The following is a 72,089-nucleotide window of genomic DNA, read 5'->3' as shown; positions in this document are numbered from 1 at the left end:
AATAAAAAAAAGTAATTAACCTAGGAAATCATATACCCCTCTAGGTAGCCACAGTTTTTAGGCTGTAGAACATGAAAAACATGAAAATTGTGAAAATAAAATTGCATAGTCCCATTCTACTTACCTTATAGTACACAAACTTTCAAAAATTAAAGTTGGCCTTCTTTGGGGTGTACACAGATAACAACCTTATTGGGGTGTTATTGAGGAACCTGACTCTTAGTATAAATCAAAAAAAGGGACTCTACCATACTCCAGCATTAGACATTGTAGTGACAGATGCAAATGCATTCCCTTTTATCATTAGACCAGAATTCCCAATGCCCAAATAATAACAGAACTAACTCCACAACCAAGAATTATAAAAATGGAGTGCTATTTTTGTTTACAATAGCAGCATGAACAAAATGAAACTTGCAGAAGTAAAGACAGAAAATGGTGTTATTATAGAAACAGTTCAGAGTAAACACACAATATCCTAGGCAGCCTTATAATTCAGTCAGCTACTCTACCCCCACAGCATATTAAACATCTATATATGGCAACTGTACAACCTGATGTAGACGTCTTTGGGCAATGCATGCAGTTTAGAGTCCATGGATGAAAAGTATACTACATGAAATAACATTGCAATAAACACAAGCAACAAAGGAAATGTATAATTTCTGTCATAAATCAGTACAAGTGCAATAAAATATCAATAGTGTATAAGTATTGCAAACAAAACTATTAACAATACTATGTAAGCATAGGAAAAACCTATTCATGGAAAAAACCTACAGAGTTTATTTGCACTAGTATAACAGTAAATATCATTGAAATGTAGTAACTTAACTTTATATGTATTATGACAATGTAAACAAAATGAAAGTGACACACAACATGGTAGTATGTGGTCTAACCTTTAAGATATCGATAAACTGCACTTTACTAGGTGTAAATGTACTGTAAGTAAAACAATAAAAAATGGAGAAAATCTTATCTTTTATCATATCAAATAAAAACAATATGCTAGCTAAGCATAAAAACAGGATGAATGCATCACTTAGAACATAAAACATTTTCAATAAAATAACACAGTGCAATGAAGGAATAAGTGAGCAATTATGTATAAGTGTTGATATAAAAACTGAAACAAGTGTTGGTACCAACAAGCATATACGATATGATATGAAAAGCATTCAGATGTGTAATATGAAAGTAAATTACCTCTCTACTGCCTAATACTGACTACATACATGTGACCTAATATAACACAAGAAAAAAACATTTATTTAGGAAACACTAAGTGTGAATATCATAGGTAAAGATATATTCATGTAATTAAAAGTCTGTATAACCTAAGAATGACAGATGTACAAATGTTTATGTACCTAAACTAAACCTGTTCTAATAACATATATATATATATATATAAGTAATGTAGAAAGGAAACTGGTACCTTATGTCCTCCTTTGTTTAGGAGGTATGTATGTACATACATATTTAGTATAACAAATCTCTTTCCATAAGTTCCGGATATGATAACAAACTTGAAATTTTAAAAATGAACCTGAATTTGAATTTCAAGAGGTGTACTACAGTTTTTCAACATATGCTTATTGATGTTATTAAAAAATACCATCTTAGAAGCCCAGTCCAGATGCATTCCACGTATTTGCAAAGGTGGAAAGAAGAGAAAACAACAGTCAGCAAGGTTTAAAGGTGAAGTAAAAGAAGCCATTACAGCCAAAAGATTGTCCTTCAAAGAATTGAAAAAGGATCCAAATGAAGAAAATATGAAGTAACCTAAGCCTTGTCTAGTCTCCTGGTTTATGCTAATCCTGTCTTATTCTGATTCCTGCATTGTGCCAGCCCAGGTGACTTGTCTGCCACAGCTCTGGCTGCTTCGATGTGGCCATTAACGCTGTTTAGGTTTTATTTCTAATTATGGGCAAAACATGAAATAGCTGTAATAGTATAGTAAACTGTAATGGCCAGTAAGCTTTGAAAGCCTGTATGTAAAAACAGTTGTGATCCTCTTGCATACTTGTTTAACTTGCTGTCCAGTTTGCATATGTATTATTTTGAAGCAGGTGAGTTGCTATGCTGAAATTGAAATAATCTTTAGCAAAGTCAAAAAATTTTAACATTGACTGGAACCAAATGTTCTGTGATGCAAAACCACACTCAGAACCTTACTGTACCATAAATATTACACTGGGCAGAACTTAATACACCAATATACCACCCATACGGAAAATGCAGACCGTCAACAATATTAAACAAGGGATCATATCACAATTCTCATGTAGAGCCACAAAACACCCTAATTCATGTTTAATGTGGGATAAAATGCCATAAATAAGTAAATAAATATAAACTTTTAATGTTGAGCACCTGATTCTCAAAGTGAACATATTCCAAACACTATAATGAAAATAAAATGATCTTTTCTACCTTTGTTGTCTGGTGACTTTTTCTGATCATGCTGGCCCAGTAACTTGGCCGGGCCCGGGACAAGGCCGCCTCGCCCCCGCCGCAGCCCCGCCCATGAGGTCACCGCTCCCCTCCCCCCTCCGAGATCGCCGCTGCTGCTGCTGCTCCCCTGAGGGCGGGATACAGGGAGGGAAGGAGACCCGAAGGGAGGAGTTCCACCTCACAGGGAGGTGAGAGGGAGAGTCGCACCGCGCGGTGATTTAAATAAAGGGGGCCGGCCCGGTGGCAGACAGTCAGAGGGCAGGTGGGGCTGGCACCGGGCCCCCCTTGAAGGCCCGGGCCCTGGGGATTTTGTCCCCCCCCCCCTTCTCGGCGGCCCTGCACAGCAGGGTACCAAAATGCAGCGTTTCAAGGATTTTTATAAAAAGGGTAGCGTGTCACAAGAAAACTGAGCCCGATAGGCGAAAACTGATTTCATTTTCGAATTCAGCACCCATGACTTAGCTAAGAACACCATTCACATTCTTTGTAACAAAAATGCCGTTTACCAGTGTTATCAATGTCATGCTTGCACTTGGTACCTGCGAGTCCTGTTACTGTAACCTTACATCTCTCAGTGGCCTGAACTTCAATGGCATCTGTTAATAAAGGTACCAGATATGGCTGTGGGTTATCATGGTGGTATGCCATATGCTTCAGCTGGTCACCCTTATCAGGTGAAATAAAAGGCAAGCTCAACACAAAGGCAAGTTCCATTCATTCTACATTAACAGGTGAGGGGACTGCCATTTTCAAATGAAAGGCAAGCTGCATCAGGACCTGTTCCAGCCGGCTGTGAATATTCTGAACATGCATGTTAGAGGACAGTCTGTGGATCTAATGGCATATACACATTTTGTGGAACCATCTGGGATGTCTCAGGTACCACACTTGATTTCAGACCCGGTCTCACCAGCTCGGGTTTTACCACCTTAGACACACAAATGACAAACAGTAGAAGCATGAGAAATAAAGCTTTTAACATTCTCATGTTTGTATGAGTCCAGGTTGTAGTCAGTGGTGCAGATCTTCTAATCCCACCCCCTTTATCTACAGTGTTTGGTCTTCCATTTTTTTTTTCTAGCTAAGCTAAAGCTGGAATCTGGACATTTACATATCTGCAACCTTACATCAGTACCTCTGTTGCAGGAATTACCACTATTGTTAGCAGAATCTGTGGTACTTCAGGAGTTAAACACCACACACCAGAATGAGAGAGAAATCTTCTTTATTTGCCAGCAAACAAAGTAGGACATCAGCGCTAGCTCTCTCCTTATCTTCAGCTCTCTGTGTCTTCTCTCTCCTCTCAGCTCCTTCTCTAATGTAAGCTGCTTCTGCTCTCCTTTATATAGGGTCCTAAACCCTTCTAGCCCCCCTTTCTCACCAGATGGTAAAGAATAGATTGATTACCCTGTCTTGAACTAATTATCTCTACACATTTACTCAAAAATATCAGTTACATAGGTTTGAGATATTTCCTAAACTGACCTATGACCTGGGGCCTCTCAAACTAGACAATGTGGCACCTATCTCCTGCATTTTATTATTATTAAATTCTCAGATTCCCAATCATAGCTTAAACTGGGTTCATTAAGGGGCCAATCTTACTTAATGGCACACAGACATGGTTTGTTATTACTTTCAGAAGACCAGTCCTACACTTAGCTATAATCAATCAAGGAGAAGAGTTGACTTTTCCTGACCTCTTTCACCTATTAGCTTCATATACAGAACTAGCTAGGACTGTGGATAATTCAAACCAGATGATGACCTCTTAAACTGCAGACAAATCTCACTTGAAAGTCAGACACTGAATTGAAAAGATATTTTACATAGAGAAATAGAACTTATTAATTAAACAGAATAAAACATATTTTAAAATAAGCAGAAATCAGAATTCCTTATAAAACAAAATCTAAATCATCTAGAATTATTTAAATCTACTCTATCTCCTTCTAAACAGCGTTCAGTCTAATCTTTTAAACTGCCTGCTTGCTAATCAATGGCATCCAGATGTGGTAAATAATACCTATGAACAATCCATCACTCAAAAAGGGACAAAGAAAGTTTCATTTCTCTCTGACCTTTCTAACCTCTAGTCTAGCAAAAGCTAGACATTTGAGTAATTAAAACCAGATGGCATTCTACCACTTTACAGGACTGCAAAGTTAAACAGAATTAACAAATTAATATAATTTCTCTATCCAGGCTGCCTCATTCCCCCCTTTGAGACTAAAATCAGCTTATGCAGAGATAAGTCTCACAACTCAAACTCTGGGGACTATAGTGATCCCAACTCCATACCTTCCAACAGTCTGTGCTAGTCACAGATTACTCTAATATAATGTTCTCAGTCTTTGAGTTCTTATACCAGTTGGGATAGAACCTCAACTGACAAGGATCAAGCTCTCGAATTCCAGGAAAGCCAGAATCAGGCAAGAAGGAGTCTCAGTATGAAGCCGAATTCCAGCAGCTCCTGCGGTATGCAGTTGACCCTTCTTTTCAGCTAGTAGATTCTCTGGTTTGGGTCAAGCGCAGCTTCAATGGCTCCGCGGGATCACTTTCTGCTCTCCACTGTTTAGGCTCCGTCTGATCCCTGCTGGGCTCAGTCTGGTCAGCAGACTTGATTCGAGACCAATGGACCCATGGAGTTATCCCTGCGACCTTCACAGCTGTAGGGGTAGAAAGCAAAACAGTAAAAGGTCCTTTCCACCGGGGCCCCAAGGGCTGGAGCCTCCAGTCTTTCACCCAAACTCTATCCCCTGGCAGGAAGGAATGTACCTGAGCCTGAAAGGGGACAGGGTTTATTTCTCTCACATAAGACTGAAGCTCAGAAATTATCCGGCCCAAGAGGGCTACCTGCTCCTGCACCTGGGCAGACCCTAAAGTCCCTATGTCTCCCTTAATTCCCTGCAAAATGGCTGGGGGCTTCCCATACACAATTTCAAAGGGAGAGAGGGCCGTTCCTTTAGTTGGGGTGCATCGGAGGCGGAAGAAGGCTAGTGGCAGTGCCTGTGGCCATTTCAGTTGAGTTTCCTGACAAATCTTTACTAGGCTATTTTTCAAGGTTCTGTTTGCCCGCTCAACCTGCCCTGAACTCTGGGGACGGTAGGCACAATGCAATTTCCAGGTAATGCGCAATGCGCGGGACAGGGCCTGAAGTGTGGCTTCAACAAAGGCGGGACCATTATCTGAGCCTATGGCAAGGGGCAGTCCATACCTGGGGATGACATCCCTAAGGAGGGCTCGAGCTACTTCTGTGGCTTTCTCAGTGACTGTAGGGTATGCTTCCACCCACCCAGAGAAAGTGCAGACCATGACCAAGAGGTATCGGAGCCTACCGCTCCTGGGCATTTCTGTGAAGTCTATGACTAGGGACTCAAAGGGTGTTAGTCCTCTGGACTGAACTCCTGGTGGAATACGGGGTCCCTGATGAGCATTATTCTGGGCACAGAGAGTACATCGGGCAGAGGCAGTGGCAACCAGACTATCCAATCCTTCCAGGACCACTACTCGACTGAGTAGGCGGGCTAGTGCTGTTTTCCCTAAGTGTGACAGGTCATGAGCTTGAGACACTACAGGCCAAGCTAGGTGGCGTGGCACCAGAACTCTGGTATCAGGGAGATGTAACCAACCATCAGGTCTCCTTACTGCCCCTTCTTCTTGAGCCCATTTCTCTTCCGTTTGGGTGTACATAGGCGTCCATTCTTGCAGTCGAATTTGGAACAGGGGGGTCACAGTACCTGCTGGAGGTCCTCGAGCAGCTTCCTTGGCCACCCGATCAGCATGGCGGTTCCCTCGGGCCACTGGAGTATCTGTCCTTTGGTGTCCCCGACAGTGAATGACAGCTACCTTTTTAGGGGCCCAAACGGCCTCTAGCAACTGAAGTATTTCAGGTCCATACTTAACAGGTTGGCCTGCGGCATTTATGAGTCCCTTTTCCTTATACAAAGCTCCATGAGCGTGTAGAGTTGTGAAGGCATACTTGGAATCAGTATAAATGTTGGTCACCAGTCCTGCTGCTAGCTCCAGAGCTCGTATGAGGGCCACAAGTTCTGCTTTCTGGGCTGAAGTTCCTTGGGGCAGGGCCCTTGCTTCTATCACCTTGTCCTCTGTCACCACAGCATAGCCTGCCAATCGCTTGGAGTTCTCCACGTAACTGCTTCCATCTGTGAAATAAATTACATCTGGATCCCTCCAAGGAACATCTTTAAGATCTGGTCGACTGGAGTACACTTCATCCATGGTTTGGATACAGTCATGATCCGGTGGTCCCTCAGATGCTGGCAAAAGAGTGGCGGGATTGAATGTAGCCACTGTTTCCAGGTGTATCCGTGGATTCTCACATAAGCTGGCTTGGTACTTAACCATGCGGCTATTTGTAAACCAGTGGTTGCCCTTATACTCCATGAGGGTGAGAACTGCGTGGGGGACTTTGACAACCAGTTCTTGCCCCAAGGTCAACTTGTCAGCTTCCTGGACCAGTAAGGCTGTTGCTGCAATGGCCCTCAGGCAAGCTGGCCATCCTTTAGCCACTCCATCCAGCTGTTTAGACAGGTATGCAACAGGCCTCTGCCAGGATCCCATCATCTGGGTCAGCACACCCAGAGCAACCCCCTGTCGCTCGTGGACATACAGTGAGAAAGGTTTCTCCACATCAGGAAGGCCTAACGCAGGGGCTTGGAGTAGGGCTTTCTTTATGGCGATGAAGGATTGTTGAGCAATAGGTCCCCATTCAAATGGTTCCTTTTCACCCCCCTTTGTGGCCTGGTAAAGGGGTTTCGCCATCAGTGCAAAATTCGGAATCCAAATTCTGCAGAATCCGGCTGCTCCCAGAAATTCCCTAACTTCCCTTCTGGACTTGGGTTGGGGAATTGGAGCAATCGCTTGCTTCCTACTGACATCCAGTCTCCGACTTCCCTGGGAAATGCAGAAGCCCAGATACTTCACTTCTGACTGACAGAGTTGGGCCTTTGAGCGTGAGACCTTATAGCCCGCATCCAAGAGTAACTCCAGCAATTCTCTGGTAGCCTCGAAACACTCTTCCTGGGTCACTGCTGCAATCAGGAGGTCATCTACATACTGGAGTAAAACTCGCCTGGAAGGCTCAGATTTAAAAGTCTTAAGGTCTTGTCCTAGGGCAGTCCCAAAAATGGTGGGGGAGTTCTTGAACCCCTGTGGCAGGCGGGTCCATGTATACTGAAGCTTCCGTCCTGTTACTGGGTTTTCCCATTGAAAGGCAAAAAGCAGTTGATTGGCGGGGGCCACCCGAATACAAAAGAAGGCATCTTTTAGGTCCAGTGTCGTGAAATGGGTAGCTCCAGAAGGTATCAATCCAAGCAGGACATATGGATTAGGCACTACAGGGTGTAATGAAATAGTGGATTTGTTGACCACTCGTAAGTCTTGGACTGGCCGGTAGTCCTCAGTCCCTGGCTTCTGAACTGGCAACAGTGACGTATTCCATGGAGACTGGCAAGGTCGAATAATTCCATGGGATAACAGACGATTCAGATGTGCTTGAATCCCTTCCAGAGCCTTTCGGGGAATTGGGTATTGATGAAGACGGATTGGCCGGGCACTTGGAAGTAAGTCTACATGGACAGGAGGAATATTTCGGGCCAACCCTGGGGGATTATCTTCTGCCCATACCCCATTGACCTGGAAGCTGTCGGCCAGGGGTAGGTCAACTTGGCCATGCGACTGATGCAGCCGCCATTCTTCTTCAAGGGGGCAGCAGAAACTCAATATGCCCTTAGGGCTGGGTGTCGGGGGCCGAAAGGAGACTGAAGTCTGGCCATCTGAGTCAAAGGAAATTTGGGCCCTAAGCTTGGACAGCAGGTCCCGGCCTAACAAAGGGATTGGACAGTCTGGCATATACAGGAATTCATGAGTGACTGTATGTGAGCCTAATTGGCATCTACGGGTCGTCAGGAAGGGTCTCCGGTTCTGCACCCCCGTGGCTCCCACCACTCGGACAGTTTTTCCAGACACAGGCGCTAATCGCTCCATCACAACAGAGTGTTCAGCTCCTGTATCAATCATGAATGGAATTGAGCGGCTCCCTATGGTTAGCTTGACCATGGGTTCCTGGGAGCCCAGTTTGTAGGAACCCGGTCTGTCCTATTCATCCCATTCTGCCATCTTGGCTATCCCAATGATGTCAGATTCAGAAGGCTCATACCTTCCCTCTCGAACTCGGCCTCGGCTTCCTCGATCTCCTGGTCCCCTTCTCAGTCCCTGGTGCCTCTGGGGGCATTCATCTTTCCAGTGCCCTCTTTCCTTGCAGTAGGCACACTGATCCCTCTCCAATCGTGGTCTGGGATTCTCCCCTTGTGGCCGGGATTGATTGAAGGAATCTCGAGGCCGGGCTGGCGGTCCGGGGTCCCACTTTGGCTTCCCATTGGCTAGAGGTCGACCTCGGTTAAGGGTGGAATTAGTAATGGCTGCCGCCAAAAGGTCGGCCTTCTTCTGCATCTTCCGGTCAGCCTCTCAGCGCATCTCCTGATCCCTATTAACGAAAACCTTTGTTGCAATCTCAATTAGCTGGGTGGTATTCATCCCTGCGAATCCCTCCTGACGCTGCAGCTTCTTCCGGATATCTGGCATACTCTGGGCCACCAATGCACTATTCACCATTCTCTGGTTTTCTAGTGCCTCAGGGTCAAATGGGGTGTATGTTCTGTAGGCTTCAATTAGTCGCTCTAAAAAGGCCCCAGGGGATTCAGTTGCCCCTTGGAGAATTTCAGAGACCTTTGCCAGATTAATGGGCCTCTTTACGCCTTTCTTCATACCTTCCAGCAAGTCCCGGCAATAGCCAGACAACAGTTCATAGTGCTGCCCATTATTTGAATCCCAAGCTGGAGCTGCGCGAGGGAACCAAGCTTTAACCCATTCCTCTGGGTCCCCTCGGGGACACGCGCTCGCGTGATGGCCTCAGCATTTTGTAAAATCTTCCGCCTCTCCTCAGTTGTGAAGAGGGTCAGGAGGAGCTGTTGACAATCAGTCCAAGTTGGGTTATGGGTGGCCATAATACTAGCCACTAGATCCACCACTGCCTGAGGCTTTTCAGTATAAGAGGGGTAATGCGTCTTCCAATTCAGGAGATCGGTGGTTGTGAAGGGTACATACTGGTAGGCCTGTATAACCTGACCCTGATTATTAGGATCCGGTCGAGTGGTGGTTACCTGACGGAGCGGCAGAGCTCTCGAGGAGGTGGGAATGGAACCTGAGGTAGAGCTAGGAGCTACCCCCTTATCATGCTCAAAGGTGATTGCAGCGGGTCTAACCCATTCAGGGGAGGTGTGTTGAACCCCTGAGGGATGGGGAGGGGTACTCATAGACTGAGAGGTGATCACAGGTGATTCAGTCCATTGAAAGGGATGCTGGGCCCCTGATGAGTGGAAAGGGGTACTAGAGGGAGAAGCTGGGCTGTCGGGAGTTGAGGAGTCAGGGAGTGGGGCCCAAAGTGGGTCATGGGAAGTTAGCAGGGAAGGATGTGGCAGAGAAGGGTAGATGCTGGCTGAAAAGTCCAACCTAGGATGTGGCGGAGTTTGCACAGAAGGGGAGGAACTATCCGGAGAAGCCTGTGCTGGAGAGGCTTGGGCTGGACGCCGTGGATCTCTGGGGGTGGAGCGGAACCTCAACAATGGGCCATAAGGTGGTGGCTCAAGATCTGAGGGGTCATCAGAGAGTATGGGTTTCTCGGACAGGGTAGGGGCGGAAGCCACCGATTGGATGGTGGGCTTCCTGGGACTCTTTCCCTCCTCCAGTTTAGATTTTCTAATAATCTTTCTTTGAACGCGGCCCAGCATGAACTTTACCGGGGATCCCATATAAGTTTTTAACCAAGAGGGAGGGTCAGTGACAAGACTGTCCCAGGAATCTATATAGGGGAGTTGTTCAAGTTATCCTGGTTCTCCTACAACTATGCTGTAGACCTTCCGGATTACTTCAATATCTAAGCTGCCACCAGGGGGCCACCCCACTCCCATAGATGGCCACTCAACTTCACACAAGGTTCTTAAGAGTACTTAAGCTTAAAGTCTGTCCATAATCATTAACTAAAAATCCTTTCTTAAAATTCTTAAGCATACAATCTAGGGGAGTACCAGTTTGACTAGACGATGTCCCTCCCATAATGCTTACAGTTACAACACACAGAAAGGAAGGGAAAATTTTTGGAAGTGTGGTAAGGGGTCCACACGTCCAGAGACACAAGGTAGACAAACAACAATCGCTTCCTTCCGTCGCTGGCCAGTTGAACTCGCGTTAACTGGAACCGCAGCTATAAGAAGTCCACACTCATTTAATCATTCATGCATCACACACACACTGTACAAAAAATCCCACCCAACAATTTCAGATTGTTCAAATACAGATAAGCTCTGGCGGTTTCCCTGCTAGTCCCCACTAGACTAGAAGGTACTAAGGCCTTCGCTGAGAGTTGATCAGACTCCCCTTCCCTCAACTTTTGAGGGGCTGATTACAGTTTCCTAGGATTACAATACAGAATACAAAATAGATACCCGGCCAATGTTCCTCAGTCAGTTGGGTGCCAGAAATTGATGCAGGGTCCGGGATCCCACTTCTGACACCAGGAATTGTTGCAGGAATTACCACTATTGTTAGCAGAATCTGTGGTACTTCAGGAGTCAAACACCACACACCAGAATGAGAGAGAAATCTTCTTTATTTGCCAGCAAACAAAGTAGGACATCAGCGCTAGCTCTCTCCTTATCTTCAGCTCTCTGTGTCTTCTCTCTCCTCTCAGCTCCTTCTCTAATGTAAGCTGCTTCTGCTCTCCTTTATATAGGGTCCTAAACCCTTCTAGCCCCCCTTTCTCACCAGATGGTAAAGAATAGATTGATTACCCTGTCTTGAACTAATTATCTCTACACATTTACTCAAAAATATCAGTTACATAGGTTTGAGATATTTCCTAAACTGACCTATGACCTGGGGCCTCTCAAACTAGACAATGTGGCACCTATCTCCTGCATTTTATTATTATTAAATTCTCAGATTCCCAATCATAGCTTAAACTGGGTTCATTAAGGGGCCAATCTTACTTAATGGCACACAGACATGGTTTGTTATTACTTTCAGAAGACCAGTCTTACACTTAGCTATAATCAATCAAGGAGAAGAGTTGACTTTTCCTGACCTCTTTCACCTATTAGCTTCATACACAGAACTAGCTAGGACTGTGGATAATTCAAACCAGATGATGACCTCTTAAACTGCAGACAAATCTCACTTGAAAGTCAGACACTGAATTGAAAAGATATTTTACATAGAGAAATAGAACTTATTAATTAAACAGAATAAAACATATTTTAAAATAAGCAGAAATCAGAATTCCTTATAAAACAAAATCTAAATCATCTAGAATTATTTAAATCTACTCTATCTCCTTCTAAACAGCGTTCAGTCTAATCTTTTAAACTGCCTGCTTGCTAATCAATGGCATCCAGATGTGGTAAATAATACCTATGAACAATCCATCACTCAAAAAGGGACAAAGAAAGTTTCATTTCTCTCTGACCTTTCTAACCTCTAGTCTAGCAAAAGCTAGACATTTGAGTAATTAAAACCAGATGACATTCTACCACTTTACAGGACTGCAAAGTTAAACAGAATTAACAAATTAATATAATTTCTCTATCCAGGCTGCCTCACCTCTAGTATGTGTGCTTCTTTTAATAATCTTTCTCTGCCTGCCTTTTCTGACCTGACCATATGAGGAATGTTTAAGCTGATTGTTTTGACCTGGAAGTTTACTCTGAATGTCGTGTACTTTTACCTCAGAAGAGATACAGGGTTATGATGCAATACATTCTGCTTTAGGGATCCATGGCTACTTACAATAGACAAACTCCCATCATTACCTGAAGGGGCAGCACAAGACTTTCTCTCTGAAATAGAAACAGTTTTTAACACAGAGGGAGAGTTCTTAGTATTTACCAAGCTATATGGTTTAACAACAGAATCAGGGCCGTGCTAACACAGTAAGCAAGGTAAGCAGCGCAGGGGGGCGCCGACCTCTGGAGGGCGCCTACCTTTTCCTGAGGTTAGCTCACTTGCAAAACATTTTACCTGAAGCTGTGATTCTCCTCTCTCCCTTGCACTCCCCTCTTTGGCCACAGTGCTCACTGAGGCAGGCAGGCTGGCTCTGTTGCTGAAATTGTTTGAAAGAATACAACAAGTGCTAATTATGTGGTTGGTGTGGGATGAACTCCTCAGTCAGGGTGAGCTTGAACAACATTCAAATTAAAGAGAACAGCCAGGTTTGGAGGGAGGTGTGCAAGTGAGACTGGGGAGAAATAAAAACTAAATAGTGTAATTGTTAAAATCTGTAAGTGGTTCAAAGTCTTTTTTTTCTCTGAGCTTGTACACCTAGAGGAGAGCATGACTGCAATGATGTTTGCATAATTGTCAGATAACCCGAAGCTACAGCTAAAAGCCATTTCATTGGCTGATGGTTCCAACAGTAGTTTCAGAGGAAGTTTAGCTGACCTGTAGTGTAGAAGAGCTGATAAGTGAAAATCTGATTGGTTTTTTTTGTGTTTGCTTTTATATAAAAGATTCTCCTTGGATATGTGAAAATATATTTTGCTTTAATGAAATTGCTAAACTTTAGAGTCAGAGACTTATCAATGATCAGAAAAAGAAAGTCACCAGACAACAAAGGTAGAGAAAAATCATTTTATTTTCATTTTAGTGTTTGGAATATGTCCACTTTGAGAATTTACATCTGCTATCTTATTTTGCAATGTATAGCAATTTGTTTCTAAGAATATTGCTGACAATTCCTGTCAGTGTAGCAAGTGGTGAGCGATCATTTTCACGGTTAAAAATCATAAAAAAACTAGTAAAAAATGCCCGTTTCAAAAGGGAAGGAAACGGGCGCTAGCAAGGCCATCCCCCACCCTCCCTCCCTCACTATTCCAGACTCTGCCGTCCCTTCGTTTTCACCCCCCTTTCCGTGACCCAGTCGACCCCCCTTCTCAGCGAAAACCGTCCCCCACCGCTGTCCAGTACCTGTGCTGATGGGGGACCCCAACCCCTGTCATCCGAAGTCCTGTGCTGGTCTTCGAGGCGTTGCTTCTTCAATGATTTTGTGTCCAAGTTGCTCTGCGTGCATCTGACATCAGACGCACGCAGAGGAACTTGAATCGAAGATCATTGAAGAAGCAATGGCGCAAAGGCCAGCACAGGACTTCGGCTGATGGGGGTCTGGGTCCCCCGTCAGCACAGGTACTGGACGGCGGCGGGGGACAGTTTTCGCCGAGAAGGGGGGTCGACTGGGTCGCGGAAGGGGAGTGCAGTGGGCTGTAACACAGGGGGAGGAGTAGGGAAACACACTCCGTGTGTTTCCCTACTCCTCCCCTTGCTTTGGTATCAGCTGTCACTGACATCACTGACGTCAGTGCGTGCCTGTCTAGCAGACCACCTCCGAAGGAGGCACGGTCCCAGGCACATCCTGTTGGAGGTGAGAATTATTATATAGGATTATTTGCGATCAAGTATTTCGCAAGAAAGGCTTGTAAGCCTTGCCATGATTGCTATTGAGAATGATATATGCGCCCAGTTAGATATCAAAGATTTAATTACTAATTTCGTGAACATGAAAGCACGATAAGCTAAGTGGTTGTAAACCCTCTATTTGTTCATCAATCCCACAAAGATGCACTCCATCTTTCAGCTCCTATTTCCTTTGCATCTTGTGCCACACGGGGGGGGGGGGGGGGGCAACTGATAGTCTGCAGGGGGACACCAGAGACCCTAGGCACGACCCTGAACAGAATTTTCTTCCTTGGAATCTATTTCACTGTCTGTACCAAAGACAGAATTGCTATCATATTGGGTGTCCTTCCCTAACTCCCCGGGCAGATGGGCCATTGGAATAGCTCCTCATTTCTCTAACTCCTATGGTGTTATAACTTCTGCAGACTAGTGATAGTGTTCCCCTCAAGAGGGAGAACAGTGTCTGTCCCTTACTGTTCTTAATTGAGGAAGAGACTGGCACAATTAAATCACATTCTGATAAGAGCACAGAAGCAGCATCAGCCTCTTGCTGACTCATGACATAATAACATAGTAACATAGTAGATGACGGCAGAAAAAGACCTGCACGGTCCATCCAGTCTGCCCAACAAGATAAACTCATATGTGCTAGTTTTTGTATATACCTTACCTTGATTTGACCCTGTCTTTTTCAGGGCACAGACCGTATAAGTCCGCCCAGTACTATCCCCACCTCCCAACCACCAGCCCCACCTCCCACCACCGGCTCTGGCACAGACCGTATAAGTCTGCCCAGCACTATCCCCGCCTCCCACCCACCAGCCCCAGCATAGACCGTATAAGTCTGCCCAGCACTAGCCCCGCCTCCCAACCACCGGCTCTGCCACCCATTCTAGGCTAAGCTCCTGAGGATCCCTTCCTTCTGAACAAGATTCTTTTATGTTTATCCTACTCATGTTTGAATTCCGTTACCGTTTTCATCTCCACCACGGGGGGTGCATTCAGGTGAAATGTCAGCACAACAGACTTTGTATTAAATATGATTCCTTTTTTATACAGTAATCATGAGCTGCAGCTTGGCTAATGATGTGCATGTTGGCTTTGTAAGTGATGTACATATAACTTTGTTTATCCCCAGATGTTGTGGCTTCAAGGGCTACGAGATTGTTTCACTGGCACCACACTGAAGGGGTCACCTTAATAATGAGCCAGGATTTCATAAACAATGTGCAATTTTACCAGCAACAGTGCATCTCCGGCTGAAAGGGAAATTTCAAGAGTTCTTGGCTGGTCTGGCCATGACTTTGGTGCTGATAACAAGATTGTTATTATGGTGCATTGGCCCCCTTGTCAGCATACTTCTGTCTGTATACAATGGCTTAGGCTTATTAATCAACAGGCTTTAGCAGTGAAAGATGAAACAAGTCTGAGTCTGCATTTTAAAGTCAAGTTGTTATTGCTGCATAGTGCCATGTATTATAATCCCATATATTTGAAACATAAAATGCCATATATAGTGCTTTATAATGCTTGTTTGGCTCCTACACCTCCAAACATTTAAAAATTGATCTCTGTTATTTATATTTCCACTTTTAGTACCTTTTTACTCAGCAGGCCAGCAGATTACATATATTTTTTATGATACCTAGGAGGAACCTTCCATATAACACATAGAGGACAAACATAAAAAGGGCTCCCTTCCCCACCCTTAAAAAACTAAATGCAGATAAAAGGAAGCCTCCATACTGCACATTAAAATATCGGCAACTCCTGTTCATTCAGATACATATCAACCCTTAGGATCACAATTTGGCCAAGGAAATACACTGACTGACCAGAACAGGCAGGTGCTGGAAACTCTTGATGAGGAGTCTTTGTGGTATATCAGCCAGATAGAAATATCTTGCCATAATGAGACTGCCAGTAAATATGTCTTACATACCTCTCCTCTCCTTTTCCCTTTCTCCCTGCGTTCTGACTCCTATCATTAGGTCATCCTCATTACCTAGTTTATATGTTCCTTAAATAGGATTCAGATATTTATTACAGGGGTTTTGCCTTGCATCTTTTACCATCACAGGTATCATCAGTTTCTTCATGTTTCTTCATGGATTGCTATTGAGATGTAACCAGAACTCTCTGCATAAGCATTCTTTTCCACTGGCATAGTGCTGTTAGTTCTTAATTAACAGCATATGTAACATTTTCATAGTCCGTTAGCTGGCCTATAGGACAAGTCTCTATCTACTCAACTGTGTTAGCAGGTGCATGCATAGTCTTATAGGCCATAATCACGGGAATGCAGAGCCTTTCCATGCCGCACCTTGTAATTGTAGTGAAAGCAAAGTTATTCACCCAAAGTTACAGATGCTACTCAGTGTTCTTGATCCTTCTGAAGCCTTTGGCAGCACTGTACTATGAAAGTGCAGATGCCTTTCCACCCGACATGAGCACACAGGACCAGTAATATAGTAAAAAAGCTTAAGGAATATAACTCCTAGGGAAGGTGGGAGGATATGTGGTAATGTGTGTTTTGCTGTCCTTAGAAAACATCTGCTACAGGTGAGTAACTTTGCTTTCTCGAGGACATGCAGGATAACTACATTACCACACATGGGAATCACTAGCTACCAGGTTTACTGAAAACAACAAACAACAGATAATAGGGACTTGCAACAGGCAAGGCCAACAAGGAATGAATTAAACTAGAATTTTGATATTATTTATTTATTGGGATTTGTTAACCATCTTTATGAAGAGATTATATATATTCCTGTTGTATGGGTGCAGCCTGGAACAGAACAAAATTGGTGGCGATAAATTCCAGCTTCCAAACAAATTCTGCAGAACTGTCTGACTGAACCAACTCTCACATCAGGAATCCTGCTCATGGAGGTAGTGAGATGTGAATGTGTGGACAGAAGACCACTTTGCAGCTTTGCAAATCTCCTCAGTGGAAGCTGATCTCAAGTGGGCTACCAATGCAGCCATGGCTCTGACTTTGTGAGCTGTGACTTGACCTTCTAGTGTAAGCCCAACCTGGGCATAAATAAAGGAGATGCAATCTGATAGCCAGTTGGATAAAGTGTGTTTACCAATGGCTGCATTCCATCCTATTCGGGTCACAAGAAACAAAAAGCTGGGTGAACTATCTATGGGTTTAGTCCACTCCAAATAGAAGGCTAAGGCTTGCTTGTACATAAGTAAGTACATAAGTAATTTCATACTGGGAAAAGACCAAAGGTCCATCGAGCCCAGCATCCTGTCCCCGACAGCGGCCAATCCAGGTCAAGGGCACCTGGCAAGCTACCTAAACGTACAAACATTTTATACATGTTATTCCTGAAATTGTGAATTTTTCCCAAGTCCATTTAGTAGCGGTCTATGGACTTGTCCTTTAGGAAACCGCCCAACCCCTTTTTAAACTCTGCCAAGCTTACCACCTTCACTACGTTCTCCGGCAACGAATTCCAGAGTTTAATTATGCGTTGGGTGAAGAAACCTTTTCTCTTATTTGTTTTAAATTTACTACACTGTAGTTTCATCGCATGCCCCCTAGTCCTAGTATTTTTGGAAAGCGTAAACAGACGCTTCACATCCACCTTTTCCACTCCACTCATTATTTTATATACCTTTATCATGTCTCCCCTCAGCCGTCTCTTCTCCAAGCTGAAAAGCCCTAGCCTCCTTAGTCTTTCTTCATAGGGAAGTCGTCCCATCCCCGCTATCATTTTTGTCGCCCTTCGCTGCACCTTTTCCAGTTCTACTATATCTTTCTTGAGATGCGGCGTCCAGAATTGAACACAATACTCAAGGTGCGGTCGCACCATGGAGCAATACAACGGCATTATAACATCCTCACCCCTGTTCTCCATACCTTTCCTAATAATATCCAACATTCTATTTGCTTTCCTAGCCGCAGCAGCACACTGAGCGGAAGGTTTCAGTGTATTGTCAACGACGACACCCAGATCTCTTTCTTGGTCTGTAACTCCTAACGTGGAACCTTGCATGACGTAGCTATAATTTGGGTTCTTTTTTTCCCACATGCATCACCTTGCACTTGTTCACATTAAACGTCATCTGCCATTTAACCGCCCAGTCTCGTAAGGTCCTTCTGTCATTTTTCACAATCCTGTCACGAGTTAATGACTTTGAATAACTTTGTGTCATCAGCAAATTTAATTACCTCGCTGGTTACTCCCATATCTAAATCATTTATAAATATATTAAAAAGCAGCAGTCCTAGCACTGACCCCTGAGGAACCCCACTAACTACCCTTCTCCATTTTGAATACTGCCCATTTAACCCCACTCTCTGTTTCCTATCCTTCAACCAGTTTTTAATCCACAATAGGACATTTCCTCCTATCCCATGACCCTCCAATTTCCTCTGTAGCCTTTCATGAGGTACCTTATCAAACGCCTTTTGAAAATCCAGATACACAATGTCAACCGGCTCCCCTTTGTCCTCCTGTTTGTTTACTCCTTCAAAGAATTGAAGTGTGGAGTGGCCTAGTGGTTAGGGTGGTGGACTTTGGTCCTGAGGAACTGAGTTTGATTCCCGGCACAGGCAGCTCCTTGTAACTCTGGGCAAGTCACTTAACCCTCCATTGCCTGCTGCATAGAGCCTGCCATGAGTGGGAAAGTACGGGGTACAACTGTAACAAAAAATAAATAAATTGGTCAGGCAAGATTTCCCCACACTAAAGCTGTGCTGACTTGGTCTCAGTAATCCATGTCCTTGGATGTGCTCTGTAGTTTTGTTTTTAATAATAGCCTCTACCATTTTCCTCGGCAGCGACATCAGACTCACCGGTTTAAAATCGGCGTTACATTGGCCACCCTCCAATCTTCCGGTACCACGCTCGATTTTAAGGATAAATTGCATATCACTAATAGTAGCTCCACAAGTTCATTTTTCAGTTCTATCAGTACTCTAGGATGTATACCATCCAGTCCTGGAGATGTGCTACTCTTCAGTTTGCTGAACTGCCCCATTACGTCCTACTGGTTTACTGTGAATTCAGCAAGTTTTTCTGAATCGTCCGCTTGAAATACCAATTCCGACACTGGTATCCCACCCAAATCTTCCTCGGTGAAGACCGAAGAAAAGAATTCATTCAATCTCTCCGTTACGTCTTTGTCATCCTTGATCGCCACTTTTAGCTCTCAGTCGTCCAGCGGCTCAACCGATTCTCTTGCCGGCTTCCTGCTTTTAATATACCGAAAAAAAATTTTACTATGTTTTTTTGCCTCTAATGCTATCTTTTTTTAGTAATCCCTCTTGGCCTTCTTTATCTGCGCCTTGCATTTGCTTTGACACTCCTTAAGTTGCTTCTTGTTATTTTCAGATGGTTCCTTCTTCCATTTTCTGAAGGCGTTTCTTTTAGCCCTAATAGCTTCCTTCACCTCACTTTTCAACCACGCCGGCTGTCTTTTGGACTTCCGTCTTTCTTTTGTAATTTGCGGAATATGTTTGGCCTGGGCCTCCAGGATGGTACTTTTGAACAGCATCCACGCCTGTTGTACAGTTTTTACCCTCTCAGTTGCCCCTCTAAGGTTTTTTTTTACTGTTCTTCTCATTCTATCATAGTCTCCTTTTTTAAAGTTAAACGCTAACGTATTTGACTTCCTATGTATAGTTACTTCAAGGTTGATATCAAAACTGATCATATTATGATCACTGTTATCAAGCGGCCCCAGTACCATAATGTCCCTCACTAGATCATGCGCTCCACTAAGGATCAAGTCTAGAATTGTTCCGTCTCTTGTTGGCTCCTGCACCAGCTGCTCCATAAAGCTATCCTTGATTTCATCAAGGAATTGTACCTCTCTAGTTTGTCCCGATGTTACATTTACCCAGTCTATATTTGGGTAATTGAAGTCACCCATTATTATCGCATTGCCCATTTTGTTTATGTCTCTGATTTCTTTTATCATTTCTGCGTCTACCTGCTCATCCTGGCGAGGCAGATGGCAGTACACTCCTATCACTGTCCTTTTCCCTTTTATACATGGAATTTCAACCCACAATGATTCAAAGGTGTGATTTGTGTCCTGCTGAATTTGTAATCTACCTGAGTCAAGGCTCTCATTAATATACAATGCTACCCCTCCACCAGTCCGGTCCAGCCAATCACTACGATATACTTTGTACCCCGGTATGACATCCAGTGCACTTTCACCAGGGGGCATGAGATTTATGGAAAAATGTTAGTAGAACAATTGATTGATTAAGGTGGAAATCTGACACCACCTTCAAAAGGATATGGGCAAAGAACCACTCTGTTGTGATGACACTTTGTGTAAGGTAGATCTGCTACTAGGGCCTGAAGCTCACTGACCTCATCTGCTGGCTGATGACCACTACCAAGAATAAAACTTTCCAAGTCAAGTACTTCAGGTGGAAGCATCAAGTGGTACAAAAAGAGCTTTCATCAGCTAGGTTAGGAACACGTTGAGGTCAAAAACAAACCTTTCATACATCAAACAACTAGAGACTGTACAGAGATGGGCTTACCTTCCAAATGGTGATGGTAAGTGTGAATTGCACTCAGAATATATGTACAGACCTTCCCTCCAATGGAAGAGGAAGGCATCCAATGCTAGTCTGCCATGTAACCTAAGCCTGGAGCAGAGCTTAGGGACTTTATTGTTGAGATATTGGTGACAAGATCCATTGAGGGGTGATCCACACTTGGAAGATCTTGTGGGTAATGTCTATGTTTAGAGATCACTCATGTGGTTGTTTTACCTTGCTCAGTCTGTCTGCCAGGCTGTTGTCTTTCCCCACCAGGTATGTGGCTCTGAGTACCATTTCATGGTTGAAGGTCCATTACCATATCCTAACCACTTCCTGACACAAGAGATATGATCCCGTGCTTCCCTGCTTGTTGACATAGTACATCTCAACCTGATTGTCTGAATGAGGATATTTTGGTGTGGCAGCCAATCTTTGAAAACCTTTAGAGCATTCCAAATGGCATTCAAATCTAGGCGACTGATGTGAAGCTGAGACTCCAGAGCAGAACACAGACCCTGAATGTTAAGCCCATCTATGTGAGCTTCCCAGCCCTGGTTAAACACATCTGTCATCAGCAGCTTGAGTGGAGAAGGAATTTGAAATTGAACTCCCAACACCAGATTGGTCCAAATCGTTCACCACTAGAATAACTCCGTATATTCTGGAGTGACAGAGATGATGTCTGCTAGGTTCCCTGAGACCTGACACCACTGGAAAGCTAGGTCCACTGGACCTTTCTCAAATTGAGACACGCCATGAGAGTGACATGCACCATGGAGGCCATGTAGCCTAAGAGTCTTAACATCTGACGAGCTGTGACCTACTGGCTCTGATAGACCTGACAGGTGACACCAATCATGATGTCTACCCTGGCAGCTGGGAGAAAGTCCCGGGCTTGAAACTTGAGTAGCAGAGCTCCAATGAACTCTTTGAACTTGGAGTAGATGGGACTTTGAGTAGTTGATAAAGATCCATAGTAGCTGCAGTCCCAAATGGTTCTCTGCATTGATTCTTGAGCACCCTCTTTGGATGTGCTCATGACCAGCCAATCAACCAAGTAGGAAAACACATACACTCCCAGTCTGCATAGCAATGCTGTGACTACGGTGAGACATTTGGTGATGACTCAGGGAGCAGACATGAGATCAAAAGGCAGGATGTTATACTGATAGTGGTAATGCCCTACTCGAAATCTGAGATACTTCTTGTGACTAGGATGTATCTCTATGTGGGTGTAAGCAACCTTTAAGTCCAGCGAGCATAGCCAATCTTTTTCCTGAATCTTGGAGAGCAGGGTACCCAAGAAAACCATCCTGAACTTTTCCTTGACTGGATATTTGTTCATGGCTCTTAGATCTAGAATGTGATGAAATCCCCTCATCTTTTGGGCACAAGGAAGTACTGGTCTGGCAGTGGTTTCAGAAGGGGTCTCTACAAGTCAAGGAGAATCCCTGGAGTTTCTTCTACAGACTCAAAGAAGTAGCCTGGAGATGGCTCCAGCTAAAGGGCAAGATGGACCCCGGAGATAGTGAGAGTCATCCTTCTTGAACAATTCCTTGAGGGCCTGCTCCTGTATATGAAACAGTGGGTAAATTGACACCAGAGCATTCTGGAAATGGCCAAAGCCTTTTACCAAGCACAACCAGAACCTGAGCTCTATAAAGAAAGGAAGCAAGATGGGAGTCCCTGAAGGAAAAGAGAAGGCAGGATCTGAGAACCTGAAGTCTTCTAGCTTGGTGTCTCCAAGAAAGAGGTCAGAGAGATGGAGGGCCTCATCACAGGGGCGTAGTCATGGACAGGCCTGGACGGGCCCAGGCCCAGCCACTTTCCCTCCAGGCCCGCCCATCCAACATCCTGCTGCTGTTGCTGCCTTTTCTCCCACGGCTCTGCCAGGTCCGGGAAGCAGCGTTTAGCAGCGTTGCCTGCCTGCCTTTTAAAATAATTCGTCTCCCCAGGCTCCGCTGCATGTACTTCTTTGCCCGTCACAAAGCGCTGCCGTTCGCACAGGCAGCTCCGCTCCCCTTTGCCGCATCCATCTGGCCCTACGTATCCACTACAGGAAGTGGATCAGAGAGGGCCGGATAGACGTGGCAAAGGGGAGCAGAGCTGCCTGTGTGAATGGCAGTGCTTTGCAACGGGCAAAGAAGTAAATGCAGCGGAGCCTGGGGAGACGAATTATTTTAAAAGGCAGGCAGGCAACGCTGCTGAACGCTGCTTCCTGCCACGCTGGTGACTGGCGCAGGGGTGAGACTTCTCAAGCCTTGGGGGCCTCCAGAAGATTCTTCAGCTGGCAGGGCCTGGAGATCCCCGCCAGCCCAGGTATTTATCTTTACGGGAGGGGGATGGACAGAGAGGAAATATGTGGGTCATGCCCACTCAGTCCACCCCCAGGCCCACCCAAAAAATGAGGTCTGGCTATGCTATTGCCTCATCACCACAAACCCAGTACACTCTGCTGACCCAGTTGCAGGATCCACACTCTCCCACCTGTTTCAGATGTGGGGAGAGAGGCCACATAGCCAGGGACTGTCATGAGCTAGCCAAAGAAGCCATGAGTGTGAATGTAGTAACCCTGCACTGTTGCAAGTTTGTGGAGGCTTTCCAACAAACTTGCAACAGTGCAGAGCAGTGCAGGCCATACTCTAATGTGTGCTACAAGTTGAAATGGATGGGAACTTCTATCAGCACTAGTAGATTCCGACATTGTCAAGACCCTTGTTCAGAAAGAAACAGTGTAAGGAGGAGGCAGGTGATGGGAGAGCATTTTCACCGGGAAACAGGAAAAAAGGTAAAAACTACCATTCCCAGCAGCCCTTAAGGGAAACATACACTAAAAGTCAGGACTACGATCCCCAGAAGGCTTTGCGGAAGTTGTATCCCAGAGTCCTGGATTCACATAACCAACAGCCCTCATAGGAGACTAAGGAGAAGTTCAGGGAGGGTCTAATCAGGGAGATGCAGTACAGGTGGAAAGAGGGTAGGGTGAGAAGCCCATGGAATAGCAAGGGGCAGAAGAGCAGGAGGTTTAAGAGGGAGAAGGAAAGCTCATGGATATCGCAGGGTTTGCCAAAGCCAGAGGGAAAGAATTTGGCCAGAAGGTAATAGCCTGGTGTGGAGGCTGGGCTAGGAAGGGAAGGAAGTGGTTGCTCCAGAGCAGGGGTTGAAGGAGAAAGCATGGCTGTTTTTCACGGGGTCAGAGTGGGTGGTTGTCAGGAGTAGTGGCTGACAGGTAAAGGGTGGGACCCTGCTACTTCCCTGGCCCGGAGAGTTGGGCAGAGAAGGGGAAGTAGGGAAAGGAACTTCACTGCTTGAACTGTGGGTTTTGCCCTGCAATGCTTTGAACTGCAATATTTTGAACTGCAATGTTTTGAAAACTGCAGTGTTTAGAGCTACAATGTTTTGGAACTGTAGTGTTTTTGGACTACAATGTTTTTCAGCTGCAATGCTTTGAACTGTTTGTTTTTGGAACTGTTCGCTGAAACTGCTGAGATTTTTGGCTATTTGTTTTGGAGCTGTTTTACTGACACCGCTAAGAATTTGAGTTGTTTGTTTTTGAACTACTTTATTGACACTGCGGGGATTCTTGAGCAGTTTGCTTTGGAATCGCTTTGCCAAGCTACCTGAATCTAAAATTGTGCTCCGGTGGATTACAAAGACTTGCCTTACCCTGTGGATTACCGTGTGCTCTTTATCAGAGGATTACCATAGCCAGGCCCATCGAAGGCTTTACCATAGCCAGGCCAACCAGAGGCCTTACAACAGTCACCTGACTGCAAATGAACTATGAACAGAGAAGTAGGCCAAGTTCAACTTGGAATCTTATAATTTGGTATCTTTGAACTGACTAGAAGCAGGTTGGCCTAGCTGAACTGCTGATTGTACCGGTAACTCTGGGGAGCGAGGACCAGAGTCCAGCCATGTATGCTGTATGCCAGGGCCCTGCAGAAGCAGGACACAAAAGGACACCCAAAGGTTTTGTGTTTCTTGTCTTCCTCCACCTGTGAATTGAACAGGAACCCTACCTGACAGTTTAAATAAATATTATTTTGTTCACCTTAACCCATTTTGTGGCTCCGGTTTGTCTTTGCACCAGGCCCACCCTCATTCGCTTTACCACAGGGGCATTGTAAAACAGTCACCAGACGGAGAGTCACGTGATGTGCTAGAGGGAGCAGGACGCGAGGAGAGCTCTCTCTGAGGAATCTGGCCCCTTTGCAACTTAATACTAACCCTGCAAAAGCGGAATAGCGGACCAAAACACCAGGGGGTAGCCCAAAGCGGTATGGACAAATTTGTGGATTCCACTTCTAAAGGAATGGCGAGTAGAACGAGCAAACGCGAGAAAGAAAAGACTCGGGTGGAAGACGCACCGGCGGAAACAAAATGGCCGCCGGGTGGAAGCGCGGGATTCAACAAAGAACAACTCGCACAGCTGACAGCAGTAGTGGAAGCCGCCATAGAACCGAGGCTGGAAAAACTCTCGACACAAATTGCAAACTTTACTGCTTCGCAGGCAGAGCTTACCCGGAGAACCGGAGAACTTGAACAACGCGTCTCAAATTTGGAAGACGCCACCGCGACAACCCCGGCGGCAGTAAATAAACTTAAAGAGTCGGTAGTCTCGCTCACTGCAAAAATAGATGAGCTCGAAAATAGGTCCAGACGGTCCAATCTACGGCTGATAGGCGTGCCGGAGTCGGTGGGAGACAGAACTCTTATCACGGAGCTGGAGGCCTGGCTAAAAAACGAGTTTGCCCTCTCTGATCATGCGGGGGCCCTGAGCCTAGAGAGAGCACACAGACTGGGACGCGCTCGAGAAGATCATCAGACACCGAGGCCAGTGATAATCAAAGTTCATAATTATGTCCACAAAACAGAAATACTAAACGGATACCGTTTGAAACGGGAGGCCACAAAGCTTAAAGGTAATCCGGTACGAATATACCAGGACTATTCTGCTGCTTTGCAAGAGAGACGGAAGGTATTTACCCCGCTGTGTAGCAGATTACATACCTTGCAAATACCCTTCATGTTAATATACCCAGCCGTGTTAAAAATTAAACAGAATGGAGTCTGGAGATCGTTTGATTCAGAACAAGCGGCTAAAGACTTTGTGAGTAGCATTGAAAGTAACGGAGTCAGTGATAATACCGGCTGAATAGAAGAATTGGCGCAGCATGAATGACCACTGGTTTGGGACAAGAGCCGAAGTTCAGGTCCAGGAACATCTATGAGGAACAGTTTGCAGGGTAATAGTCTCTTGGATATGGGGGTCAGAGAACCTCAACATTAAGGTGACTTTCACACTGTTGTTGTTGTTGTTGTTTGGGAGGGAGAGGGGGAAAAGGGGGAGGGAGGGGGACCTGGGTGGGGGGAGAGAAGGAAGGGGCAAGCAAAAGGGGGGGGGAGGGGATTTAAATTAGAAGAGAGAGTGGACGGAGTGAATGGAGAAAGCGAGATCTATGAGAGGTGGCAGTGGTCCCCAGTAGGGACGCAATATGGATCTCCCTGGGAGAGGGGCTGGGCTCCTGGGGAACTAGACATTGATATCCTACAGGCACTCATGAGAAGGAAGAGATATTAATCGTAATAAACTAAGGATTGTATCTTGGAACGTCTCTGGTATTACATCACCAGTGAAAAGGTACAAGATCCTCACACAACTTAAGAGGCAGGGAACACATATAGCATGTTTACAAGAAACAAAATTGACGGACACAGAACATGCAAAACTCAAACAGCAATGGGTGGGTGATTGTTACTTCTCTTCATCAGGGAATAGGAAAAGTGGAGTAGTTGTCCTGGTTGGGAAGGGACTGCCATGTCAAACAAAACTGATATATAAGGACACAGAGGGACGGATTGTTTTACTACATATTAACTACCAGGGGCAAAAATTTTACCTGTGCACAGTTTATGGCCCAAATAATTATAGCTCACACTTCTTTCAGTCTCTCATTGCGTTGGGAATGAAACACACTGATGCACCCTGGGTGTGGGCAGGTGATTTCAATCAAGTGCAGGACCCTACACTAGACAGACTCTCCACCCAGGCGACTCCAGAGGTGGGAAGGGGGAGAGGACTACCGATACTTTGCGATCAACTACACCTGACAGACGCATGGAGATCCCTACACCCCACCACCAAAGACTATACTCACCAATCCAAGGCCCACCAATCGTGGTCTAGGATAGATTACATCTTGATCTCTACCTCGTGGTTCTTTAAAGTCCATATGGCAGCAATAGGCCCAATGGCGATATCGGATCACGCTATGATCTGGATTGACTTGGAGCTCTCGGGGGGGATCCCAGGGGGTGGACGCTGGAAATTTCCCTTATACCTATACCAAGATTCCCAATTTAAAGAATATTTAATTAAAAAATGGCAATTTTATGTTGATACGAATTTAGACACCTGTGAATCACCAATAATATTCTGGGAGGCCTCTAAGGCAGTCATGAGGGGGCATGTGATAGCATATATGAGTGCTAGGAAGAAACGCCTAGCCTCGAGTATTCTGAGACTAGAAAGAGAATATGGATCAGCAAGGAGGAGATATTTATTACACCCAAACGAGTCCAATAGGGAGCTGATGTCTGCGGCCCAGGTAGCACTGAATTCCCTTATACATGCTCAGGCGTTGAAACAACTAATGGTTAGACTCCTGAACTTTCAGCGCTTTGGAAATAAGTCGGGTAAACTTTTAGCGAGAATAGCAAGAGCAAACATGCCAAGACACTTCATACCAGCAGTTGTGAATTCTAAGGGAAAGAGAGTAACTCAGCCGCAGGAGATTGCACAAACATTCCATACTTACTTCACGGACATATTTGCTGCACAGGAGCGATTTCAGGGCCCACTAACACGAGACTATTTGGAGGATGCCAGAATGCCTAAATTAACGGAGGGGGCACAACGGGCGTTGACAGCTCCAATAAGAGCGCAGGAGGTTTGTAGAGTCCTGAGATCTCTGTGTCTGGGTTCCGCACCGGGGGTAGATGGGCTCTCTAATGAATACTATCGGTTGTTGACACAGGAAGTGACTGGGCCCCTGGTGGAATACTTTGATGCGGTAGTGGACCGGGGGTTCTTCTCGCCTGGAGAGAATACTGCCTTAATAACACTAATCCCGAAGCCAGATAAACCACAGGACCAGGTTGAGGCATATCGACCCATATCACTACTAAATGTAGACATTAAAGTACTGTCTCGGGTGCTGGCAGACAGGCTGATGATATATATACCTAACCTTATTGGAGAACACCAAGTAGGGTTTGTGAGAGGGAGACAGGCCACACAACATGTGCGCAGGGTGCTACTAGCAGAGGCATATGGGCAGAACACGGGAGACCCACTATTATTGGTAAGTCTAGATGCCGCTAAGGCCTTTGATAAGGTAAACTGAGATTATTTGTTTGAGGTGCTAGAATACATCGGGTTGGGGGGCTGGTACCTAGAGGCGGTGAAAGCATTGTATAAAGATACCCAGGCAGAGATATTAATAAACGGAACTAGATCTGCCTCCCTTCGAGTGGAGCGAGGGGTTCGACAGGGCTGCCCGATGTCACCATTATTGTTTTTAATATATCTCGAACCTCTACTCCGTACTATTCTGTTAGACCAAGAGATACAGGGGGTAACCCTACATAGGGAGAATATTAAAATACTAGCCTTTGCAGACGATATGTTTCTTACTCTCACTCACCCAAGAGCATCAGTAGAGAGACTGTTGGAGGTGATAGATGAGTTCAGCTTCTTCTCTGGGTTACAACTCAACCTGCAAAAATCATTAGCTCTGCCAATACCAACGACGCTGAGCTCAGAGTGGGAGGGACATTTTCCATTTCAATGGGCTACAGAACGCTTAAAATATTTAGGGATTATTATCACGGCAGACATAGCCAATGTATACCGAGAAAACATAGACCCATTGAGGAGACGTACACAAGAGCTCTTGCAGGGGTGGCAGGGGCTACCATTGTCTTTACAAGGTAGAATTGCACTATACAATATGTTCATATTCCCCAAATGGACATATGTATTTCAAATGATCCCTGCAGTGTTGGGGTACAAAGAGGAGAGGTGGCTCCACAAAGCATTGAGAAGGTTCTTGTGGCAGGGTAAGAGAGCACGTATAGGGCTTAAACAATTAATGAAAACATACAAGAAGGGAGGTTTGGGGTTGTTGGACCTAAAACTGTTCACGATAGCTAGTAGTGCTAGATATCTGTCAGATTGGTTCCGCACAAAAGAGTTTTACTCATGTACGGGGGTGGAAACAACATTAATGGCTCCCTTAAATTTTGCATACTGGCTACACGCTCCGTCGGTTGAATTGCCCACGGTGGGAGCGTATGGTCACATAATCAACCCCCTGCGGAAAGTGTGGCGCTGGATGTGTAAAGCCTTTACATGGAATAGTGCGGCCTCACCCCTGCTTCCCTTGAGGGGTAATCTGGCCTTCCCCGAGGGGGGAACATCTAAGTTGTTTCAGAGATGGACCTCCCGGGGAATACAATATCTATTCCAGGTAGTCACAGAAAAGGGGACCCCTAAAACCTTTCAAAGTATGTGTGATGAGTTTGGGTTGGATCAGGGGGACTACTTTGCTTACCTACAGATTAATCACTATTTAAAGACCCTACCGGACCAGGGCCTGACTCAGGATATATGGGACACTATGAATGACTTTTTGGGTCTGGAGGCGCAGTTGAAAATACCTTTGAAATACTTTCACCGTACCCTGCGGGATTTGCAGGAAGCAAACGACTGTACTAAAGTGTCAACCCTCTGGCAAACAGAACTACAGTGGAAGATAGATCCGGGACAGTTGGCAATTTGCCTATCTACAGTACATAAAGTAACAGAGAATGCAATCTGGAGAGAAATGCAATACAAATTTGTTATGCGAATGTATATATCGCCTCACCGAGCCTATAGAGCAACTTTGAAACAGACTGATGATTGCCAAAAATGTGGGAGAGGGGGAGCCACCTTGGGACACATGTTTTGGGCCTGCCCCCTGGTGAAACAGTTTTGGACAGAGCTGGGACTTAAAATTTCACAGATGTGGAAAGTCCGGTGGCGCCCCTCTCCGGGTCAACTGTTTGATAAGTTCATTGTGCAAGGACAATCGCCTGAAGGCTTAAGGGCGTTCTTGAAGCGTACTGTCTTGATGGGAAAGCGAACAATTTTACAACTATGGCTACAAAAAGAGGGGCCGAGTGTTTCACAGTGGAGAGGAACCATGATGCAATGTTGTATGCTGGAAAAAAGAGGAGTTGGAGACCTTGCCTCAAGAAGGGGAGACAGTTTTTGCAAGATCTGGGCACCATATTGGGACACCCTGACACCAGTTGCAAGAAGCAGACTTTTAAACTGTTAAAAACTAAGTCCACCAGCCGAACAATAGAAAACTCCTAAGAATGGGAGGGAGGGAGGGGAGGACTGGGGGGGGGGGGGGGGGTGGGAGGGGGGGGAAAAGAGGGGAAAAAAAAAAAAAACGTTTGCAACAGATGAGAATGTTTTGAGTGTACAGATGGTGTCAATCAAAAAAATGTTATTATTGTGTTGGAATGTTTATTATTGTTGCAATAAACAAGATGAATAAAAAAAAAAAAAAAAAAACAGTCACCAGACAACAGAGGGGAGGGACAATAATCTCATATGTGGGTTTACTCACATCAATAGCTCTTATTTTATCTCCCTAAGTCTCTCCATTGGTGAAGGAGGTTCAACTATTCTATGCTATTCTAGCATTATTAACAATCTAAAGATTGGAGCTGAACTTGGGCTGAGGATTATAAAGGGGTTTCTCCAGTGGTGTGTTTAACAACAGGCTCTCTCCACGGTCCACCTCTGTGCCCCCCCCCCCCCCCCCCGTTCACCTCTGCACCCCTCCCCCCCAAAAAAAAATTGCAGAGCTGACTATAGCCAGGGAGAGAGCCTTGGGCGGGGGGGCAATGCATTACTCTCTCCAAGAAAAAAACAAAATTAAATGCTCCCAGGTTCCAATCTAATTCATATTTAATGTGGGATAAAGCTCCACTGGCTCCCGATCAAAGAAAGAATTGAATTCAAAGTCTGTGTTCTCGTTCACAAGATTGTCTACGGGGAGGCCCCAACCTATATGTTTAGCCTTATCGACCTCCCGCCCAGGAATTCCGTGAAGTCCTCCCGCACCTATTTGACTCTCCACTTTCCTAACTGCAGGAACTTGAGATATAAGCTGCTGTTTGCCTCGTCATTCAGCTACACATGCCCCCATTTCTGGAACGCTCTACCATCACCATTAAAGGAGACAGCCGAACACAGCCTATTCAAGAAATCTCTAAAGACTTACCTGTGTAATCGTTCTTACTCCACTCCTGCTTGATCCCCTGCATTCCCTTATTCCTCTCCCCTGTTGACCCCCTCTCTTCCCCTCCTCTACTCTTTACTCCATCTTGCATATGACTTATTGTATTGTACTCTTCCTTCAACGTTGTAAGCCACATAGAGTCTGCCTTGGTGGGATTATGTGGGATATAAATGTTCACAATAAATAAATAAATAAATAAATATAAACTTTTAATGTTGAGCACCTGATTCTCATAACATGATGTCTGTTTTAGAAGCCCTTTAACAGGAAAAAACAAAATCTCTGCAGTATACCCAAAATGACACAAACAAATTAGCATATAGAGCAGGAATTAGAAGAACACAGTCTTGCCAACTCTGAAAACAATGTGTTATCAAAATCTCAGAACCTAACAAACAGATCCCTATTCAGACACTTGGCCTTGTAGTCACACATGCAGAACAGAGATAGCCTCTCTTCAAATTCTTCAAAAATTAACCTGAAATCCTAAGACGTTAGAATCTGCATGCAGCACAATACCAGAAAAACAGAAAGAAACACATTGATATACATTGCAAAATATGATAGCAGCAGTGGCGTAGCTCCTGGGGGCCTTGGGGGCCCTGGCCCCCCATCCCTCTCTCAGGCCCCACCCATGCTGGTGGCCAAAGAGGTGCCTGATCAGAGGCACCTCCAATTTTAAAGCCGGCAGCAAATAAAAACCCAGCCTACCTGCTGTTACTGTAACGATCGGTCTCCCCCTTCCCCCTCATGACCTCCAGGCTCTGTCCCAGGCTGTTAGCTTCAGAAGCGGGCATCTCTCCTGTGATCGATGGTGCTGCTAATTTGCCTTCATCACTGTCAGTAGCAACACCTCAGCGATTAAGGCAGGCTGCCTCTGTCTTCCCAGCGATGCCTTCCGCCTTCTTCTGACGCAACTTCCTGTTCCGCGTGGGCGGGAGGCATCGCTGGGAAGACAGAGGCAGCCTGCCTTACTTGCTACGGTGTAGCTACCCTCAGTGATTAAATTCACAAATTAGTAGCATCTTCGGACCACAGGGAAGAGAAGAAGGATCAGAGTCGCCGGGAGTCGGGACCATGAGGCTGGGGTGAAAGGAAAGGGGAGAAACGCTGGATTTGTGGAGGGAGGGAGAGAGAGGTTCTAGATCTGGGAAAGAGAGGATAGATTGGGGGGGGGGGAGAGATAAAGATCGGATTGAAGAAGTGGAAGAGAGTGGGAGATTTATTGGAGACCCAAGAGAGAACGATAGTGGACCATGATATGGGGTGGGGGAAAGAGAGAGAAAGACATACAGGCCCCAGTGTAGGACTGCAGGAGGAAGGAAAGACAGAGAGAGAGTGGAGGATCAGGGAGACAGAGAAGAGATGCAGGGCATGGAGAAAGCATAGGAAAAGGGACGCACAGGGGCAATGTTGGACACAATGAGTTTGTATATATAATTGAAGAAATAAACTGAACTTAAACAAGTCAGCCGCCCTGGCAGTGGGGGCGGGTGGGAGAGGGGGGTAGGAACACCAATTCCCTTTTCCAGTGGGCGCCTGATAAGTTAAAGTATCTGGGGTTGGGGATCCCAGCAAATCTAAACGAGTTATATGATCTCAACATCCAGAGACTTTTACAAGAAACCAAGGTCAGTTTGGCTGCATGGGTGAAGTTGCCACTCTCGTTATTATGCCGAGTTGCCTTATTTAACATGATGATTACACCAAGGTAATGCAGATGTTGCCTTTGTATTTGACACGAAGAGACGAAAGAACAATACATGCTATAATACAAGGCTTTCTTTGGCGAGGGCGGAAGGCCCGACTACCCATAGCAACACTTTGCATCCCAGTAGAATATGGTGGACTAGGACTTTTAAATACAAAGTTTCTAAACATAGCCAGCGGCATGAGAAATATAAATGATTGGTTTCGGAACACAGAAGACTTCTCAGACACAACTCTGAAACTGGCCCTCATGGGTGGAGTTCACTTCAGTAACTTTCTACACTCTTCTGGGGCGCTCATCCCCTATGTGTTACGATATTCCAGGATTATGACATTTGCAGTAACAGTCTGGAGGTGGATTTGTCGTTTACATCACTTTACGCCAAAGGTGACTCCATACTTGGCCGTATGTAACAATATGGCCTTTGCACCGGGTTGCCTATACGCAATATTCCGCAGATGGGAGAGGCGAGGCATTAAATACCTGCTACAAGTTGTCACTAGAGATGGACACATGAGACCCTTTTCGGAACTGCAAAGGGAATTTGGAGTGCTTAATAAAGACCAATTCTACAGATTATCCCTGTGGCAGACCTTGCCATTATCTCTATGGGGGCGTATTGCTCTCTTTAATATGCTTCTAGCCCCGAGATGGCTTTATCTTTTTCAGCAATTACCTCTGTACTTGAAAGGAAAGGATGAAAAAGCCCTAGATAGACAGATTCAGGGGTTTTTGTGGAAAGGGAAGCGCCCTAGACTGCCGATGACAGTGATCACAACCCCGAGGGAACAAGGGGGGATGGGACTCCTGAGTGTGCGGAATTTATCAATTGCCAGTGCGATGCGTCATATCAGTGATTGGTATCGGGGTACCCAGGAGTTCTCTGTCACTGAAGCTGAGACTTCTATCTTTCCGGAGATACATTTCAGTTATTTATTACACTCAGGCAACCGATTACCTACATTAGCGTTTCAGAAGCACCCCCTGTTGCAATCACTTAGAAATACATGGCGGTGGGTGTGTAGGAAACATTACTTTATGGCAAAAACCACTCCCTTGCTACCTATTATTAATAATCCTGATTTTCCACCTGGACAGGGTAACAGCATCTTCAGACAATGGGCAGCGCGAGGTATCCTTTATTTGTCACATGTAGTTAATGAAGAGGGGAAAATAAAACCCCTTCAGACACTGGTGGAGGAATTCGGTATACAGGGGGGACATTACTTTGAACATTTTCAGTTGAAACATTACATAACATCCCTGTTGTGGACCGACCTAACAGAGGATGTAATAGACACTCTGACGGAGACATACTCACTGGGTGCTCAGTTATCAGTTCCCCTCAGGTTTCATCACCAGCAATTAAAGGATTCCACCTCTGAAATAGATTATGTGCGCTTGGCTCGAGATTGGTCAACAGATTTGGAAGCCGCAATCACGACCGACATATGCAAGAATTTTATTAAAAAACTATATAGGTTGCAATTGTCGGTCATACAGTGTGAGAGACTATACAGATTTTTATTAAGAACATATATACCACCTAAAAGGGCTGCACGTGTGATAGAGTCCTGTGATAGGACCTGTCCTAGGTGTGGTAGAGGGGAGGCAAGTATAGGTCACATGTTTTGGTTGTGCCCCTTAGTAATGGAGTTCTGGGGTGAGATCACTCAAGCATTACAACAAATGTGGGGGTGCACCGTGGTCTGTGATCCCCTCCTATTGTTTTATAAATACAAACTTTCGGGATCGCCACCCCAGGGGTTCAAGCGTTTTGTGTGTTTGGCGACATTATATGGGATCTCCACCATTTTGAAGTTTTGGCTGTCCGACTCGAAGCCTCCATTGGTCTACTGGAGAACACAGTTACTTTATCAGATGAAACTTGAAAGATGTGGTGTCCACTCACTGGATACTGAATCGGGTGAGAAATTTCGCATGCAATGGGAACCGTTGTGGCTGACCTTGCCTTCCAGAGGCCGCAGCTATATCTTGAACATCTAAGCAGCTCACAAGGGGAAGGGGAGGGGGGTAGGGGGGGGACTGTCACATGGGAAATACGATTTATTGCTTGTACAAATTTCAAGGTCAAGATGTATTTCTATATAAAGACATCATATTTTGTTAATAAGTTGGGGAAGGGGAGGGAGATGGGTAGTTTCGGAAAATGTTAAATGAGATGATGCACAGACAAGTGTAGATTTGGTTCAAGGTGGTTACTGCTATATACATTGTACTTGGATTAGAAGATTGTATTATTTCCTGTTTGTGCGATGTCATCAATAAAAATTATTAAACATAAAGACCAATTCTACTATGAGCAGCTTAAACACTATGTGCACTCTCTGCCATGGGAACCCCTTGCAGAAGATGTGCAAGAGGAACTTTCATCAGCAATCTCCCTGGAATCGCAACAAAAAATGCCACTTTCTTACCATCATCAACACATAAAAGACACTGCTAAAGAATTGGATTATATAAAAATATCCAGACTATGGACGGCAGACATGCATGTGGAAATCACAGCGATGCAAATTAAAGCCCATGTCCTGTCAATCAGATGAACAACCAGTCAGTCCACACACTGGGAATTACAATACAAATTTGCACTTTGTCTGTATGTACCTCCAAGAAAGGCGTTCTACATGGGTCTCTCTCCTTGGGAAGAATGCCCCAAATGTGGGGCGGAAGGTGCAGACCTGGGCCATATGTTTTGGTCCTGTGTGAAAATAAAGCAGTTTTGGAGAGACCTTATAAAATATGTTAACACAATCTGGAACCAAAACTGGAGGTGTAATCCGGCCTTGTTATTTGGATGCCCGGACATGGGGCGGCCCAAGAGGAGAGGCTTTACAGCATTTGTGGCCTGCACAGTTATTGTAAGCAAACAAGTTATATTGACGGAGTGGTTGGCTCCCCGGGCCCCAACACTACAGCAGTGGCGTACGAAAATGTTGTGGCTACTGTGTATGGAACGATTGGGCATAGCGGACTTTGACACCATCCAAGGGAAACAGTTTCAATACCAGTGGCCTCCCTTTTGGAATACGCTGACCCCATCAACGTGTAGTTATTTGTTAAACCTGTAACATGCACACTGTTAGAAGACGAACATAAGAGAGGGGAAGGGGGAGGAGGGTAAGAGGAAGAAAAGGGGGGGGGGGGGCGGAAGGAAGGGTAAGAAAGTACAACAGCATAATTACATCACAAAGACACAAAATGTTGTTAATCTGAAATGTACATGACTGTAAGCACAAGCTAATTACAAAGTACCTACACCAGATGTACAGGGAAGGGATGGGGAGTGGGGGGGAAAGGAAGTTGGGTTTAAACAAAAAAGGATGTTGGTTAAATGACTAAACTGTTTAAGATGTACAGTGTAAAGTACCAGCAATAAAAAATGATTTAAATATATAATTGAAGAAAAAGCCAAAAAAGCAAAATAATTTTAAAAATAACATTAAAACATCAGAATATTAAATGGAGGTTTTTGACCCATGAAAAATATCTACAGCTGATTTGCGACACTTAATCATATGGGGCCTCTTTTAGAAAGCCGCACTAGCGATTCCTGCGCGGTAAATGAGAGGAAGCCCATTCAGTTCTTATAGGCTTCTTCTCATTTACTGCACAGGAATCACTAGCGCAGCTTTGTAAAATACCCCCATAGTGTCCTCTTGCAACTGAGGTCTTTTTTTCCTCCATTTTAAATATTGAGGTTAACTATACTATTATCAGTAGAGTTCAAGTGTCTTTCCTTGTACAGATTTGGGAGCTTTTAGAATGCCCATCTCTGATATCTTGCATTTTAGTGTCTATTTCTTTACTATTGCTGTCCATGCAAAACCTGACTTCTTGAGGTTTCCAGTTCACTGTTTTGCCTTCATGTCTTTATTACTGGTCTGTGGTCCCTTGTTTCATATTTGCTGAGGGTCTGTCTCTGTTTTGTGCTAGTTTGGAGATCTTGCATCAGTTCTGTTTGCTCACTAGGTGTGGCATTGGTGTTTTAGGGCCTGGTGTAATATTTACTGAGCTGCCTTTTCATGAATAAAGCCTTTAGAAGTTAGTAGTGGTATGGTACGGTAATGTTTTGAGTGTGCTTTTGCACATTTGTGTATAGTGTTTTGCAGTGGAGGGACTGTGACTTCAAAATGTTTACTTTGTCGATGTGTAAGCATCATGTATGAACACTTTTTAAAAAATCAATCCACTTTAATTCAGTTGCCAAAGAAACCTATATATATCTACTGAAGTTCGCACAGTTTAATATTCATATCACTTTTTTGCTGATCCTTCTTTCTGTAGGTTGGCAGCGGGGGGGGGGGGGGGGGGGGGGGGGGGAGTGAGAGAAATTGAGATACTGGCTGAAAAGAAGGAAGAAAAATGGAGGAAACGCTGGATGGAAATCATGTACAGAGGGAACATACTGGATGTAAATGCTGGCTGGAAGGAGGCAAAATCAGAGGGAAACACTGGATAGGGGGATGAAGGGGATATGTTGGATATAAGAGGGAAGAAAGAATACATGCTGGCTGGAAAAGGAGAGATACTGGTTGGAAGGGGGAGAGAGGTGGAAGACACTAACTGGAAAAGGTGGAGAGAGAGGAGGAAGCTACTGGAAGGAATGGAGAGTAGGAAGGGGACATGCTGCATTGGGGTGTAAAAGGCAGATGCTGGATAGAGAGGAGCAATGCAGAATAGAAGGGGGAGAAAGAAGGCAGATGTTGGATAGAAGAGGCGAAGATAGAGAAGGGAGATGCTGAATGGAACAGAGAGAGACAGTCTGAATTGGAAGGGAGAGAGGAATGGTGGGTGAAAGAGGGAAGACAAGAGAAATTCTGGATGGAAGGGTTAGAAAGAGAGAGAGAGAGAGCAGATGCAGGAATCAGGATGGAAGATGACAAGATGCTGAGGGTGGATGTGCAGTGGAGAGAAGAGACGCTGGATGGAAGTGGGGTAGAGAGAAGAGGGGAGATGCTGAACAGAAGGGGGAGAGGATAGTGAAAGACTGTGAAATAAGAGGAAGAGGAAAAAGAATGGGAGTGCCAGAGTGAGGGAAAGAGATGAAAAGCTTTAGATAGATATATTTAAAAAGGGGAAATTGAAGACTGGATAGTAAGAATAAATGAAATCTGTACTGAAAGGCAGAAAAATAAATAGAAGAAAAGTGAAAGAATAAGATCAATGTTGCAATTGGATTTAGTGGAAGTGAAGAAGACTGGAGGGCACTGAAAAATGACAAAAGGACAGGAATCCCTGTTAAGAGAGTTAGGAAAGCAGAAATCAAGGACTGGGACCAACATAATTAGAAAAATTAAATGGCCAAACAACAAAGGTAGAAAAAGAATTGTATTTTAAATTTAGGAGATCTTTTACTGAAGTTTAACTTGAGTTATCTGCAGCAGGGCCCATTTTATTCCTATGGGCCCTGTTGCAGATAGCTTGAGCTAAGCTTTAGTAAAAGATCCCCTTAATCTACTCTAGAGGTTAATAAATTAAGGGCCCTGTTTTCTAAGCAGCACTAGAGGTGCGTTGGCGTTTTTAGTGCACACTAAGCATTAGCATGCGCTAACTGTATAGACGCCCATAATATTCCTATGGGCATCTACACAGTTAGCATGTGCTAATTTTTAGCATGTGCTAAAAATGCTAGTGCACCTCAGTAAACAGGGCCCTAAAAAAATAATATAAAAAATGGAAAATAGTGAAACCTTTTTATTGGACTAACTGAAAAACATTTTGGCTAGCTTTTAGAAGCGAAAACCTCCTTCTTTAAATTAATCCAATAAAAAGGTAGTACCTTATTTTCTTTTTCTTGTTTTGTTTCTGTTTCTTAATTTGAAATGTGATATGTCGGTTTTTGAAATGTACACCTGCTCTCTTTATATTTTGCACAATATAGGAGGACATGCATTAATCACTTCTTCTCTTTATCTAGCTGTTGCATTGTGTGCAGTATCTGGCTTCTTGGGAGTTTAATTTAATTGTTGTCTACATATTTCTATCTTACGTTTGTGATTACTTAGCCTTGATGAGATTCTGCGTAGTTTGTGATTACTTAGATTTGATGAGGTTCTGCGTGTGTGAAAGAGATCAGGTATTCTTTTAGCACTGAATATCTGTGTAGGATCAATGTACAGTTATTAGATTTGTTTCGTTTTCCAGTAGGTGCACTCATATTTTAGTACCCACTGCAGTGTTTGCACAGAGGCGTAGCCAGGTTTTGACATCAGGGGAGCAGACTTTTGTAAAATAGGCGCCAGTGCGAGGCTGAAGGGCCGGGAGAGAGGAAAGGGTTAAAATCCTCATAGACATATATGTGTGGTCAGTGATTCAGTTGTTTGGGAGGCTAAGATGGAGTGAGTTGGGCCTAGAGTGGGGTTGGGGCAGGGCAGGGCTAGGTAAAATCCTTAGGATGAAGGCAGCACCTATGTCAGCAGCAAAGGAACAGTGAGGGCACTTTTGAACACCGCAGTGAAGGACCCCTTCACTCTGTCTCTGGTGCACCTGCACTAGTCATTTCCCCCTAGTATCTCTATTACTGAAAGTATTTACACTGAATACACTCCAGGGAATTATGTGCCAAAAACATCCATATACTGTACCACAATAATACTAATTATTAAACAGAATAGTATTTACAGTATTCTGTAAATATATGCAGGTACTTTTAAAACTTGGCTCCCAGTCAGTCCTAGCTCTCTAGTCCAGTATCTTCCTGTTGTCCATGTGAACAGTGATGTTCAGCAGCACTGTAACAGAAATCCTGTGGTTACTAGCAACCATAAGATGATTTGGCTATCACATTTTTGATAAGTTGCCAAATGGCCACCAGGTTTACTGCAGAGTTGCAAAACATGTTTGGAATAGGCATTATCTATATTAAATGAATCCAATAGTTAGAGAAATAAGCTGAGAACCAGAGAAGCCAGGGTTCAAATTCCACTGCTGCTCCATTACCTCCTGTACAAACTTAGAGTGTAAGCCTCCAGAGGCAAGAAAATACCTGTTGTAGCTAAATGTTACACCTCCAGCTCAACATACATGTAGAAAATCTACCATAGAACAGTAGCACCGATTCCTATGATTTAAACAACAAGAACCCTATGTAAGAACAGGCGGCACAACACATACACAGGGCGCTAGAATACTAATACACCTACCACTGGTACAACAGAACAAGTGGGACTGCTACAGAATTCTACAAACTATTTGCCAACAGAATACTTCACCTCGGTCACACACCAAATACAGAACAAGGGATCACAAATTAGAAATATAAAGACAAAAACTGAACTGGGAAACCGAAGAAGTCAAACTCGGTATGTACCACAATATAGGAAAAATAAAAACAGAAATGCGTTTCCTCTTGTACTGAAAAAAAAATACAAAGACATCCATGATGCACACTTCCCAAAGTTAACGTATTCCACCAAATAAATTAAGATAAAACACTTTTTTCTACCTTTGTTGCCTGAGTACTTTATTTTTCCAAGCATATTGTTTCCAGTTTCTTCTTTTCTGTTTTCCTGTATATCTTCTGCTCTATTTCCAGTAAGTGCAGTCCATTTGTCCTTTCTCCACATTACTCTTATCGTTTCCTATTCCTTCACTATATCTCTCTGATATATTTCCTCTCTCTCTGTGTTTTCTGTTTTTTCCCTCAAATTTCACCTTCTTGCTCTTCAGTCCTCCACCTATATTTCACTTGCCAGTATCTATCAACAGTGGCGTAGGAAGGGGGGGGCGGTGGGGCGGTCCGCTGGGGGGGGGGGGGTGTTGGCTCCGTTGGTTCACTGCTCTCTCTACCCCGGAACAGGTTACTTCCTGTTCCGGGGCAGAGAGAGCAGGGAATCAGCGGAGCCGACGCAGCTCCCAGCGACGTGCACTCGGGGCGGAGCGGCCCTCCCGCCCGTCCCCTTTGGTAAGAATGCGCTCGGGGGGGGGTGCATGCGTGCGCACTCCGGGGGTGTGTGTGCGTGCACCGAGGGGGGGTGTGCCGTGCTGCACCCGGGGGGGGGGGTGCGCAGTGGCAAACTGCCCCGGGTGTCAGCCGCCCTCGCTAGGGTACTTCTTATCAACTTTTCATATCCTCCTCTCTCCCCTACATCTCCTGTATCACTCCATCCCTGGCCCCATTCCCTTCGCTTTCACCTACTCCTCATTAGTACAATTCTTCCCTCTGTACTTACTATCCTCCTTTCACACTCCTCTCCTTGAGATGCCCCATGGTCTCTCCCACATGGTTCCACCATGCCAAGTATCTCCCCCTCCCTCTCCATTCTTACACCCTTGTAGCCCAGCATCTCTCTGTCCCTCTCATCTCCTCCACCAATATGGTCCAGCATTTCCCTGTCCCCTCTCCCTTCTCTTCCACCCCTATGGTCTAGCAATTCCCTTTCTCCTCCCCCCTTCCTCCCTATGGTCCAGCAACTCCCTATCCCTTCTTCCTTCACCCCTATGGTCCAGTAACTCCCTATCCCCTCTACACCTATGGTCAAGCAACTTTCTGTCCTCTCTCTGCCCCTCCACCTTTATGGTCCAGCAATTCTCTGTCCTCTCTTCCTTTCCCTCCACCCTTATGCTGCAGCAACTCCATGTCCTCTCTCTCTCTCTCTTTCTTTCCCCCCCTTATGGTCCAGTAGCTCCCTGTCTCTCTTTCTCTCTCTCCCTTTCCCGCACCTCAAAGCGAAGCTTCAGTGTTCAGCAGGGCAGCAGCTCAGAGAGGAGAGCCTACTCAGGAAATCCAGCCTGATGCAAAGAGAAGTGGCTACACATATCTCACTGCCATGCACCTTTCCAGGCTGTGTAAGTGGCAAAGCTGCTAAGCATGGTTTAGTGTCACGATTGTGGTCTTGACCCCTCTCAGACTCACTTTATTTCCGGCGGTCAGCTTCTGAGCTGGCTTCTGTCTGTTCTTCCTGAGTTAGTTCTGTCTCTGTCTCTGTGTGCTGGCTGCTTCCAGCATGGCTCTGATTACTCCACTATACTACACCTGTGTGTGTTAAGCCTCTCTGTGCTTCAGTATGCTTTCTGCCTGTGTCTTGGTTTGTGTTCCTCTTGCCCTCTGGTGGCCAGAACCAGTGGCTGCCATAGACTTTCCAGACTTTCTTTCTGGTCCAGTCCAGTCCAGATATTCCAGCCCTCCAGACTTGGTTTGAAGTTTGGCAGCTAGCCTCACCCGTAGCTGCCTCATGATTCCTGCATCTGAGTTTCAGCTGCTGATGGGTTAATTACCACCTGGAAACCTTCAGAGTTTGCCTTTGCATTGTCTAAGGTCCCTGGTTTGTTGGTGCTTTGTTGCACTTCTGCCTAGTCTGGTTTCTTGTTTAGTTCCTTGTCTGTTTCTAGTTATCTGTGTGTAGTTTAGCTTAGGTTTTTTTGCTTACTTCCCTAGTCTCGTTTCTGGTCTGTATTCCTTGTCTAGTTTCTGTTTGTCTGTGTCTCTTGCTTAGTGGCTGCTCTGCAGCTTTCAGTCCTGTCTCTTGTCTGTCAGTATTTGTACCCTGTTTCAGTGGCTGTGTGGCAGCTTTCAGTCCCTGTCCTTTAGCTTGTCCATTTCCCGCTTTGTGTAGTATTGTCTGTCTGTGAGTCCTAGCCCAGTTTCCTTCCTTGTTGCCCATGTATATTAATTTCCCCTGTGACCCCCAGTCCCTGTTCAGCCTAGTTAGTATCCAGTGCCTGCCCTGTCCGGTAAGTCCTGCCGGCTGCCTGCACCCAGGGGCTCAACTCCTGGGGAAGGGCGGTCAAGCGCAGGTGAAGTCTAGCTGTTTCTGTCAGAGTTCTGCCTTGTCTCTGGTGTGGGGTGGTTTTGCCTGCCACTGCTGCTCCACGGCAGTGGCCCAAGGGCTCACGAACCTAGTTTCTGCCTTGAAAGCCTGACATTTAGCCCCTACACAACCCAGGAAGGAGCACCGCATCAAGGTTTGTGTACCTTCAACTCCTGTGAGTCCAGCATCTCTTCACTTCTCCTACTTACTCTCTCCATCCGCCTATGGCCTTCCATCTTCTTCCTCTCTCCCTGGTCCCCTCACCTGTAGTCTGGCATCTTTCCTATCCCCCTACCCCTGCAGATCTAGCACCTGTCCCCTTCCCTCTCTCTTCCCCCCCCCCCCCCCATGGGTTCAGCACATCTCCCTTTTCCCCAATGAGTCCAGGACCTTTCCCTCTTCTTCCCTAAGTCCCCCTGGAGTCCAGAACCTCTCCTTCTGCCCTTAGCCCCCCCCCCCATGAGTCCAGCAACTTTTCCTCTCATTCCCTCTGCCTCCTGAATCCAGCAACTTTCTCTTTATCCCTCAGCCCCCCCCCCCCCCGTGAGTCTAGCACCACTTTCTCTTTATCTCTCACTTTTTTTCTAGCCCTCTCTTGAGACCAGCACTGCTTATTTTTCCCTCAATCCCTACTGTCCAGCACCTTCTTCTTCCCTCAACCCCCCCCCCCCCCTTCTCACCTTCCCAGGTCCAGCACCTCTTTGTGTATCTAAAATGCAACCTTCTACAAAATAAACATAAATCAAAATATAACTAAAAGCTCATAATGTAAATATTATACAGTAGAATGTATAAATAAAACTATAAAACTATAATTATACACTCAATTTAGGGGCATAACTATAAAAGTGGGCTACAATTAAGTGCTGACAGTGCTACATCTGACTGTTTTCATCATTTGCTTCTACTGAGCTGCTGTGGGTGAGAACTGTGCTAATTATCATCTGCTTAGCACTTAGGAGACCAGGGAAGCACAGCGGAGGTTTTGGCTCTGCCCTGATAGTGACATCATCAGCCCAACATTCCAGTTCAAAAGTGTGCTAGCTCCTGGGGAGCACCGCCTCAGGCACACCACTGAAGGGGCATGCCAAAGGCAACTGAATGGGCAATTGAGTGGGCAATTGTATGGTTGTTAAAGATATTAGTCTCTTGTTTTTAAGAATGAATTGATTTTTAAATTTATTGTTTTTTATATGTGGGGGAGGGTCTAAAGATGTTAGCTTAGACTACTGTTTTATTTCTACAAATGGGTTTAATATTAAAAAGTATCATCAGAAAGAAGGGCTAGGTGGATCTTTTATTTACCTTGTTAGAAAAGGATTATTCAGTTTGTGATACTATAGAAGTTTTTACTGGTCACAGACCTAAGTCCTTTAGGGTTAAGAGATGGCCATACACAGCTTTGCAGAAAGTCCTATAAGGTATCCCTTTTTATAAGGAAAATGATTTTGTTCAGTCAGTACCCTGTTTTGTATTTTAATGCAAGGTCCACATGTAATAAAAAAGATGTTATTAGGGACACAGGGATAATGATACTGGACTGACATTTATCACAGAGACTTAGCTACGGGACCCAGATAGCCCAAGTATTTTAGATGTTTGCCCCTCGGGGTATAAGACCTTACATTACATGCATCAGGGAAAAAAAGGATGGTGGGATCAGTATTATATATAAAAGTTATTTTCCATTTGTAATTAGTAGATACTATTATTATCCCAGGATTGGAAGTGATGTTGTGCCAGCTAAGTGATGACCTTATTCAGGTTCTTGGTTTTTTTTTTTTTACTGATTTATAAACCACCTGGTAACTGAGCAGTAATTGAAGCCCAGCATGTTGATTTTATTTCAAAAATTTCTGCCAATTTCTCTCATCTTTTGTTGCTGGGTGATTTAAATTTGCATTTAGATAACAATCTGGATCTTATAGTTGATCATTTGCTTTCCTGTTTGGATTTATTAGGATTTTCTATCAGCAAGATTGAACCGACACATGAAAAGGGTCATGCACTTGATATTATTGCTTTAATACATAAGTACTTAAGTTTTGCCATACTGGGAAAGACCAAAGGTCCATCAAGCCCAGCATCCTGTTTCCAACAGTGGCCAATCCAGGTAACAAATACCTGGCAAGATCCCAAAAATGTACACAACATTTTATACTGCTTATCCCAGAAATAGTGGATTTTCCCCAAGTCCATTTAATAATGGTCTATAGACTTTTCCTTTAGGAAACCGTCCAAACCTTTTTAAACTCCACTAAGCTAACCGCCTTTACCACATTCTCTGGCAACGAATTCCAGAGTTTAATTACATGTTAAGTGAAGAAAAGGTTTCTCTGATTCGTTTTAAATTTACTACATTGTAGCTTCATCGCATGCCCCCTAGTCCTAGTATTTTTGGAAAACGTAAACAGATGCTTCACATCTACCTGTTCAACTCCACTCACTATTTTATAGACCTCTATCATATCTCCCCTCAGCCGCCTTTTCTCCAAGCTGAAGAGCCCTAGCTGCTTTAGCCTTTCCTCATAGGGAAGTTGTCCCCCTTTATCATCTTTTTTAGGATGTGGCGACCAGAATTGAACACAATATTCGAGGTGTGGTCGCACCATGGAGTGATACAAAGGCATTTTAACATTCTCACTTTTGTTTTCCATTCCTTTCCTAATAATACCTAACATTCTATTTGCTTTCTTAGCCACAGCAGCACACTGAGAAGAAGGTTTCAACGTATCATCAACGACGACACCTAGATCCCTTTCTTGGTCAGTCAGACTAAGTTGTTAGATTTTTGTAATGATAATTCCTTGCTTCCTTGTAATGTGACTATAGCCCCTGGAGAGCAGCTAAAGTTTGAAAAATCTTCTAAGGTTTTGGGAATTATTCTGGACACTCGGTTGATGATGGATCTACATACATGCAAACTCATAGATACAACATTAACTGGTCAGCTATACTGCATACTTTTCTATCAATCACCAGTGCTCAAGGTGACTTCATGGATTTTGTATCAAATATTTGTACAAACTTCTCTGATGTTCTATCAATAGGAGATATCAATCTACACCTAGAAAAACAACTGACAAAAACACTAGAATTTTAATAAATTTCCTGAACCAATGGAACCTCAAAACAGCACAAGCTACTTCATCTAATACAAAAGGTAATCTATTAGATATACTGGCTTACAGGTTCTCGGCTAACAATGACCATATACAGTATTAGAAAGCCATAACTGGGAAGAGGTAGCATGGTCAGATCACAGCAAACTAACATTACAATTCAATGGAAAGAGAATGGTAAGAATGGGGAGCCTAGAACACCATACTTTTATAACTAGAAGAAAGGTGGATAATCATAGCTTCTGGACAACAGCGCTGAATAAACAAACAAACTTATAACCTAAAAACATCCATTTAATGAGAAATTGGGATGAACTCAGTGAAAACACACTGAACATAGCTCCACTTAAAATGAAAACAAGGAGTAAAAAAACTACCACATCCTTGGTTCAACAATGAGCTGCTACAGATGAAAAGACTGTAGAAAATTGAAAAGAAAATGGTCCAAAAGCAAATCAGACATTAACAAAAGTACATGGAGGAAAGCTTTAAGAACATACAAACACAACATAAAAAGAGCCAAAGCAGAATACTACAACACATATGTGAGCCCAGAACAGACCAACACAAAAAAGTATATGAACTCATGAACAGTTTACTAAAAACCTATGCTTTACTAGCATCAAATGAAACACCTCCAACAGCAGACAAGCTCACACAATACCTTCAACAAAAAAATAACACAAATATCCCTCACAGATGTTTTACAAGAATGTGAATCCAACAATGATCATATCAAGGCAGACAGAACCTGGTCCTCCTTTAAATTACCTACAACCAGCTCAGTTAAACTGCTAATGACAAACACACAAACTGTCTACTAGATAGCTGCCCCAATTATATGATGAAAAACCCACCCGATTGTTTCATTGAATGCTTTACAGAACACATAGAACATATGTTTTCAAATGGTCACTTCCCTTCTGATAAAGGTGGCATTGTACTTACCCCAATACCCAAAAACACTACCAGTAAGATCAGTGAAATCACAAACTATAGACCAGTCGCCTCAATACCCCTATTGACCAAACCGATGGAAGGTCTAGTTACACAACAACCAATGGAATATTTGATGCAATTCTAAATCCTTCATAACTTTCAATCAGGCTTCAGACCACCATATAGCACCAAGACAGTCATAACCACACTGATAACAAAATTTAGAAGATTAATATGCCAGGGTCAGAAAATCCTATTATTTATTTATTTATTTGTGGCATTTGTATCCCACATTTCCCCACCAATTTGCAGGCTCAATGTGGCTTACATTGTTCCATCATGGCAATCACCATTTCAGAGTAAAAGATACAATTAGTATTACTTAAAGAACATGGGTAACATAATAGAATTAAGCAATCAGTATGAAGAGGTCATATTTGGAATAACAGATAAAGCGTTAATGTGTTACAGTTCTTATGATGGATCGTTGTAGTATGCTTTGTTGAAGAGATAAGTCTTTAGTGATTTCCGAAAGTTGATTAGATCGCATATTGTTTTCACATCAAATGGTAGTGCATTCCACAACTGCAAACTCTTGTAGGAAAAGCTGGACGCATGTGTTAATTTGTACTTTAGTGCTTTGCAGCTGGGGAAGTGGAGATTCAGGAATGTGCGTGCTGATCTTTTAGTATTCCTGGGTGGTAGGTCTATGAGGTCTGACATGTAGGCTGGGGCATCTCCGTAAATGATTTTATGAACCAGGGTGCAGACCTTGAACATAATACGTTCTTTGAGTGGAAGTTTGATTAATATTACTACAGATTGATATGTCAAGTGCTTTCAATCTAGTAGACCACACAACACTACTGACCCTGCTCGACTACATGGGAATTAGCAGTACAGTAGCTGCCTGGTTTAGTGGTTTTTTAAAGACCAGATCATATATTGTAAAGATGTCCAATCAGCATTCAGCCTCCTAGATCTCTGAGTGTGGGGTGCCACAGGGCTCCCCAATATCACCTATATTGTTCAATGTCATGATGGCATCACCCAGAAAAAAAACTGGAACAAATGGGATTCAATCAATTTATATATGCAGATTACATCACTATCCATGTACCTTTTAACAACAACATTACAGAGATCCTATATAAGGTTAAAAAAAGGTCTGGACCTTATGGAAAAATGGGCCACAATTTTCAAGCTCAAACTTCCTGGTCCTATCCAGCCAGCACAATCCCATTTCATACAAAAATTTCATACAAAAATTTCACTATTGACTAATAAACATACCAAATCGAAACTCAACTAAAAATACTAGGAATTATCCTTGACAAACATCTAACTCTTGAAAATCAAGTATCAGCCATCACATTAAAGAGTTTCAAAACTCTATGTAAACTGAGAAGGATTAGAGATTACTTCCCAATAAAATCATTTCTTCTCATAGTACAATCACTGATTTTGTTCCAGCTAGACAATTGTAATGCAGCATATGCGGGGTGCAGAGAAAACACAATAAAATCGTTGCAAACTGTTCAAAACACGGCAGCAAGACTGATATTCAACAAGCCAAAATATGAAAGAGCAACCTCACAACTAGAAATGCTACACTGACTCCTAATCAAAGCCAGACTATTTTTCAAAACTAGCACTCTCATCTTCAAAATGTTGTTTGGCATGTCTCCTAACTACATGCTAGATTTGATTGAACTATCCCCAAGAAACGTGAGTCCAGAAACCAGAAGTTATTTACTAATTCACTTACCCAACTGCAGGAGCACAATTTACAAATCCATCTACATTGTTGGATTTAGCTATCTGGGCTCCAAATGGTGGAATTCGCTACCTAAGGTCACAAGAAGCATTACAAACTATCTCCAGTTCAGAAAAGAACTAAAGACCTACCTTTTCAGGAAAATCTATGGCTAATTATATGCACTACTGATGTTCCACATTACACTGTATCTGTAACGCATTACTACAATCTTAGCTAATTGTAAACTGTAAACCACTTTGAACCGAAACTTGTTTTGGATAATAGTGAAATATAAGAATGGATAAATAAATCAATAATAAATATCTGAGTAAGAAGTTATGTCAATTAAGAGCGATAAGATCTGTTTGTTTGGTTTTTTTATTAAACATTTTCGCATGCTGGTTCAGGCTATTGTATGTCCTCAGTTGGATTATTGCAGTGCTTTATATGGTGGATTAAATTTGATCAATTAGTAAATTGCAATTATTGCAAAATACTGCAGCCAAATTGATCTATGGCTGCACACATTATGATCATATAACACTGCTGCATAGAATACTACACTGGTTACCAGTTTCTGCTCGGATAATTTTTAAGATTGCCTGCATTGTTTTTAGTGTATTACAGGGGAATTGTTCTTTTCTTCTTCCGTAGTTGATAGCTTATCCAGCGCTTCAAAGGAATTCTCATTTCTATTCTGCTCTTTTGTTGGGGTTTCCATCTGTTAGGAAAATTCATTATACGAGAATGCATGAGGGCTCTTTTTCCTTTTAGGCCAGTACATTGTGGAACTCTATACCTACACAAGTTCAAGTGCTTTCTAGTTATCTACACTTTCGTAAGGGATTGAAAACTTATCTTTTTAGTAAACATCCGAATAATTAATTCTGTAAGCCTTCCTAACTTTCCAGCATATGTTTTGATCTTATGTGACCCGCTTAGACTCTTTATTGATATTAGTGGAATATAAATAACCTGAATAGAATATAATCTGTTATTTTACCAGTAACTCATGCTATTCTAGTACAGGCCCTTTCTTAGGCAATGAGATCTTAGCAATTTATAACTGGGGGTAACAGTAAAATAGCTCGTCTTAATGGTAGCCCATTTTGATAACTTTTCCCCTTCATTTCTAAAAGAGGGGTCCTTTTACAAAGGTGTGCTAGTGTTTTTAGTGCACACTAATGATTAGCGTATGCTAAACACTAGAGGCGCCCATAGGAATATATGGACATCTCTAGCATTTAGAATATGCTTATTTTAGCGCGTGCTAAAAATGCCAGTGCTAAAAATTAGAAGACAGAAAATGAATACTATATAATGATCTCAGTATTGACCTGCTTCTTGGATCAACTATATTTATAAATGTGAAAGTGAGAACAAGAAAATACTATGTAATGGCGCATGACCATTAATACAAAAAATAGGAAATTCTGCCATTTTACTCCAGCAGCAAAAATGGCCTTAGTGTGCAGGAAAGACTGCTGTTTGGTAAGAGAGACCCTTAATGTAGGGTGACAAAAAAAAATAACAAATCTGTAGCCCCAAAATAATCTGTAAAATGCCTTATGACTTTATTTTAGAAACTCTATTCATTTTTGGGTGTCTGAAAACTGGCATTTAGACATTCATATTTTATGAACATCTAACTCCCAATTTTATAAAGGTGGGATATGGATGGCTAACAATGCAGTACATCCTTATAGCAAGGGTGGAGCAAAATATGGACCTCCAACTCCGGTTTCAGAAGAGGAAGGGCATCTACGTAAAAAAAGATTAATGTAGGTATTTAGACCAGGTAATTGGCATGTTCAGGTTACAGAAAGGTGTACCAGTTGAGCAGCTCTCCACTGGCAAGTCACCACAGTGGTTGCTGTCCCTCTTCCTTTCCCAAATGTGAAACTAGTAAGGGATACAAAGCTCTGTGACAGGTTCAGGAACTATGGGAACTTCATTGTACTTTTTTTTTTGTTTTAATTAACTTCTTAATAGATTTTCATGTGGAGTGAAGGAGTAGCCTAATGGCTAGAACAGTGGTCTGAAAACACAGGGACCTTGGTTCAAATCCAACTGCAGCTCTTTGTAAAAAAAGTTTTAATTGTAAGCTCTCCAGGGACATAAAAATACCTACTGTACTTGTATATGCTAGTAGTCTGAACATTTAATTGTGTAGTTGTCACATAAATGTTAGCACCTACTTTACAGAACTACCCTCAAAATAGTCAGATTGTAAACATCTATGGTTAGACATACAAATATTAACACTCTAATGACATTTATGACCCTTTTATCAGAATTCTTATACCAGAGCAAAGACATAGTTTTACAATTTATAGTACCATTTCACTCCAAAGTTTAACTTCCTCGTGGATCATAGTTTATAGCGTTTCCAGATGCAAGATGAGGAAGCAAATTTATATTGACATTTCCAGAATATTGAAGGGATGAAGAGAAGTAGAAAAGGCAAAGGGAGGATGAAGAAGAAAAGGGGAGAAGGAAGGATCTTGCAAAGATATGTTCTACCAAGGGCACTGCAGTCCGCAAATGCTTGAGCACGTTCAGTGCCAGACTTAAGACACCTGCGGCTGAACATTACAAGAATTGGTACCTTCTTTGTGGCTGGTCCTTCAGAGTGAAGTAACAAAAGAATGTTGCACTTTTAAATTGATGCTGAAATGTCACCTGCTAAGTGAGAATGGCAGACTGCCATGAACTGCCCAAATTTCATTGACTTTCAGGCTTATTTTCGAAAGTGATCGCCAGCCATCTTCCGACATAAATCGGGAGATGGCCGGCCATCTCTCAAAAGCGGTAAAATCGGTATAATCGAAAGCTGCTTTTTTGACACCATCTCCGCTTTCCCATCGCCGAGCCGGCAAAGTTCAAGGGGGCGTGTCGGCATAGCAAAGGTGGGACATGAGCTGGCATGGGTGTGGCTACCAGATGGCAGGCTTTCGTGGATAACGGAAAAAAAAAGCGGCGTTAATCAGTATTTCGCCGGATTTACTTGGTCCTTTTATTTTCACGACCAAGCCTCAAAAAGGTGCCCCAACTCACCAGATGACCACCGGAGGGAATGGGGGATGACCTCCCCGTACTCCCCCAGTGGTCACCAACCCCCTCCCACACTAAAAAAATAAAAATGAAAACCTTTTTTGCCAGCCTGTATGCCAGCCTCAAATGCCAGCAGTATGCAGGTCCCTGGAACAGTTTTTGTTGGTTGCAGTGGACTTCAGGCAGACGGACCCAGGCCCATCCCCCCCTACCTGTTACACTTGTGGTGGTAAGTGTTGAGCCCTCCAAACCCCCCCAAAACTCACTATACCCATATGTAGGTGCCCCCCCATCACCCATAAGGGCTATGGTAGTGGTGTAGAGTTGTGGGGAGTGGGCTTTGGGGGGGATTTGGGGGGCTCAGCACCCAAGGTAAGGGAGCTATGCACCTGGGAGGTATTTGTATATATTTTTTTATTTTTAGAAGTGCCCCCTAGGGTGCCCTGGCATGTCAGGGGGACCAGTGCACTACAAATGCTGGCTCCTCCCACGACCAAATGCCTTGGATTTCACCGAGTTTGAGATGGCCGGCATTTTTTTCGCTGAAAAACAAAACCGGCCATCTCAAACCCGGCGAACTCTGACATTTGGCTGGGCCAAACCGTATTATCAAAAGAAAAGATGGCCAGCCATCTTTTTCAATAATACGGTTCGGCCAGCTGTTTGCAGCGCCGCCAAAATAGATTGCTGGCAATCTATTTCGCCGGCGCCGTTCGATTATTCCCCTCTTTATGGCCTTGCTAAATTCATGAATGTTTGTTGTTTGCATTTTAGATTGTATATGTTTTTGATTTCCCTCCTTGGTTAAAGGTTGGCTATAAATAATAAAACATAAACATAGATTTATTCATTTATTAATTTATATTCTATATTTTTGAAAATTCATGGGTTAGATGGATTACACAGATGCACCACAATAGCAGATACAGAAAAGATGTTTTCTGTATCTGCTTATTCCAATGAATTTGTATGACCCATTTCAATATGAGGCCTGGTCTACTGTCATTGGAAATATATAAGGATTATGAAGGAAGGCATGGCTTAATTCTATCAAGCACTTTAGGTACATACTGGAAATGAATCATCACATGTCATGGGGCACACTAAATATCAGGCTGTGGTTGACCCAGATGATGAAAAAGGGTCACACATATGTTATAGTCCAAGAGTGTAGGCCTTATGTGAACTGCTGCACTGGCAGGCAGGGGAAACCAGGTGGCTGCCCATACAGGCAGTAGGTGAATCTGGAGCTGGCACAATGGGGTCAGGTAGACACGATGTTTGCTCTGGCATTACAACCTCATGCTTGCCCCAACTTCAAATTTCAACTTCATTATTCTATGTGAGTAGTAGTCACTTAGCATTCAAATGCTCAAAAAGTTAAAAAAAAAAAAGCCTGATAAGCTTGGCAGAGGTGCACAAATGAGGGCCTTTTGCATTCAAGAGATCAGATGCCAGTTAAGTTAGGAGAGAAATTGCTATAGCTCTAAATTCACCCAAGATATGAAGTAGAACATAAGAGTGGCCATACTGGGTCCATCTAGTCAAGCTAGGTCACAACTACCTGGCAGAAACCCAAATTGTAGCAACACTCCATATTACAAATCCGAGGGCAAGCAGTTGCTTCCCATGTCTGTCTCAATAACAGACTGTGGACTTTTCCTCCAGGAATTTGTCCAAACCTTTTTTCAACCCAGATACATTAACCGCTGTTACCACATCCTCCAGCAAAGAGTTCCAGAGCTTAACTATTTGTTGAGTGAAAAAAATATTTCCTCCTATTCGTTTTAAAAGTATTTCCATGTAACTTCCTCGAGTGTCTCCTAGTCTTTGTACTTTTGGAACGATTAAAAAATCAATTTACTTCTACTCATTCTACACAACTCAGGATTTTGTAGACCTCAATCATATCTTCCCTCATCTGTCTCTTTTCCAAGCTGATCAGCCCTAACCTCTGTAGCTTTTCCTCATACGAGAGGAGGTCCATCCCCTTTATCATTTTGGTCGCTTTTCTTTAAACCTTTTTTAATTCTGCTATATGTTGTTTGAGATACGGCAACCAGAACTGAATGCAATACTCAAGGTGTGGATGTACTATAGGGAGATACAAAGGCATTATAGTATTTTCAGTCTTATTCACTATCCCTTTCCTAATAATTCCTAGCATCCTGTTTGCTTTTTTGGCTGCCGCCGCACACTTAGCAGAAGATTTCAACATATTTTCTACAATGGGCATCACCTTGCATTTGTCCACATTAAATTTCATGTGTTATTTGGATGCCCAGTCTTCCAGTTTCCTAAGGTTTTTCTGCAATATTTCACAGTCCACATGTGTTTCAACAACCTTGAATAGTTTTGTATCATCTGCAAATTTAATCACCTCACTTGTCATTCCGATTTCCATATCATTTATAAATATGTTAAATGGCACTGGTCCCAGTACAGATCCCTGCGGCACTCTACTGTTCACTCTCCTCCATTGAGAGAAATGACCATTTAACCCTACCCTCTGTTTTCTGTCCAATAACCAATTCCTAATCCACACCAACACCTTGCCTTCTATCCCATGACTCATTAATTTTCTCAGGAGTCTCTCATTAGGACCTTTAACAAAAGCCTCCTGAAAATCTAGATACACTACAACAACCGGCTCACATTTATCCACATGTTTATTCATGCCTTCAAAGAATGAAGCAAATTGGTGAGGCAAGACTTCCCTTGGCTGAACCCATGCTGATTCTGTCCCATTAAACCATGTTTGTCTACATGTTCTGTAATTCTATTCTGTATAATTGTTTCCACTATTTTGCCCGGCACTGATGTCAGGCTTCCCGGTCTATAATTTCCCGGATCACCCCTAGAACCCTTCTTAAAAATCAGTGTCATGTTGGCCACCCTCCAATCTTAAGGTACTGTGGACAGTTTTAATGACAGGTTACATATTACTAACCACAGATCAGCAATTTCATGCTTGAGTTCTTTGAGTACCTTGGATGCATGCCATCCGGTCCAGGTGATTTATTACTCTTTAATTTGTCGATTTGGCTCAGTATATCTTACAGGTTCACCAAGCTTTCTTTCAGTTTCTCCACATCATCACCCTTGAAAAACATTTCCGGTACAGGCAGATCTCTTACATCTTCTTCCATAAAGACCGAAGCAAAGAATTCATTCAGTTTCTCCGCTATGGCCATGTCCTCCCTGAGCGCCCCATTTTGCTCCTTCATGATCTAACGGTCTCACAGATTCCCTCTCAGGCTTTCGGCTTTGATGTACCTGAACAAGTTGTTACTGTTTTAGCCTCTGCAGCAAGTTTCTCTTCATGTTCTCTTTTAACCTTCTTTATTAATGCTTTGCATCTAATTTGCCAGTGCTTATGTTGCTTCTTATTTTCATTTGGGTCCTTTATCCATTCTTTGAAGGAACAGTTTAGTTGTATCATTCTGTCAATTCAGGAATTCTGCATACTAGTTAGTGTGCATCAAAAACAACATGCTGTATTGCAAAATGGAATGAAATGATACAAAAATGCACATTTTACGGTTGCATTGTAGGAAGGTGGTGATGTCAAAACTGATTAGTGAATTGGAGTTGGAAGAATTGTGGATCCATATGGCTAGCCTAAGAGATGAGTTTTTCCCCTTTAGCAGTGGTTCTTATTAAGGATCCAAGTAAATATAGATAAAAGTAAGAAACTGGCTTTCTCGGAGCAATCCTCAAATAATGATTTCATGCCATGCATTATGATTGGATTGGACTGGATTTATTGCTTTAAGTACCACTTTGTGTTAAAGCAGTTTACAAACAAAAACATTGTCAATAGCAAAGTAATACAACAATGCAACCTACAATACAAAAACACAGAATCTAAAAATAATTCTATAAATTGGCACTAAGATTCCATTATAGAATACTAATGTAATTGGGTATAGGTGCACCTAAAGTCAATGGCAGTTGTAACTGTTGGCGTCTAATTGTGCTCTGAAGTGCGCATAACTTATTATTCTGTAAATTACGTGCACCTCCAAGACACACCCATGACCCACCATACTCTGTCCATATTTGCACTCCCTCACACTTATGTGCGTATTGATTCTGGTGCATATCTTATAGAATAGTGCCTAGCACTTATGTGCTTAATTGCCAATTAGAGGCACCAATCATTCACATGTTATTGTATAACTTATGCATACAATTTGCATCTATCATTAGGAGCCAATTTATAGAACTCCCCTTCACACATTGTTTGATAAGGCCTTAGTTTTGGTTCAGCATGCAGACCAGGAGTTATTGTTGGGGAAAAATAATATTTAGTCTGCATTCTGTCTGTTGTCCATTTATTTGTGGAGTCTTCTGTTACTGGAGTTTCATTTGAGAGCAAGTTTATGTGGATCAGTGCTTACCTGTAGATTGGTGTTCTCAGTAGACAGGATAATGCAGTCATACAATGGTAGAGTTTTCTGATTGCTGCTGTCTGCATGGAACTGCCTTCTGTAGCTAATTAAAAACTAGCAAGATCAGACAAGCATGTACAGACCTCCCTGCCTTGCTTAAATCAGATAGTTTCCCCTTCAGTCTTTATCTTCTGCACCCAGTCTGACCGTAACCCTCTCTCTTTTAAAAAAATTTTTATTTGAAATTAAATATTACATACAAAACACTGTAGCAAGAGACAATGAATTCAAGTCCACATTAACAAGGAGAAAAGAGAAAATACTAAAGAAATTTAGCAATAGATTACAAAAATCATAAAGTACCTAACAATCTTAAAACCCAATTTACTTTATTAATCCCCCAAGTAACTGGCAATAAACACATCAAATCAGGTAATTCACTTTGCTTTTTTTTTCTAACAAATCAAATAGAGCTGGTTCAAAGAAAACATAATTAGAATCAGAAAATGTAATTAAACTCTTACAAGGGAACTTCAAATAGAAGCTTGCTCCAACTGCAAAAGCATATGGTTTCAACTGAAGAAAAGCTTTCCTACACTGTTGTGTAGCATGAGCTACACCTGGAAATATCTGCAGTTTAGCTTTCTTGTCACATTTCCTCAGTTACAATACTGACTAGAAAGAAAGAAAGAAAGAAAGAACAACAAACCAAATGTGGAAGCTCAAAGGATTGTTTTGCCTTTTTCTTCATGGTGTCCAGTTCCTCATATGCTGACCAAAAAGACATTTCTGAGGTATCAATGGGAATTGTACTAATGAGTGCACAGTGCATTCCTGACCCCAAGGGCTCTGCGCATCTCTTCACTGGCTGTGTCCAGCACTTCAGATTAGCTTCCCATTTCAAATATACTCAAGTCTCTCAAGACAAACACTGCCCAGCATACTACTAAGCCTTTGAAGTCAGACTGTGCTGCTTCAGCACCTCCAGTAAAGGGTAGTACGACTACATCTACTGGCGAACTGCCTCTGCCTCCAACTCTTCTGCTCACAACTATACTCTATGGACATGAGCTTCATTCAAGCAAGTCTCCTATAGCTACACCTTAGTTTGCAATAGCTAGGTTTTCTTTTCTCAGCATATCTTCCCCACCACAATTTCCCCAGCCCACCCTACCTGGAAGTCAGGGGAACGAGAAATCAAACTTTTTAAAAAGGGACAGCACACATGAATCTCCCTCCAAATCCTTCATACTTCCTACTAATAATATTGAAATTGACCATCTTTGAAACTCTAAAATGGTTTTGTACACTAAGTAACAGTAAAGGTAATCTCTAAACAGCCAACCCAGCATATTGAACCCTCCCATGTTCTTCATTCTCGCCAATTAGGCTTCAGGCGTAGACAATATAGAAAAATAATCATTATCTCCCTTGTTAATGATCTGCTTTCGGTTTTGAATTTGGCAGGGTTGCCCTCATGATTTCGTTAGACCTGAGCACAGCCTCTGACCTCATTGATCACTCACTCCTTTTACAGAGGAGACTCACTGATATTGGTATCTCTGATACAGTCCATCATTGGTTCACATCTTATTTGAGCAATTGGACTTTTACAGTAAAGTTACCCACTTCTTCTTCACCGCCAGATGTACTTTCTTGTGGAGTCCCTCAGGGCTTGGTCTTATCACTTATCCTTTTCAATATTTTCCTCAGCCCTTTGGCAACTCTCATTCAAGAATACTGTTATTTCTTATTTTTATGCAGATATTTTACTCATCTCAGTACAAGATGCTGGCTTCCCTAACCTGACTTCCATTCAATCTTGCCTAGATGACATTTCTAATTGGCTCTTTTCACACAAACGTATCCTAAACCTTGCTTTCCCAGGACTACAGACGTGAGTTTGTGGTACTGGTGGGATTTGTTGATGACTTTAATCTCTTTCCCTTTCCCCTTTTCCTTAACATTTCCTCTGCTCTCTTTCCTATGTATATGTAATTATTTTCCTCTTATTAGTCTAACTGCTCTGTTGACTTGTTGAAGGGCAGTATAGTAAGAAATGAATATAACCATAAACATAATATTTCTCAGACACCTCTGTCTATAGCATATCAATAGTGTATACAACATAATGCTCAGGAAACTGCTTCATTACTTTTCAGCTTATTGCAGACTCTCTTGCAACAACAGTCTGCATCTTTACAGCAGGGGTCATCACTAGCACAGCAGCTAACGTCGCCATTTCACTCATCTGAGAAGTCTCTCCTCCATCTCAGAAGCCTTTCACCATCAGAGATCCAATCTATCCTCAAAGTCTGTTGCAACATTCTCATTGGGATTTGTCTCTTTATCAATTGAAGTCTTTTAACTTAGATGAGTTATTTCTGTCTTCATCTATTCTAGAAGACTTGCCTTCTCAGGACACAGAATTTCCATATCAACAAGACTTACCTGACTCCTTCATAAATGGCTTTCTAATGAGTGGCAACTGGTACCAAAAGTTCCTTCAAAAGATTCCTTGCCCTGGAATCTGATAACTCTTTCACTGATAAGAGAGACTTTGAAGATTTCCTCAAGGTTAATGATGCTCCTACAACTAAAATCTGGCAGAATCATTTCTCCACTCAACCAAATACTTGGAAGCAAAGTATAAGGTTCAATCAATATGTAGCTGTTCGCTATAAAAGTAGGATACAAATTAATAGAGCTGGTGCACCGCTGGTGGACCATTGGAGAATAGCTGCCCATTTGGCCACTGACTTGCATGGGCGTATTATTGTGTAAAACTCTCTCCTTTGGGAGGGGATCACGTACAATCTTTAATTCAAAAAGAACAATAGTGGATATATCATTTACAATGCCTTCCTCCTGTGGGTTAAATGATTTTATTAAATGGCAGGCATTTTTGTAATTGGATAGGTAGCAGATAAGGGAGTTGATGTGTCATGTGATTGAATCTGATTGGTACTTTTGAACTGAAGGTTTGTATAAAATGTTGGGAGCCATCTTTGTTCTTTTAGTCCCCATAAGAGAGCATAGGGGTGTAAATGGGTGAGTGTTTTTGACTTTGTATATTTAAGGAAGAGATCTGCAATTCTATATCTAAGGGGATTTATAATTATACACTTTTCTAGTGAGTGCTTTTTGTATTGCAGAATGAAAGAGTGCTTGTTGAAAACCTGATTCAGAACTGATTCTGACTCAAAATGTAACATAGTAATATAGTAAATGACAGCAGATAAACACTTGAATGGTCCATGCAGTCTGCCCAACAGACACACTCATTGTCAAGTCATGATTAAAACAGCAATGAATATGATATAAAATACTTGTCCATTGTCGATCTTTGGCATTTCTGGGACATAGATTGTTGAAGATTGTCCTTTATTTCCAACTACTGAAGTTGCCATCGAAGCTCATGCCAGCCTATCTAAATCTGTCGTCAATTGCAGGACATAAACCATAAAAATCTATTTAGCATTGTCCTCATGTTCCAAATTACTGGAGTTTCAGTTGAAGCCCTCTTCAGCCCATCCTAAACTGGATTGCCATATACAGGACTCATGCTGTGCAAGCCTGCCCAGCACTTGCCTTAGTTCTTCACAGCCAGAGTTGCCATCTAAAGTGCCACTTGACATGCAAACACACATGCAACCATTTAAGTTTTGTTTTTATACCATTCTTTTTGTTGTTGTTACATTTGTACCCTGCACTTTCCCACTCAAGGCAGGCTCAATGCGGCTTACATGGGGCAATGGAGGGGGTTAAGTGATTTGCCCAGAGTCACAAGGAGCTGCTTGTGCCCAAAGTGGGAATCGAACTCAGTTCCCCAGGACCGAAGTCCACCACCCTAACCACTAGGCCACTCCTCCACTCCTAATTAGAGATCCTCTATGTTCATTGTCATGTTTTTTTTTCTTCACCATCTCCATCGGGAGGGCATTCCAAGCATCAACCACCCTCTCCTAAGTCTGCCACCCCGCAAACTCAACTCATGTCCTCTAGTTTTAGCATTTTCCCTTCTCTGGAAAATATTTGTTACTATATTAATACCTTTCAAGTATTTAAACATCTGTATCATATCTCCCCTGCCCCATCTCTCCTCAAAAATTGAACACAATACTTCCAAGTGAGGCCTCACCAACAGCTTGTACAGGGGCATCAATACCTTGCATTGGTTGATTTTCTGAAATACAATATAAGCAGTTGGCATGATCAGATAAGTGCTGATATGATAACGTTTCTGTGCACTCATTGAGATATATTTAGTGATGTACACAATGAATTTCTGGACAGATGATTATAATTTTGGAAGGCAATAGAGGAAGTCTCTGTATACTTGGAGCTAGCCTTTTGCCTCATATGTGATTATCCCAGAACTCAAAAGATACTTCTCTCCATTAAAGAAGCTCTTAAAATGATATGGAAATATCTGCGACATTTATTGGAAGTGTTTTTTTTTTATAAATATTTTTTACAGTATTGCTTCTTTTTGGAGATTTGGCATGCATTTTATAATATGGACATTCGTCTGCTGCTAGAAGATATCCATGCCCTTTTTTTGCCCCCTTCATAGTTTGGATATTTCAGTTTGTATGGAAGTCCACGCTGGACAGTTAACCAAAACTTGGATGTCTATTTCTCGTATCTTAGAACAGGATGTATGTCAACAGATCCTGTTCTAAAATACAGACATATTGGATGTCCATTAGATGTCCTTTATAAAATTTTGCTTCACATCTATCCACATTTACCAAGAAATTAGTGTTCATCCAATTCTTGCAGTATGTGGAACAATCCAACATTTTATACCTGCCACAGTCTGAACTTTGCCAGGGCCACATTGCCAAAATGGTGCTGACAGACTTGATTAGCGAACTCTATAATATATTGGACAGTGGTAGGATAGCCGTTTTATTAACTCTTGATCAATTGTCAGCATTTAATTTAGTAGATTGCCAGATTCTGCTGCTACAGTTCCGTAATATATGGCCTTAAAGGGAAGGTTCATCAGTAGTTTTCCTCAATCCTATCTAACCATGTCTTCATAGTCACTTTGCCTTCCTCTTCATAAGCACAGAATAATGGGGGCAATTCTATAACTGGGCACCACAATTTTGAGGCCAAAATTAAGTGGGTACTGCATTTATTCTATAACAGTACTTATTTATGTAATTGCTGTTATAGAATAGTAGTACAAGACAGCATCAATGCGCCTACATTAGGTCTATAGCTGGTGTAAATTTTAACACCTAAATAGAACATTTACATGCATAATTTATAGTATTTTTTGTTACTCACTTAAATGCTGGACCCGCCTATGACATGCACATGACTCTCCCCTGTGAATGCCCCCCTTGCAATTACAAGCTATAACATTTTAGTGTGAAATTGCAGAATAGTGGTTAAGCACAATATTGCCATTTACACATGTAAATGCTAGTATTCTATAAAAGTGTGCAACATGCCAGTCAGCCACCCTAGCAGAAACCTTTAGAGATAGCACCTTCATTTATGCCGATGACATCCTATTACTGACTCTCCTGAGTCTTAGTTCTCTGAACCTTATCCAGTTTAATCTCTGCCTTCACTCAACCACTATCTCATTATTCATCTATGACTGTTGCTAAATGGGTCACGGGTAGAGTATTCCTTGACTACCAGTTTTCCATTGACTCACAGCTTGCAGCTCTCACCAAACAGTTTCTAGGATTTAAATCAGTTCCAGACAGAAGAACGAAAATTGTATAACTGGATGCCTCCATTTAGGTTCCTCTAGGATATGTTGTGGGAACCTATTCTATGACAGCAACTAGGCTCCAAATTCTAACAGAGAATACTAGCATAACCTGGAATTAGCAGCTAACATTATGCACAAATAGTTACACAATAGCATAAATGTGGGCACCTAGTATTCTATATGTTTTGCTCCACCCATATATATGCCTCTTATGCATTTACATGGTATGCCTCTTACACTCGCCTTAAAAAAGGCACTTTGTTGGTCCTTTCATGGGTAGGTATACACTTATATATGTAAATGCTAGTATTCTGTACATTTATGCATGCAAAAGGTTCATAAATGTGGGCACCCAGATTACAGAATTGTCCTTTAAGTTCTTACTTAGATAGAGCTGCTCAGGTTTCAATTTTGTATGCTCTTGTAATATTGTCTATGCTGGAATTAACCACATTCACCACAACCATCTCCAAACCATTCAAACTCCACCATTTATATTCTCTACAGCTCACACAAAATTGACCATATCACTCCCCACCTATCCCTGCACCATTGTCTTCTAGATTCAGTTGAAGATTTGACTTTAACCCACAAAACCTTTGACGTGTATAAGCTGCCTTACCTTGCCTCTCTTGTCACCCCCTACACCCCCTCCCATCCCTCCCATGCCTATAGGCTAGAAACTCCACCTATCTTCTGAGCACAAGACTGTACCAGACATAGCACCTTTTCTTTGTAGCCAAATGTGCTTCTTCCTGCTACTCAGGAAAGCGAAGTTACCTGTAGCAGGTATTCTCCGAGGACAGCAGGCTGATTGTTCTCACATATGGGTGACATCCGACGGCAGCCCCAGGAACGGAATCTTCCTAGCAACAAAGTTTGCAGAGCCCTCGCGCGTGTGCGTGGGTACCACACATGCGCGATCGTCTTCCCGCCCGAAGCGCGAACGTGCCTCAAATTACAAGCAAAGTCAAATTACAAGCAAAGACAAGGGAAGAGACAACTCCAAAGGGGAGGTGGGCAGGTTGGTGAGAACAATCAGCCTGCTGTCCTCGGAGAATACCTGCTACAGGTAAGTAACTTCGCTTTCTCCGAGGACAAGCAGGCTGCTTGTTCTCGCATATGGGTATCCCTAGCCACTAGGCTCACCCAAAACAACGAACAGGGTCAATTGGGCCTCGTAACGGCAAGGACATAACATAGATTGACCTGAAAAATAACAACTAACTGAGAGTGCAGCCTGGAACAGAACAAAAATGGGTCTAGGGGGGTGGAGTTGGATTCTAGACCCCAAACAGATTCTGCAGCATCGACTGCCCAAACCGACTGTCGCGTCGGGTATCCTGCTGAAGGCAGTAATGAGATGTGAATGTGTGGACAGATGACCATGTCACAGCCTTGAAAATCTCTTCTATAGTGGCTGACTTCAAGTGGGCCACTGACGCTGCCATGGCTCTAACACTATGAGCCGTGACATGACCCTCCAGAGTCAGCCCAGCTTGGGCATAAGTGAAGGAAATGCAATCTGCTAGCCAATTTGAAATGGTGCATTTCCTGACAGCCACTCCCTTCTATTGGGATCAAAAGAAACAAACATTTGAGCGGACTGTCTGAATGGGCTTGTCCGCTCTTATTGAAGGCCAATGCTCGCCTGCAGTCCAATGCGTGCAACTGACGTTCAGCAGGCCGGGTATGAGGACGGGGAAAGAATGTTGGCAAGACAATTGACTGGTTCAGATAGAACTCCGACACCACCTTGGACAAGAACTTAGGGTGAGTGCAGAGGACTACTCTGTTATGATGAAATTTAGTATATGGAGCATGGGCTACCAAGGCTTGGAGCTCACTGACTCTATGAGCTGAAGTAACAGCCACCAAGAAAATGACCTTCCAGGTCAAGTACTTCAGATGGCAGGAATTCAGTGGTCAAAAGGAGCTTTCATCAGCTGGGTGAGAATGACATTGAGATCCCATGACACTGGCGGAGGTTTGACAGGGGGCTTTGACAAAAGCAAACCTCTCATGAAGTGAACAACTAAAGGCTGTCCAGAGATAGGCTTACCTTCTACAGGGTAATGATAAGCACTAATTGCACCAAGATGAACTCTTATGGAGTTGGTCTTAAGACCAGACTCAGATAAGTGCAGAAGGTATTCAAGCAGGGTCTGTGTAGGACAAGAGCGAGGGTCTAAGGCCTTGCTGTCACACCAGACGACAAACCTCCTCCATTTAAAAGAGTAACTCTTTTTAGTGGAATCTTTCCTGGAAGCAAGCAGGATCTGGGAGACCCCCTCCGACAGACCCAAGGAGGCAAAGTCTACGCTCTCAACATCCAGGCCGTGAGGGCCAGGGACTGGAGGTTGGGATGCAGAAGTGCCCCCTTGTTCTGAGAAATGAGGGTTAGAAAACACTCCAATCTCCAGGGTTCTTCGGAGGACAACTCCAGAAGAAGAGGGAACCAGATCTGGCGCGGCCAGAAGGGCGCGATTAGAATCATGGTTCCGCGATCCTGCTTGAGTTTCAGCAAAGTCTTCCCCACCAAAGGTATGGGAGGATACGCGTACAGGAGGCCCTTCCCCCAATAAAGGAGAAAGGCATCTGATAATAGTCTGCCGTGGGCCTGAAGTCTGGAACAGAACTGAGGGACCTTGTGATTGGTGCCCCACGCTTGGAAGATCTGATGTACCACTCTCGAGTTGAGAGACCACTCGTGAGGTTGCATGATCCTGCTCAACCTGCCAGCCAGACTGTTGTTTACGCCTGCCAGATATGTAGCTTGGAGAAACATGCCGTACCGGCAAGCCCAAAGCCACATCTGGACGGCTTCCTGACACAGGGGGCGAGATCTGGTGCCCCCCTGCTTGTTGATGTAATGCATGGCAACCTGATTGTCTGTCAGAATTTGAATAATTTGATTGGACAGTCTATCTCTGAAAGCCTTTAGAGCATTCCAGACCGCTCGCAACTCCAGGAGATTGATCTGAAGACCTGATTCCTGGAGGGACCAACATCCTTGAGTGTAAAGCCCATCGACATGAGCTCCCCATCCGAGGAGAGACGCATCCTTCGTCAGCACTTTTTGTGGCTGAGGAATTTGAAAGGGACGTCCCAAGATCAATTTGGATCAAATTGTCCACCAATGAAGGGATTTGAGAAACCCCGTGGACAGCTGGATCGCGTCCTCTAGATCCCCGGCAGCTTGAAACCACTGGGAAGCTAGGATCCATTGAGCTGATCTCATGTGAAGATGGGCCATGGGAGTCACATGCACTGTGGAGGCCATGTGGCCTAGCAATCTCAACATCTGCCGAGCTGTGATCTGCTGAGACGCTCGGACCCGGGAAACCAGAGACAGAAGGTTGTCTGCCCTCGCCTTGGGGAGGTATGCACGAGCAGTCTGGGAATCCAGCAGAGCTCCTATGAATTCTAGTCTTTGAACTGGAAGAAGATGGGACTTTGGGTAATTTATCACAAGAACTTTGGGTAATTTATCACAAACCCTAGTAGCTCCAGGAGTTGAATAGTCATCTGCATGGACTGTAGAGCTCCTGCCTGCGAGGTGTTCTTTACCAGCCAATCGTCGAGATAAGGGAACACATGCACTCCCAATCTGCGCAGCAACACCGCTACCACCGCCAGGCATTTTGTAAACACTCTGGGTGCAGAGGCGAGACGAAAGGGTAGCACACAATACTGGAAATGCCGTGTCCCCAGACGGAATCGAAGATACTGCCAGTGAGCTGGTAGTATCGGAATGTGAGTATAAGCATCCTTTAAGTCCAGAGAGCATAGCCAATCGTTTTCCTGAATCATGGGAAGAAGGGTGCCCAGGGAAAGCATCCTGAACTTTTCTCGGACCAGATATTTGTTCAGGGCCTTCAGGTCTAGGATGGGAAGCATCCCCCCCCCCCCCCTGTTTTCTTGTGCACAAGAAAGTACCTGGAATAGAATCCCAGCCCTTCCTGCCCCGGTGGCACGGGCTCTACCGCATTGGCGCTGAGAAGGGCGGAGAGTTCCTTTGCAAGTACCTGCCTGTGCTGGAAGCTGAAAGACTGAGCTCCCGGAGGGCAATTTGGAGGTTTTGATATCAAATTGAGGGAGTATCCCAGCCGGACTATTTGAAGAACCCACTGGTCGGAGGTTACGAGAGGCCACCTTTGTTGAAAAAATTTTAACCTCCCCCCAACCGGTAGATCGTCCGGTACGGACACTTTTATGTCGGCTATGCTTGCCTGGAGCCAGTCAAAAGCCCGTCCCTTGCTTTTGCTGGGGAGCTGCAGGAGCTGTTGATGTGAACGAGCGCGTTGGACCTTAGCCTGAGCAGGCTGGCAAGAAGGTAGATTGTACCTACGCCTATTAGAAGTATAGGGAACATTCCTCCTTCCCCCATAAAAACGTCTACCTGATGAGGTAGATGCTGAAGGCGTCCGGTGGGAGAGTTTGTCAAACGCGGTGTCCCGCTGGTGGAGCTGCTCGACCACTTGTTTGACCTTCTCACCAAAAATGTTATCCCCCCGGCAAGGAGCATCCGCAATCCGCTGCTGGACTCGATTCTCCAGGTCAGAGGCATGCAGCCATGAGAGTCTGCACATCACTATCCCTTGAGCAGTGGCCCTGGACGCAACATCAAAAGTGTCATAGGCACCCCTGGACAGGAATTTCCTACACGCTTTCAGCTGCCTGACCACCTCCTGAAAAGGCTTGGCTTGCACTGACGGGAGCTTCTCAACCAAGTCCGCCAGCTGCCACACATTGTTCCGCAAGTGGATGCTCGTGTAGAGCTGGTAGGACTGAATCTTGGAGACGAGCATAGCAGAATGATAGGCCTTCCTCCCAAAAGAGGAACTCCTGGCTTTCTTGAGAGCAGAATCCACAACGCCAGAGTCATGAGGCAACTGGGTCTTCATCAACTCTGGGTCCCCATGGATCCTATACTGGGACTCAATCTTTTTGGGAATGTGGGGATTAGATAACGGTTTCGCCAAGTTCGTCAGCAATGTCTGTTTAAGGACATTATGCAGAGGAACAGTGGACGATTCCTTAGGTGCCGAAGGATAGTCCAGGACATCGAACATCTCAGCCCTGGGCTCATCCTCAGTAACCACGGGGAAGGGAATGGCCGTAGACATTTCCTGTACAAAAGCTGTATTTCTCTGTTTATTTCTCTGTTTATTACCCTCCTCTCACCTACCAACACCCATTCTGTTAGAATATCAATGAAATGCTTTGATGTCCCCATGCATACCCCCACCCTCCAACTCTGTCAGACAGTCAAAGTAATGCTTTGATGTTTCTCTCATATATACTATCTGCTACCTCATTTGCTTATTTCCGATCTGAGGAAGAAGGGCAACCTTCGAAAGCTAATCAAGAAATGTATTATGTCCAATAAAAAAGGTATCATCTTATTTTCTTTTCCATGTTTTATTTTGTTTGATTTCTATTGATAACCTGAGTTGAAGACACAAAGTGCAGGCGTTGGGACGATGACCAGCCCCAGACACTGAAGGCACGAAACGTGCAGATCAGTGAGCGAGATCGTCCGGTTGCACCGCGTGCACTTCTTGAAGCCGCTGGTAGGCTTCGAGGACATGAGCGGAAAAATCACGCTGGCGAAATCAAAACTTGTGATGATGCCGAAAAAAGGCACCAAAACCAGGGAAAAACCCCGTACGGGCGGCCAAAAAGGCCACGCATGAAAGCGAAAGGAAACTTAGAGGCCAAACACTAAGGCAGTGGTGTGCTGGAGCTGTCTCTGTCCGGCTCGCAAGAGCCACTTGTTAAATTTTGACAGCTCTTGCGAGCCGGTTGTTGTTGAGGGCGAGCCGGCTCCATTAGGGGAGGTAAGCATGGCAGGAGAGCGCCATCACAGGCCATGCTTACTGCCCCTGCAGCTCCGAAACATGTCCAACGATGTCCTTCGCCTCCACCCTCCCCTCCCGCTCCCATCTGTCTTTTTTAATTATCTCCGTCGAAGCATGCGCTATTTTAAGCCCTGCTGCGTGCTGGCCGTCTCTCCAGGCTTCCCCTGCTTGCTTCGGTGATGTTCGCGCCCTTAGTCCCGCCTTCTGACGTCATTCTGATGTCATTTCCTTTTTCCGCGAAGGCGGGACTAAGGGCGCGAACATCACCGAAGCAAGCAGGGGAAGCCTGGAGAGACAGCCAGCAGGGCTTTAAATAGCGTGCGCTTCGACAGAGGTAATTAAAAAAGACAGATGGGAGCGGGAGGGGAGGGTGGGGGCGAAGGACATCGTTCGTTGGACATGTTTGGGAGCGGGAGGGAAGGGCAGGGGAGGGAGGAGAATCACTGGGTATGGATGGGGAGAGGGGGGGCAGGGGAGAGACTTGCTGGGCATGGATGGGGAGAGGGGGCAGGGGAGAGACTTGCTGGGCATGGATAGGTAGAGGGGGGCAGGGGAGAGAGGAGAGTTTCAGGACATGAATGGAGGGGAGAGCAAGAGAAATTCTGGACATGGATGGAGGGGAGGGAAGGGAGAGAGAAGAAATGCTGGACATGGAGGGAAGATAGAGGAAGGAGATTAGATGAGGGAAAAGGAATTGAGGAGAGAAACTGCACATGGATGGAGAAAATAGGAAGAAGCTAGATCCACTGGACAGTCAAGTCTGCGGAGGACCAGAAATGAAGAAGAAAGGAGGAAAGAAAAGAAATAAATGGAAAAGAAGCCCTGGAAACGGAGTCAAGGGAACAGATAGAGAGCAGCAGAATCAGATACTGGACCAGCATGATCAGAGAAACAAAGTCACCAGACAACAAAGGTAGAAAAAAATAATTTTATTTTCATTATAGTGTTTGGAATATGTCCACTTTGAGAATCAGGTGCTGAACGTTAAAAGTTTATATTTATTTACTTATTTATGGCATTTTATCCCATATTAAACATGAATTAGATTGGCACGTGGGATCATTTAATTTTTTTTTCCTGGAGAGAGTAATGCATTGCCTCCCCCCCCCCCCCCCGGCTATAGCCAGCTCTGCAATTTTGGGGGGCGCAGAGGTGGGCGGGGGTGGGCGCAGAGGTGGATGGGGGGTTGTGAGGAATGGGTTGATAAGCAGAAGCGGCAGGGGAGAAAAGGTGCCCTTCTTCCATGTAGGGAGGAAAAGGGGAAAGAGGGGGACTACAGAAACTACCGATCCCAGAAGGCCGAGCAGGGCCGAGGGAGGGGGGAGAGGGAAACTACAAGTCCCAGGAGCTTGAGTTGAGGAGGAAACAGGAGGGGGAGGACTTTCCTTCGCAGAGAAGCCAGGGGGAGGAGGCTGATTGGGAAATGAGGTCTGAGGAAGGGAATGAGGAACACCTGCTGGGGGAGGGAGGGACCCAGCATATGGACTGGCAAGTGGGAGAAGAGGGGTGGGGGCAAGAGGAGATGGATACCTCAGCTTTTGCTCGTGGCCAGAGGGGACTGAAGGAACGTATGTCCTGGGAAAACACACTGTATGAGTTCTAGACCTGAGCGGGAGGTTGTCAGGAGTGAGGGCTGACAAATGAGGGAGGTGGGTCTCTAGGTTTAGCTGAGAAGAAATTGCTAAACCTAGGGGAATTCATACAGCAGTGATAAAGTTGGGAACTGGAGAGCATTTGAACTTGAAAGCTGAACTTTGTTTTAGAGCTCTGTAGTGGGTAGAGAAATGAACTGAAGGTGCCTGTGCCAGGAACAGGATCAGTATGGAGGCATTTTTGCTTGATAGCCTGGCTGGAGAGAAGCCAAGGAGCAGATAGGCTCGGTTGCTGGCCTAAAACTGTGAATGCTTGGTCTGCTCAAAAGTAGATGACGGCCTCAACCTGAGGAAAAGAACTCCGGACCTGCAGAACCCGGGCGGGTCACCAGGAAGGGGGGGAAGTCCTGGAGGACGGAACTGTTTCTTGGGGATACACAAAGAGCCGTATTCTTTTGGAGTGGCCAGCCGGTCCTGAACTTAATGGGCTCACGGCTGGCTAGAGTGAACCTAGCAGAGGAAGCATGATCTGTGTTTGAATAACAACTAGGAGGAATACTTGCGGTGCGGAGGTGGTTCCCGGAGCGGAGCAAGGAGGGGGCAACCCCTCGAGGTGTCGACTGGTATCGAAGTGACAAGTGGTGGCAGTGGTGGGATCGATCGAGCCCAGGTTCCAGTGAGCCGAAAGCGGATGCGGAGGCTGCACCGGGATTCACGCCCGAGAGCTGGGGAGCTTAAACCCGAAAGCTGACCAACCTCCAGCTTTTGGTGAGCATATCGGGAGCTGGGAGGGGGTGGAGTGAAAACTTAGTGTATTGTGAAAAGACCACACTTGGTGTTTTTTCTCTCATTTTCTTGCAGGGGGAAGGTCAAGGTGGTCAGGATGGATCCGAAGGAGATGTTTGCCTTTATGACGCACCAATTCCAAAAACAACAAGAGATGGCACATAAACTTATGGAGGAGTCGTTGGCGGCTTCCAGAGCTCAGCAGCAACCACTTTTGGACCTGTTTCAGGAATTCCTGCGAACCGGAGGAAGAGTGCTGGGGCCTGGCGAGAGTGGTGCAACTTTTCGGGGCGAAGGGCCAGCTGGACTGGTAGGGCATGCGGGGGTGAACTGGCTTCCGTGGGGAAAGTTGACTGATGCTGATAATATTGAAGATTATCTGGGGGCTTTTGAGAGGGTGGCGGTGGCCGCAGGAGCAATGGACCATAAGGCTAGCTCCTGCGCTGTCTGGGGAGGCTTTAGCTGCTTTTCGGGCCCTACCTACTGGACATATAACAGATTACTCAAGGCTGAAAGCAGCTATTTTGGACAGGTTTGGACTAAGCAAACATTCATACAGGAGGAGGTTTCGGGAATTCAAGTGGGTGGAAGGGGAAACTCCAAGGGTGCTGGCTCAGAAATTAAGAGATTTGGCGGGGAAATGGTTAGAGCCAGAACGACGGTCAATGCAGCAAATAATGGAAGAGCTAGTTCTGGAACAGTTCTTGGAGTCCTTGCCCAGGGGTCTTCAAGTAGATTTAATTAAAAGGGGCTGTGGAACCCTTGAGGAGGCAATTCAGAGTATGGATTGCTTCCTAGAGTCACAGCTTTGTGCTCGCAAGGTGGCCCAGCAGGGGGGGGGGTTTGGGTAGTCCTAAGCTGAGTAAGGTACCTGAAGTAAAGGCCCCGAGGGGTTGGGAGGGAAGTAAGGTGGACGAGAGAATGTGTTATCATTGTGGGAGGAAGGGCCATGTGAGGAGGGACTGTGTGGTTAAATTGCAATTGGTGGCCGGCGGGAGGAGGGGTGGCGGGCATGAGTTCTGCCAACAGGTCGAAGTGATGGGGGTGGAGGTGGAAGGACTGTTGGACTCAGGAGCGGATCAAACAATGCTGGCCCAGTCCTTGTGGGAACAGATCCTGGTGAAGGGAGCGGGAAGAGTGGGGAGGAGGGGACAGGAGGTCACGATACAATGTGTGCATGGGGCTGCTAGTAGATACCCGCTGCGGCATGTTAGGATAGTAGGTCCTTTGGGAGCGCATTGGGTCTGGGCGGCGGTTCTGCCTAAATTGCCGCAAGCCCTTATTTTGGGAAGGGATTGGCCCCCATTTTCGGAGTATTTAAGAGAGAGAGAAGGTTTAGTGGTTACCCGGTCACAGCGGAAGGGGGAGGCGGGGCAGGAGCAGTCTTTATCCCATATATTTCCTTTTCAGATGGAGGTATTGGGTGACCCGGGGAAAACCAGAGATACCGGGGGGCATAAGAAGACCGTTCAGCGTCAGAGAGCTCTATCTATGAAAGAACTGGAACAGGAGACTGATTTCCCTGAGGAGGCCGGGGAGGTAAGGGAGCAGTTCCCTTCTTTTGAGAGGGAGCAGCGGGCAGATCCCACTCTGCAGTATGCCTGGGAGCGAGTAAGGGATGGGGGCAGAGGGGCTCAGGGCCCAGGTTTTGTGGTAGACAAGGGACTTCTTTTCCGCGAACCTGTGGGGGAGGGGATGGGGGACGTACGGAGGCAGTTAGTAGTGCCGCGGGGGTTTCGGAACCTACTGTTACGGTTGGCTCACGATCACCCTCTGGGGGGGCATAAAGGAGCCCAGAATACTGTCTCCCAGTTGTTAAGACGCTTTTATTGGCCGGGTATATATAAAGAGGTTGAAAAATATTGTGAGTCTTGTCCTTTATGTCAGAAGGTATCCGAACAGGGTCCAGGGAGGGTCCCTTTACATCCATTGCCCCGAATAGGGACTCCTCTGGGGCGGATTGCGATGGATATAATTGGACCTATTCAAAAATCTACACGGGGGTTCTCTTATATTTTAGTGATTATGGATATGGCCACTCGTTTCCCTTGGGCAATTCCTTTACGTAGCATTTCTGCTAAAGTCATTGCTGCAGAACTGATTCACATTTTCTGCGAAGTCGGGTTTTCTCGGGAGGTGCTCACTGATAGGGGGTCCAATTTTAGATCGCGGGCACTGGCCCAGGTATGGGAGGCCTTCGGTATTGTCCACATTTGTACTGCTGCATATCATCGTCAGACCAATGGACTGGTAGAAAGATTTAATAAGACCCTGAAGACCCTGCTCAGGAAGGGATTGGGCTCTAACTTAGATAAATGGGATCAATTACTGCCGTTCTGTATGTAACGAGGGAGTGCGTTCAGGCCTCCCTAGGGGTGTCCCCATTCGAATTGTTCTTTGGTCGAGCCCCAAGGGGAGTCTTAGATATAGTAAAGGAGCGTTGGGTACCCCCAGAGCTAGAGGATAACACAGTAGTATC

This window comes from Microcaecilia unicolor, chromosome 10, assembly GCF_901765095.1.
Source record: "Microcaecilia unicolor chromosome 10, aMicUni1.1, whole genome shotgun sequence".
In the NCBI taxonomy this organism is placed as follows: domain Eukaryota; kingdom Metazoa; phylum Chordata; class Amphibia; order Gymnophiona; family Siphonopidae; genus Microcaecilia; species Microcaecilia unicolor.
The sequence above is the reverse complement of the archived record's forward strand: the minus strand, read 5'-3'. Positions refer to the sequence as shown.